At 32.4% G+C, this 66,726-nt stretch overlaps 8 protein-coding genes and 1 non-coding gene across 9 annotated transcripts; 5 read left to right on the forward strand and 4 right to left on the reverse strand.

Annotated features, from left to right (window-relative positions):
• Positions 1–1,949: 1,949 nt before the first annotated feature.
• LOC129949095 (uncharacterized) lies at positions 1,950–2,594 on the forward strand. The gene has a single exon (XM_056060336.1). It carries the CDS (start codon positions 1,950–1,952, stop codon positions 2,592–2,594), a length of 645 nt encoding a protein of 214 aa, XP_055916311.1.
• Positions 2,595–2,932: 338 nt separating this feature from the next.
• On the forward strand, positions 2,933–3,337 carry LOC129949096 (uncharacterized). Its single transcript, XM_056060337.1, has one exon. It carries the CDS (start codon positions 2,933–2,935, stop codon positions 3,335–3,337), a length of 405 nt encoding a protein of 134 aa, XP_055916312.1.
• A 16,193-nt stretch (positions 3,338–19,530) lies between these two features.
• LOC129949103 (uncharacterized) lies at positions 19,531–19,989 on the forward strand. Its single transcript, XM_056060350.1, has one exon. The coding sequence runs from the start codon at positions 19,531–19,533 to the stop codon at positions 19,987–19,989; it is 459 nt and encodes a 152-aa protein (XP_055916325.1).
• A 1,163-nt stretch (positions 19,990–21,152) lies between these two features.
• On the forward strand, positions 21,153–22,301 carry LOC129951661 (uncharacterized). Its single transcript, XM_056063910.1, has one exon. The coding sequence runs from the start codon at positions 21,367–21,369 to the stop codon at positions 22,261–22,263; it is 897 nt and encodes a 298-aa protein (XP_055919885.1). The 5' UTR covers positions 21,153–21,366; the 3' UTR covers positions 22,264–22,301.
• Positions 22,273–30,055, reverse strand: LOC129951663 (cuticle protein CP14.6). The gene is made up of 4 exons (XM_056063912.1): positions 29,891–30,055; positions 25,416–25,561; positions 25,104–25,179; positions 22,273–22,850 (listed from the first exon to the last, which is right to left on the reverse strand). Exons 1-4 carry the CDS (start codon positions 29,897–29,899, stop codon positions 22,692–22,694), a joined length of 390 nt encoding a protein of 129 aa, XP_055919887.1. The 5' UTR covers positions 29,900–30,055; the 3' UTR covers positions 22,273–22,691.
• Positions 30,056–39,635: 9,580 nt separating this feature from the next.
• On the reverse strand, positions 39,636–40,362 carry LOC129951662 (endocuticle structural glycoprotein SgAbd-9-like). The gene is made up of 2 exons (XM_056063911.1): positions 40,230–40,362; positions 39,636–40,163 (listed from the first exon to the last, which is right to left on the reverse strand). Exons 1-2 carry the CDS (start codon positions 40,239–40,241, stop codon positions 39,720–39,722), a joined length of 456 nt encoding a protein of 151 aa, XP_055919886.1. The 5' UTR covers positions 40,242–40,362; the 3' UTR covers positions 39,636–39,719.
• An 11,876-nt stretch (positions 40,363–52,238) lies between these two features.
• On the reverse strand, positions 52,239–53,004 carry LOC129951712 (flexible cuticle protein 12-like). The gene is made up of 3 exons (XM_056064009.1): positions 52,949–53,004; positions 52,793–52,865; positions 52,239–52,735 (listed from the first exon to the last, which is right to left on the reverse strand). Exons 1-3 carry the CDS (start codon positions 52,987–52,989, stop codon positions 52,316–52,318), a joined length of 534 nt encoding a protein of 177 aa, XP_055919984.1. The 5' UTR covers positions 52,990–53,004; the 3' UTR covers positions 52,239–52,315.
• A 1,332-nt stretch (positions 53,005–54,336) lies between these two features.
• Positions 54,337–54,416, forward strand: Trnal-uag (transfer RNA leucine (anticodon UAG)). The gene has a single exon. It is a non-coding gene; the product is annotated as a tRNA-Leu (tRNA).
• Positions 54,417–59,728: 5,312 nt separating this feature from the next.
• LOC129951175 (larval cuticle protein 65Ag1-like) lies at positions 59,729–60,597 on the reverse strand. The gene is made up of 2 exons (XM_056063205.1): positions 60,440–60,597; positions 59,729–60,322 (listed from the first exon to the last, which is right to left on the reverse strand). Exons 1-2 carry the CDS (start codon positions 60,449–60,451, stop codon positions 59,909–59,911), a joined length of 426 nt encoding a protein of 141 aa, XP_055919180.1. The 5' UTR covers positions 60,452–60,597; the 3' UTR covers positions 59,729–59,908.
• Between the last annotated feature and the right edge of the window lie 6,129 nt (positions 60,598–66,726).

Here is a 66,726-nt window from a genome sequence, read left to right on the forward strand (position 1 = left end):
TATGTCTTATCCAAGAGCTCGTAGAATATGTCTTTGGTGTCTTCATCTTTCTCCTCTGTTGGGGCATGCGCGCATATTAGGCTTATGTTGGCGAATTTAGCCTTGATGCGTCGTGATGCGCTCGCTCACAATATTGAAACTTGAGACTTTTTGCCTGAATCTAGTTCCAACAACAAATTCACACCCGAATAGACGCTGTCTTTGTTTTTGGTAGCAGTCGCCGTAGTATACATCGAAGTCTCTTACTTTGCGTTTGGCCAGTCTATCCCATTGCACTTCTTGGATGGCGGTAATTTCTGCCTTGCAGCAGTTTAGGACTTCCGCTAATTGTTCGGCTGAACGTGGTCTGTTAAGGGACTTAACATTCCACGTACAGATTCGAAGGTCGTTGTCCTTATTTCGTTTGCTTGGGTTGTCAACAGAATATCCGTCCGTATCCGAGGCTAGTTGGTGTTTCGCTACTAATGTATTTGCGAAAGCAAAAACTTCAAGTAAATGCAAAGAATGTATGGAATCTTCAATTATTGGAATCAATTGATTGCAGTCGAATAATTGAAGAAAAAATGGTTGCAGCCTTTTTAAGGTCAATAAATGATTTATAATCATAGCATTTCAAAAAATTTGCATTCTTTTAAAAGCTTGCTGGATATGTATCTTACGTCAAGTTTTGTAGTAGTTTAAGATCGTTAAAATCGTGAGTTCGAGCTCAACTTTGCAATAGACCTATTTTCTATTTTGTCGTTCTTTGACAGCTGACAACTTTATTGTCAGTGCAATATTGTTTGTTTTATTTTAGAATCTATGTGTAACAGTTTCTTAAGTAGACTTGCTTCTAAATGCACGAATACGCTATGTACATTACGTTTTACAAATTCGTAAGTCGCGATTTATGTCACATGATATCGTAAAATATCCTAAAGTCGGTAAGAAGTCTGTTAACAGCCCGACCAACCTAACGCCTGGTTGTTATTTAGCTATTAACGTTTTGCATTTGTGAATATCTTAGGTTTTCTAACTAAATTCTTTGACATTTTGACAGTTTGGTCATTTGATTTAAGGGTGTGTTCACAGTAAAATTATTAAAAGTCATCGAGTGCCAAAATGGAAAAACCTTTTCTTGTCATACATTGTATGTATAATGATTTACCACTTTAAACATTAAGTACATATATTTTATTAAATAATTACTTCATTTTATTTAAGAGCTAAGGTAACTTAATTCTTAGAATCCATCAATTAAAATGACTCAACTGACAGTTTTTAACAGTCTATTATAATCACTCTCATAGAAAACCATAAAATAGCCACTTAAGAAAAAACAAAAACAATCCAAAGAAGCATCATCAAAAGTTAACACCCGCCTAACACATTTTACTTATGACAATAGAAATAATTGTGAAGGTCTTAAGTTTTTGGTCTCAGCTACTTCCTGATGCTATTTCAAATGATAAAAACATTTACACGCTTGGCTATGTTTTTAGGCAAACAACTTATGTGAGAATTTGCTTAAAAACCCAAATATAGAAAACCCACTTTCAGTTTCAATATTATGTATATGTTAGGTATATAGCGTGACTCAAGGTAGGTCATTAACCGTGGGTCCGTGCGTCGCTCGTCTGCTTGTTCGAGAAGTGAAGCCAGAGAATAAAAATGTAAACAATATGTTGACGAATTTTGACCGAATTTGGAAGATTCTACAAAAAATAACAAATTGAATAAATAAATTTTGCAAAATATAAAATTGCGAACCCAGAAGAAATGCACGCATCGCTTAAGGTTACTTTAGGTAACAAAATCACAAGGTGATCTTGATAGAAAAGATAGAATTTTTGTTGTTTATATAATGAAGTTAACACAAAAGACTGAACATTCAATCTTTTCGAGCTGAGCTAAAGAAATCTGTGTTGGATATTCTAAGAAGCAGCATTGTTGGATTTTTAAACTTCAGAATGATTAACGTAAAACTGTGTGTTTTGAGCTTGATGATAACCCTGGCTTCTTGCCAAACGTCGAATTCAGGAAAAACTGCAGAACCCAGTGGAAGATCAAGACAAGTCCAAGGCGAAGGTCGTTTCTTTCCTCCGTTTGTCGGTGGCTTCGGAGGATTGGGTGGATTTAGACCCGGAGGAATCTTTGGGGGCGGCTTATTTCCGGGTGCATATCCAAGACCAGGATTATTCGGAGGATACTATCCAGGGGGAGGTTACCGTCCAGGTGGATATCGTCCCGGTGGATACTATCCTGGGGGCTATCCAGGTGGTTACGGTGGCGGCGGCGGCGGTGGTTATGGAGGCTATCCACAGTACCCAAGACCTGGTTTCGGAAATCGCCCTTACAACGGATTTGGTGGAGGAGCTGCTGCATCTCCCAGTAACAATCGACCAGGATCCGACAATTCAAACATCAATAATCGCCCGAACGCAACTCCAAGTCTAGGCAATCTGAGTCCAATGCAAGCGGCACTTCTTGGTCAGGCATTAGGTGCTACATTGCGACCGCTATTAGCAGCGAATGGTGGTGCTGGTCTTGGTGCCGGTCAAGGCGACTCGGGTTCTGCGAGTTCACTGGCAGATATTCTCGCTCAACTTGGTTAAGTTTGCATATTTGTTTTTAGCGTAGTCGAAATTGTTTATATAAGAAGTTTCTATTTATTGTAATTTTAAGCAAAAATAAAAAACCACAAAAAGAAAGAAAAGGAAAAAGAACAAATGAAAGTTTATTTAAATTATTCATGACGTATGTAAATTAATTTCTATCTATTCTTTTATGGAATTATAGTCTCTTAATTAATTAATATAATTCATACCTTTCGCCAAAAATTCAACTGAAAATGAGACATTATTTGAAAACCTATAAAAGGGAAGGTTCTTTGGGATTAAGCCATGTAGTCCAATTTTGGAAGACAATAGAGAAAGTACTGTAACAATCCAAGATGTCTAAGTTTTTCGTTGCTTTGCAAATTTTCGGTGTACTGATGGCATTGGCAGTCGCATTCCCAGTTGATTCGGTTGGACAACGTCAAGGCAAACAATATGGCGGTGGATTTGGTGGACCTGGAGGTTTTCAACAAGGAGGCTTCGGTCAAGGTGGATACGGTGGTGGCAACTATGGAGGTGGTATTAACCATGGTGTAGGCGGATATGGTCCAGGAGGTTATGGAGGTGTTCCTGGACATTATGGAGGTGGTCCTGGTGGTCATTATGGAGGTGGCAACAATTACGGACCTGGTATTGGCCAAGGATTTGGAGGACAAGGCAATGGCTTTGGTGGTGGTCCCGCTTATGGAGGTGGATTTGGTGGAAACTACCGCCAACCTTACAACAGACACAGGGGTTGAACTTCTTACAGAAAAATGTACAAAAATAGAATTATTAAGTATTTATTATAAAAAATAAAGAAAACGTTTTTCTTTAATTATCCTCTTTTTACGTATCGTTGATTTTTTGACGTATTAGATTTTTTAAAAGTATCTGAATATTCACTTTCAAAGTCAAAATCAAAATCCACACTTCAATAATTCTACTTTAGAATTTTAGGTCTCCCAAGAGGGCCAAAAGTACAAAGAAATGTACCGTGGACTTATGTCATTAATTTTCTGGGGTTCTGACTTACTTACTGTTATTATTTCCTCAGTTAAGAAATCTAAAGTAAACTTATGGATCGTCTATGTTGGCTTCAGGTCTACAATCCTACCATGAATAGTTTGCTCTTTTGTCCTGTAGACTTGGCATTTAAATTGTGGGCTTCTGACTCCCTTATTGTAATTATTTTCTCATTTAAAAATCACAGTGATGTTATGGCTCATTCGTGTTAATTATAGATCCACAAATTCACTATATGAACTTACAGCTCTCAGAGGCAGAAGTCTATGGAAATGCTTTGTTGTTTTATTGCTTTTAGATTGTGAGCTTCTGACTCCCTTTATTGCAATTATGTCCACAGATACAAATCTACATACAACTTATTGTCCATTACTGTTAGTTATAGATCCCCAATTGTACTAAAGACTTTAAGCTCTCCCTAGAGAGCAAGGAGCCCATAGAAATATTCTGTGGACTTATGGCATTTAAATTGTGGGCATCTGACTCTTTTGTAATAATTATTTCCTCAGTTACGAAATCCAAAGTGAACTTATGGATCATTTGTATTGATTTTAGAACCACAGTTCAGTACGAACTCTTTCCTGGGCCACAATTCCATAGCAACGTCTTGTCGATTGATTGCGTTTAGATTGTAGGCTTCTGACTCTCTAGTTGCAATTATGTGCACAAATCCACAGTGACTCTTTTGTTCATTTCTGTCAATTAGGTTCACAATTCAACTATAGACTTTCAGCTTTCCCAAGGGGGTCGAAAGTCCAAAGAACTTTCTTGTGGAATTATGGCATTCAAAAATCCTAAGTTAACTTATGGACAAACTTTGTATGTACGTTGATTATAGGTCCACAATCCTAAAATGGACTTATTGCTCTCACAAGAGGGTCAGAAATCAATGGAATTGTGTTGTGGACTTAATGCTTTTAGATTGTGGGTTTCTGACTCCCTTATTGCAATGCATCCTCATTTCAGAAAAAACAGCGGTTTTATGGACCGTTTGTGTTGATTTATAGGTCCACAATTCCACTATGGGCTTCCAGCTCCCACAAAAGGGTTAGAAATCGATAGTCATTTCTTTTGGATCAATGGCGTTAAAATTGTGGTTTTCTGTCCTTTTTACATGAAATGGTTTACAATCAAGAAAAATAAAAGTATGAAAACATGACGAAGTAAATGGAATTAAAAATCATAAACAGGGTAGACGGAGTCTTGTCAGCGGTAAAAGGGGCTCACCCGAAAGTGGCGCTTAGTTTGCCACTGCAATTTAATGTTTTTTTTAAACTTATTCCTGGTTCATAAAAAAAGAAATAAAATAAAATAATTATATCAATGCAATAATTTTGCAATAAGTTCTTGTTTTTTTTTCCTTCAATCAATTTATAGGCAATTAAAAAAATATTCTGACGAAATTCAATTTTTTGCGGAACAAGTTTTTAAAATTTTAACAAAAAAAAATAAAAATAAAAACAAACAAGTTTGTTATAATTTTTATTGTTATCAAAAATAAAATTCAATTGTTACTCGAGGCCGATATAATTGATATAAAAAGGGAAGAAATTTCAGGATAATCAACACACTCGCTTTTGAAGTCTCTTAGTTTACTTTCTTTAACACAGACAAAAAAAAAATCAAAGAAGATGCGTTTCTTTATCACAATTGCTGTCATTTTCGCTGTTTTGGCTATTTGCCAAGTTAATGCTGATGATGAGGCCAAGGCTCGTGTAACAAGGCAATTGGCATATGGTCGTCCTGGTTTGGGAGGTATTGGTCTTTCTGGAGGTCGTCCTATTGCTATTGGTGGTCTAGGACTTGCTGCTGGTCGTCCTATTGGTCGTCCTATTGGTAGCCTTGGACGTCCTGGAACTATCGGACTTGGCAGGCCAGGCAGTCTCCATGGTTAAGCTTTTCCAAGATGTCATCAATCAAGAAAAAAATCCGAAAATGTTGTCGACTAAATTCGTAATCTCTTTTTAAAAACTATAACTTCTTTCTAATAAATTTAAATAAAATTTCAATGCAAAAAAAAGCACGAGTAACTTATTTGAAGGGGGGAGATTTAGCTTATTTTTCAGCGTCTTTGGCTGATGAGGTACTTTAACAACGCTCAGAATATGGGCTTCATAGAATTGGTCCACCCGTTTCATATGTTCAATGCATCTTGGCTCTTGGGGATCTATGAATTTTTGTTTTCTGGGTTTTTGTTTAAAATATTAAAGTTGCATTGTTGTTAGATCGTTATAGCTATTAAAAGGGATGTTTTGTTTGACCACAGTGGAATTATTGTTGAATCCTGAATTGATTTAAACAAATCGTTTTTTTTTTTTGAAATTCTATTACTTATATATATTAAATATATGATGGAATCAAAGACAGTTTAAAAGACTAAATTACAATTAAAAATTAAAAAAAGGTTGAAATTAAACTCTACTTTACTATAATTAGTAACTTTAGCAATTTTTTTTTTACCTTTTTACACTTTTGTATATCTTATAAATAAAAATATTAAATCATTTCTTCACTAATTTGTTCGCCCAGCACCAACATACCCACCAAAGGGGACTTAAGCAACTTGTACCTTAATAAATGATTTAAGGAAAAGTATAAACAAAATGTTTTAAAATGTTCCTTATTTTCAAATTCGATGCCTTTTCTTTCTACCAATAATTGTTTATTCGTAGAAGTACACAAAAGAAGGAATTTATAAGATAATAAAATGCCTCTTGGAGGTATACAAAACGTTTAAAGTATGTAACAGAAAACACCTTTCCATAAAAAGGCATTATTTATTTATCTTAAAAGCTTGTAATACATTTTCTTCGAATGTTTATTTTGACATTTCAGGTAGAATTAGTTGTAAGTAGCTTATTTATCTTCCTTAAATTGTTACTGATTGGTTAACTGTCAAAGAAATGGCTTTCTGTGATTGGCCGTTTTGCTTTTTTAACTCAAAATAGAGCTCTAAACAGAGTCCGAGCGTATCGAGCATGCTCTGAACATACTTTGAACAAAGCGTGTTCTGAACGTTCAGAATTATTTTTGAAATACACCTGAACACTTAAGCACTATTCACATGAGCACGACCAACCAATGAACGAATATTTGTCGATTTTGACGCTTCTTTCACATGAGAGTTTTTAATTCGTAGCAAATGAAGTTTGACTTTGACAATTGTTTATTTTTTTTATCATTGTTGTGTTTTACTTTAAAAACAAACGATTGAGAAAATGCGGTCGAAGCTAGTATATTTGTTTAAAAAAAAATTAAAAACAAGAATGATTGTTTTAGGTTGATTACGCGCGATTATTTTATTCATTGCGAGTACCGATAATGTGGAACGCGAATAAAGTTTGACAGTTCGTATCAACTAAAATTCTTTTTTTATTTCAAAAATACATACATGTAACCAAGGCTCAAAAATGTATATATTTTATTTGATATTTCTTATATAAACTTAACTTCTGCTCTAGCCCGAATATTTGTTTGCTCCAATTTGATAGATTGATTTTTTTCTTGAATTTCACCTGTCAAATGCTTGTGTTCAGCATTCTATTCTATTATTTTATTCTGAACTCATAAAGCACGCTCTGAAAAAGCTCAGAACACGGTCAGAACGAAAACAGAAACACAACTTTGAAGCTTTGTAAATTAAAAAGAATTAAGCACCAGTTCTTTTCAGCTTTTAAGGAACTTGAAGCTTGTGTGAGGAGTTTTCTTATTTGTTATTGTTTTCGTACCCTATTTTTATATATCTACAGGTAGCTTTGTGAATTAAATGTAAGAAGTTTGAAATAAATGACGTTTGGCAAACAGGCAGCCAGAGCTTGGTCTAAATGCATGTTCGAAGAGTAAATTTGACTATACAGGCATTGACTTTTTACCTGACAGAGCAAAAGAACAAAATAAAAGAAGAAACAAATTTTATTTAAGTAATAAAATTCACATCGAAATCTGTGTTCGTTTTGCTTACATATTTTAATTTTTTGACAGCTTTTTCACACTTGTTCAGTAAGGTATCTAAAATTCTCCTTTTCAAGATAGCCTATCCAACATGCGATTGAATGTAGACAGTACCTATGACACTTGTTTATTGACGTTGTGTATTTTGACTGCGTTCAATCTCAGACAGATAGGCTATCCGGAGACCTTTTTGTTAGTGTTTTATGTAAAATAAACAGCTGAGACGTCAAAAAAGGCATCCAAATGTATCCAAGAATTTCTGGAGTATGTAGGTATCTGACAGAACAGCTTACAACACATGATTGAATTTCAAGAAACTTGAAAATTGATTTCAGCTTTTTGTATTTGGTGGTAAACAAAAAAATAAAAAATGTTAGTTAAAGTTGTATTTGAGGATGTTCTGTACATACATAATAGACGATGAGGAAGCTATTTACTCTGAATTTTAGAAGGTAATTATGATATAAACGGTGATTTTTTAAGAGCTTGAGAACTTTAAAAAAAAACGCATAAAATTTGCAAAATCTCATCGATTCTTTATTTAAAACGTTAGATTGGTCCATGACTTTTACTTTTTGAAGATAATTTCATTTAAATGTTGACCGCGGCTGCGTCTAAGGTGGTCCATTCGGAAAGTCCAATTTTGGGTAACTTTGTCGAGCATTTCGGCCGGAATAGCCCGAATTTCTTCGGAAATGTTGTCTTCCAAAGCTGGAATAGTTGCTGGCTTATTTGTGTAGACTTTAGACTTGACGTAGCCTCACAAAAAATAGTCTAAAGGCGTCAAATCGCATGATCTTGGTGGCCAACTTACCAGTCCATTCCTTGAGATGAATTGTTCTCCGAAGTTTTACCTCAAAATGGCCATAGAATCGCGAGCTGTGTGGCATGTAGCGCCATCTTGTTGAAACCACATGTCAACCAAGTTCAGTTCCATTTTTGGCAACAAAAAGTTTGTTAGTATTGAACGATAGCGATCGCCATTCACCGTAACGTTGCGTCCAACAGCATCTTTGAAAAAATACGGTCCAATGATTCCACCAGCGTACAAACCACACCAAACAGTGCATTTTTCGGGATGCATGGGCAGTTCTTGAACGGCTTCTGGTTGCTCTTCACTCCAAATGCGGCAATTTTGATTATTTACGTAGCCATTCAAACAGAAATGAGCCTCATCGCTGAACAAAATTTGTCGATAAAAAAGCGGATTTCCTGCCAACTTTTCTAGGGTCCATTCACTGAACATTCGACGTTGTGGCAGATCGTTCGGCTTCAGTTCTTGCACGAGCTGTATTTTATACGGTTTTACACCAAGATCTTTGCGTAAAATCTTCCATGTGGTCGAATAACACAAACCCAATTGCTGCGAACGGCGACGAATCGAGATTTCACGGTCTTCAGCAACACTCTCAGAAACAGACGCAATGTTCTCTTCTGTACGCACTGTACGCATTCGTGTGGTTGGTTTAATGTCCAATAAAGTAAACTGAGTGCGAAACTTGGTCACAATCGCATTAATTGTTTGCTCACTTGATCGATTATGTAGACCATAAATCGGACGTAAAGCCCGAAACACATTTCGAACCGAACACTGATTTTGGTAATAAAATTCAATGATTTGCAAGCGTTGCTCGTTAGTAAGTCTATTCATGATGAAATGTCAAAGCATACTGAGCATCTTTCTCTTTGACACCATGTCTGAAATCCCACGTGATCTGTCAAATACTAATGCATGAAAATCCTAACCTCAAAAAAATCACCCTTTATTTGTTAACTTCAAACTTAGCCTATTTTGCTCTCGTTTTGTAGATTACCAATTTGCTAGGTCTTACCTTTAGTCTAGTGCCTAGCATTCTGAAGTTAAAGAACCTCATCTTGTTCCAGAGATAGAACAAAATACATTAATCTTGTGGAAATAAATAAATCTAACTTTTTTGTTTTGATGCATAAAAGCAGACAGAGGGGGACAGCTTGTGGAGCTACAAGCAAATAAAGTCGCTGAAAGGAAAGGTAAGTTATTCTTTCAGATAATTTAAAACCCCAAAGAAGAACCACTCTATTCCCTTATTTTAGGGTTGGGAACATTAATCACTTCTGCTGTTCTTAAAGGAGTGCCAAAAGAGAAAGGACCAGCTCTGAGACCTGAAAACCCGGCCGAGAACATTTTTTCAAGACATTGCAAAAGTTCTTGAAGAACATGGGTCAATTTTTGATTAGAAGGAATTGGACATAAAATTAAAAAGTATGAAAAAGCTCTACAACATTATCACAGACAATAACAAGAAAACGCCGACAGGTCGAGCGCGAATGAATTAGCCATACTTGAGATGATGGCTGAAATTTACCTGAACGAGGCACAAGTTAGTGACACCGAAAAAATAAGTTCCCTAGAGTCATCCTCTGGGGTCTATCCGAGTTTGTCCTCGATCTCATCTTCGGTTGAGAGCCCTAGTCTACATTCAAGAAAAAAAAGCAGTGGAACCTCTAATTTCAAAAAAAAAATGTTGACATCGAAGAAAACAAATGAAAAGTAACCGAATACTTGCTGATTTGCAGGAATTCAGAAAGCTTAAAAAAGAGAAATATAAGCAATAAAGCTGAGAGTAAGTTTTTCTTTAAATTCGCAATACTAGAATTAATTTAAAGTCTCAGAAGTTAAATTTTACAGAAGACTGACAGAACTAAGTGCCTCATTTTTTTATGAGTAAAGTGAAGAAATTTTTCATTAATTTAAATAGTATAAGTTAAGTAAGCAATTAAGCAATCAATATTGTTTTTTCTTAGGTTAAGTTTTAATGAAGTGATAATTTTGTTTTTTATTTATTGATATCGTTTTTTTTTATGGAATGGATGTAATTTATATTGTATCTCAGCATTAAATATAGAGGTAACTTTTTATTATTTTCGATGATAATATTTTCGAATTAATCGCTTTCTGATATATCAAGCACAACATCGTGCATATCATCCGGACTATGTAATTGTATATGGTTATGCAAAATACAACAATTTTACTTTAGACGGTGAAATCGTGCTTTCAATAAACTAAACGTTCTTTCAATGGTTACTCGAGCTGGACTTGTCTCGGTGTTAATGGACATTGTCAGGAAATGGTGTAACCAAATAATTTTTTAGAGGATAAGCTGCGCCGCCTCGTAAATGATATTCCCCAAATATAATTTCATCCATCTGATGTTTCAAAAAACTCTTGAGTCGTGTTGTCTTCCTGGATCTGTGAACATTGGTTTTGTGAAACAACAACGGTCATCACAAACACCTTCAAAAAACGGAAAATCGAAATTATGAAGCATTTTTCAATCATTTAACTTAAAAAAAACCTACCTATGTTAGGCTATTGACAAGCGGATAGGGAAGTAAATTGATAGAACTTTATCTTCAACTTATCAATTTGTGCAAGAGATCCTTATAATTTCAAATCATTAAGCAATTCATAATAGATATCAAGACTAGTTTGTTCACATTTTATTGGCTATTCTATTTGAAGGTGCCCCTTGAATTGGTTTTAAGGAAGTGTTGAATAACCAAACGTATATATATTGCAACAAAAGTTCTGGCGTTATTCTCACCATCAAGCTAAAACTTTATGCACTGTGAACAAACCAACTCAAAATCTTACCGCAAAGCAACTTCTGTTCATTCGGAAATTAGATCGAAATTCTTCCAAACTATATCTAGGAATTGTCTCTTTCTAATAGTCCTCGTTTCTGTTAGTATAGTTTTCTGTTAAACGTAAATCGTTGAAAACCGGAGATTTCGCAAGTAAATTATTAATCGTATAGAATTCCAATTGGAAATTTATCATAGTTTACAGATAAGGTTATCTCTTATATACTAAATTGTTACGCACCTATCAATTCATCATCGTCCGACGAATCAGTTGAACTATACATATATTAAATGTTTAATCTTACAACAATTTCGACTTCGAAGCTTTATTTGCTATGAAAATAATTAATGTGTGATGTAACTGCAATAAAAACTGCAGCCGCACTAGATCTTAAATATTATCATTTGTCAATTCTGATTCAATAAATTACATGTATTAGGTTTGAAATAATTTTAATTTATTTTTAAACTCATAAACATTATGAGTTGATGGCACATGTTCTAATCAAATTGAAATGTCAAAAATACTTTATGACGCCAAAGTTAAAATAGCCTAATTCGTGTGGTTCTTTTAGGTTGTGTTATGAATATTGTACACTCAACATTTTGACAGCGATTTTTGATGAAATTTGTTGCAACTGCTGATTTTGAAATTTGGTAATACTCTTCGATTTGACATTAATTTTATATTGAACGTTTTGACGTATTTGACATTTCACCAAACATCTATGAACGTAGTTCTTGTGGACTTAAAAACCTCAACGGTCTAATTACAATTTTATAGATTTTGTTTTTAAGGGGAAATTTGTTTTAAACTAGAAAAAAGACATTTTTTTTACTCTGCAAAAAAGTTAGTTAATTTTTTCACTGCAAAATCCAGAATCACAGTAGAGTATTGATTTAAATTGTATTATAATTAAATTTAATTTGTAGAGTTGAGTGGTTAAGATGTTTTACGGGTTGGATATATTCTTTTATTTTATTTTATTTTGTTACCATATTTGTTTATATTTATTTTATATAATAATTTTAAATGGTAGGTTAAAAAAATAAAAGAGCAGCTTAACAAATGTTTAAAAGAACAAGTTATAAAACTGTTTATCAAACAAATAATCTTACTTATAGTCATTTTTGAAACAAGTTTTGCAAATCTGATTACTATTTATTGTTGTTTTCTAAGACAAGTAAAAATATTTGATACTTTGAAATTAATATAAAAACAAAATCAATCTTAGAATAACCTCACTTAAAGTTTTAAAATCTTAAGATGCGTTTCTTAATTGCTTTATTCTTCGCAATCTTGGCTATTTGCCAAGTTTCTGCTGATCTTAAATATACTCGAGTTGCAAGGCAAGTCGGAGCCCATGGTCGTCCTGGTACCGGAGGTATTGGCCTTTCTGGAGCTGGTCATCGTGTTGGTGGCCTAGGTCTTGGTGGGGCCATTGGTGCTGGTCATTCTGGAGCTATTGGTGGTAGACTTAGTAGGCAAGGTTAAGCTGTTTTTTTTGTATTTGATTTAACATTCCATACGATTGTTTATAACTAAGTATTAATTTTTACTTTTGTGTACTTTTTTGGATTGTTTGTTATAAAATAAAATAAATTTTGATAATTTTATAAAAAGCAAAGTGAATTTGTGTATTAATTTTGTTTTAATGGTTTTTGTCAAAGAACCGAAAGCTTGGACCTCTTAAAACCCATCCACGTTTAATTAGTAACAGGTTGAAGTGACCAATCTTTCAACAGTTCAATATATCTGATATGTCAATTATCATGAAACAATTTTCGCTGAAGAAGAAGAAAATTTCTAAATTTTCCTCATGTTCGAAAATTGAGACTGTGAAAAATTTTAAAACCAAATTCCTTCGAATTTGTTTAAAACATCAAGAATTAAGTTTCTGAAGACACAGGCTTTCATTTCAATGTCTAGGATTTAATTAAGAATCCTAATTACGGTATTCATATGATTAAATTTATTGATATTTCGATATGAAATAATTTGAATGAAGATAGAAGAACAAGTTTTTTTTCAGAAATGTTTAGTTTAGAGTATCAGTACCTTTATTATGTCATGATTCATGATGATTTTTTTTCAAATTTCAAACAAGTTTCTAATAACTTTTATCCACAATAAAAAAAGCAAACCAAAATTCTATATAAAAAGAAGAGAAATTTTAGAATAGCCAACACTTTAAGTGTTGAGTTCTTTGAAAACTTTTTTAAAACTCAAAAACATGGGTGGTTTCTTGGTCAATTTTTCGGTATTGTTAGTAGTTTTGGTACTTTTGAAAGTTAATGCTGAAGATGTTGGAAAAAATGTTTACGATGAACCAGTATTTCGTGTAACAAGACAATTACCCAGTGGCTATATAGGTAACATTGCTAAAGGTGGTGTAAGAAGCGAAGTTTCTGCTGAAAGTATTGGCCTTCATCCAGGTAGTAATCTAATTTCAAGTGGTGCTCTTCGTTCTGGAACTAGTGGAGTGAGCATACCAGGTATATTGGCTTAGCTGATTAGTTTTGGTTGTTTGAACTTCTTTAATAGAAAACATGAATAAATCAACAAAATTGAAAACTTTTATATTTTTTTTGTAAAATTAAAATAAACTAACTGGTATAATAAAAGCAAAGGAATTACTTTTAGCTTGCTTATTTGTTTGACGATTTGAGTACCACAGTTATCTTAATATTAATCCAAAAATGTCACGAAGATAGAGCTCCAGCTAATCTTCAATTCATTAAAGGTAAAGAATTCAGAAGGTTTCGATGGTACATCCAACATTGTACTACGACATTTACCTCAGGAAGCTGTGAATATTTATACCACTCTGTTTAGCAACGTTCTGAATAATGCATATTATCCGGTCCGTTGGAGAACAGCTGTGGTATATCCTCTCCCGAAAAAGGGAAAGGACAACTCCAATCCGGTGAATCTCTGGTCGATATGTCTTCCGCCGAGTATCATTAAGGTATTTGAGAAGGTTATAAATAGAGCTCTGTCCCAGTGGGCTGAGAACAACAAAACAATTGCGGATAATCAGTTCGGCTTTAAAGGGGCCATGATACTATTCATGCTGCGTCTAAGCTTGTTACTGATATCCAGTGGAAAAAATCTAAAAGGCAAAGTACGGGTGCTTGTCTGTACTTGGAGAAAGCCTTTGACACCGTATGGTTATAGGATCTGTTGCTATAGTTAAACAGACTTCAAATAAGTAAACTGTTGTATATTATGCTTTATGACATGCTTAATGGTAGACGGTTTATTTTCAAAATTGGCAATGTAACATCTACCGAAATCTTTGGTATTAAAAAAGCTCTGCAAAAGGGGGCGGTTAACTCGCCGACGTACGCCGACGACTTAATTGCGTACATACTCGCCCCAAAAATTGAGGTTAGTAAGATACTTTTGCAGGGTGACTTCGACAAGATTCAGCAATGTTACGATGACTGGAAGTTGAAAACCAACTTTCAGAAATGCAAAACAATTCTGTTCAGGACTCCACTGCATGGAGCCTCAAAGGATTCGAGAAAAAAGTGGAAAAATCTAGTGATCGTTTGACACATAGACATGGTGTGACAAATCAATAGCCGCTGGCGAATAAAATTGTAGTAAAGTACTTTGGCATCTGGTTGGATCAGTACTTGTATTTCGACAGACATATGAGTGCTGCTCTTGCCAGAGCTATAGGAGCCTTTACCCTGATAAAACGGTTGTTATTTAGCAGCAGAAAAGGGAAAAGATACGGGTGTTTGAGAGACAATGTCTGCGCCGTTGCCTTGGACTACACAGAATACAAGAGTCGGAGTACAAACATTACTATTCCAACCAGGTTCTATACAATAGAGCCAATATAAACAGAATAGATAATTTCTTGCTGAAGCTTGGTAGAGGTCACATTGCGAGAGCGATGTCGTCAAATAACAGCTTACTACCCCAACAATGAGTACTGCGAAAGTGCACGTTTAAGTGGCAACATTCCGGCCGATGCTTTCTCTATTTAAAAAAAAATCAATCCAAAAATCTGATTGTTTAAATCGAAGGACTTCATCGGTCCGCATTAATAATACAGTGTAACTTTTCGAGATTATTTTTAAAGAAAAGTCCAGAAAAGTCCACAGTCGATCAAATATTCACATTATGGCAGATGCTGGAAATACACCAAGAATGCCAAATTGACACCCACCATCTTTTTATCGATTTCAAGGCCGCATATGATAGCATCTACAGGGACGAGCTGTATAGAGCCATGTCTAGTTTTGGGATCAATGACAAACTAGTCCGTTTGTGCAGGATGACCATGGAGAATTCACGCTGCTCCATAAAGGTTGAAAACAACTTAACAGAACCTTTCGATGTCAAAAAAGGTTTTAGACAAGGTGATGCGCTGTCATGCGATTTTTTTAACATCGTGCTTGAAAGAATAGTGCAGAGCTCACACGTCAACACTAGAGGCACTATCTTTCAAAAGTCTGTCCAATTACTAGCATATGCTGATGACATTGACATAATCGGAAGAACCCAGCGTGATGTCAATCGGGCTTTTTGTGAGTATTGAGGCAGAGGCGGAAAAAATGGGTTTTACGGTTAATAAGGGGAAAAAAAGTACATGCTGTCGTCAAGAAAGGACATACAACACCGACGTTTTGGTCAAAACGTCACCATCAACAGAAGTAAGTTTGAGGTAGTCAAAGACTTCGTCTATCTAGGCTCCGCTGTAAACGCAGTAAACAACACTAGCGCTGAGATCAAACGAAGAATAACTCTTGATAACTGCTGTTTCTTTGGGCTAAGAAAGCAATTGAGTGGAAAAGTCCTCTCTCGAAGGACCAAAGTGTCGCTATATAAGACCCCTATCATCGTCGTCCTGCTATACAGTGCTGATATGGACTATGACAAAAGCGGTTGAAAGCTTCTTGGGTCGGTTCGAGATAAAAGTTCTTCGTGTGATCTACGGTCCCGTATGCATCGAAGGGGAGTGGAGGAGAAGATCGAACGACGAGCTGTTCGGGCTGTACAGCGACGTAGACTTAGCCAAAAGTTTAAAAGTCCAACGACTAAGATGGCTGGTTCACGTAGAGCTCATGGAAATCAATGCTCCGGCCCGGAAAGTCTTCGAATCCACACCCAGAGGACAGCGCAGTAGAAGACCGCGGATTAGGTAACGTGCACAAGTCGAAAGTGACCTCACCCAACTTGGAGCTCGAAACTGGAGACATCTAGCTAGGGACCGAGCTATATGAAGAAGTTTGTTGGGTGAGGCCCTAGTTCACACAGGACTGTAGCGCCACCTTAAGTAAGTAAGTAATTGTTTTTTTTTTTATCAGATCGTGTGTTTGTTACTATATTTAAAACATTAATTCTTGTACTGAATATTTTCCAAGATTTAAAGACTTCTAGCAGATCAACTTTCAAATTCTTATTTCTAAGCTGAAGAAAAATTATCCTCAACTTTAACTTTGATATCAACTTTAGAGTTGAAGAGTTTGAGAAAAGTTGAAAAAGAGTGAAGAAATCGTCCCTTAAAGTTTTTGTCAATTCTTTTTAGTAATTATATTCGATTTAAAGTTTAACCGCGACTTTAAAGAGACTCTCGTAGTTCAAGTTATGACCGTTATAAATAACATCTAGTGCTAAATTTTTTTAAAAGAACAAGTTATAGAATAGTTCAGAAAATAATTAATGTTAATCTTTAAAACAAGTCGATGATTTCATAACTTTTTTTTGTTATTGTTAAAAAGTAATTTTTTTTGAAGATAATATAAAAAGGAATTCAATTTTCAAAATAGCATCACTTAAAATTTTGAAGTCTTGCCATAAAGTTTATTAAAAAAACAAAAAAAAAAAATATACAAGATGCGTTTCTTGATCACTTTGGCGATATTATTTGTAGTTTTGGCTATTTACCAAGTTGTAGCTGATAGATCAAGTGAAGAAAAACTGGTTTATCGTGTAACAAGGCAAATTCCAGAGCACTCTTCAGGTGTTCCTTATTAATAAAACAGAAGTCTTCTAGTGCTATTATAATAATCGAAGCAATCAATAAAATTCTTTAAAAACTTGATATATTCTTAGTTTTATTTTCTTACTCGTGTTATAAGTGAAATTTGTGGTATTTTCTACTGTACAGGAGGGTTTTCACTTAGAGACGACCTGTTAAAGCAATCATTGAAATCAATTCGGATAATGTTTGAATTTCCATTATTTGACAGCGTTTACTTTTGCTTTTAAATTAAATATACAAACAAATTACAATGATCGATTGAAAATTACTCAAAGAATTTTGTTTAAAAAATATACAATGCATTTTTCTATTTTCCTGACCGAAATTCATTTTCTTAAACAGCTGATTCTATTTTATTAAAAAATGAAACGAATCACTCCACTTATTTTTATGTCAATGTTACACAATTCTAATGACCAGTTTCTGTCAGAAAAAAGTTTTTTTATACTTCAGTGAGGCAATTTTTATTCAATGACAGCTATTTTCAATAATAGCTATAAATTACCTGTTAAAAAATGTCAATCACTGGTTTCTATGATCATAGCTGTCACTGCCCATTAGTGCCTTTTTCACGACTTTTCATTTGTAAAACTTCAATTCTATAAGGTCGCAGTTATAGATATCATCGTCATTTTTTTGACAGGTCATTTATAGCGATCCTTGAAAATTTCTATCATTGAACAAAATTTCTTCAATGAAATCAACTGAACAATTTTTCTAACAGAAATTTTCCATTGGGTAAAATTGAAACACAAAAATGTAAGTGGAACGTTTCGATTAATTGTTTAAAATAATAAAATTTGCTGTTCAGGAAAAATAAAGTGTCCATTCAAATATTACCGAAAAGGAATATGCTAAGAAATCTTTTCAATAGAAGTCGTGATTAATATTTTCTAATGATTCCCTACTACGATGATTACGTCTTTGGACTTTCAAAACCAATAAACTTCAACCGTAACGATTTATAATGCAAAACTAAAAAATTTAGGCTTTAATTTTTACACTTCAAAAAATTCACGATTAGTTAACTGATATACCTATTTGTTTTTTCTTTTAACAAAGGATGACTGTCCAAACCCTAGAGAATTATTCTCACTATATTCAACATTTATAAAGAACCTGTCCAGCAGCCTCTGGGAGAAAGCTTTGATGACACTTCCAACACTCCTTGATAGAGACTGAGTTTTACCTTTCTATACGGTTGATGGCCGACCGCCAACGAGGGAAACGTTAGAACAGCAATTAAGTTGGGTGTTAAAATTGTTCTCGTTACTTGGTTCTTACGCGTTTTATCCTTGTTTGTGCGAAAAGTCAAATGAAGAACAGTTAGGCCCGTTTGTGATGAATTATCCGAAATATACCATTAAGCTTATATAATCAACTAGTTTATCAACATAGGTAAAGTTTTGCAAACTCCGATGGCCGGAGTAGACCATTCCTCCTTTGCAAAGATGTCATAGGCCTGTACGCCTGCTGCCTTTGGGGTGCAATATTGGAGGGCATGTCGGCCAACAATGGAGAAAGATAGAGAACCTTGTTGAACGAGGCCCGTAACGAATTCTTGTTGTGTCAGAATGATGGAGTTCACCGACAAAAACTGACGAAGTAAATAAATAATTTGTCAGCAGTTTCCTTAAAGATTATAAACACTTTTTCTCAAAGTAAATTGTGACATTTCAAACTTCGAGTGATATTTTGGAACACTTTAACAATTCTTGGGCAACAATGAAATAAAAATATAACCATTCAGATTCAATCTCAAAAGACAATTGATAAAATACAAATTTACCTACGATATCGAAACCTCAAAACCATACTGGTCTGATGAACTGTTTTCTTAAAACGACATATATTATTTATAACCACAAGTTTTTAAGGGAACCCCCAAATTTAAAGAACTGTTAAGCTTTTACGATTTATATTGTTATTGTTATCTTTTAGCTTATATAGGATTATAAATCCTAGTTCTTGAATTTCATAATATTACCTTATCAAATAAATTAATTGTTTATAAATGACAATCAAAACAAAAACAAATAATACGTAACAATTTTTGAATATATTTCACAATTTGGAATCAAGTTCTTTTAGCTTTGCGCATTAACCTCTTTGTCATCACATCTCACATCCAAAAACCACAAAATAATAATAATAATATTATTATTATTTTATATCGAACGGAAAGAACCCAAAAATAAGTTTATTTAAATTTTATGTTGATAGATCAAGAATTGGGGAACTATTCTGATGTCCTATAAAAACCCATTGGAATTGTGATAATGCTATCATTTGATTTTGAACCTCTTAACTAAGTTACCTTAATTTATAGTATTAACATTCAATTAAAGATGAATCGGTTTATAATTTTTGCTGTACTGGCTATCTTGGCCTTTGTTCAAGCTGACATTGGAAACCAACAAGAAGACCACCATCGAGTTAGGAGACAATTTGGAAATGGAGGTTTTGGAAATGGAGGCTTTGGAAATAGTGGTGGACTAGGAGGTGGTCGAGGTGGTGGATTTGGAGGAGGTCTCGGTGGAGGACGAGGAGGAGGATTTGGAGGCAACAGTGGTTTGGGAGGTTTTGGTGGCCAAAATGGAGGTTTCGGTGGTCAAAATGGAGGATTCGGTGGCCAAAATGGAGGTTTTGGTGGTGGCCGCGGAGGAGGTGGTTTCGGTGGACGAGGAGGTGGTTTCGGTGGCCCAGGAGGTGGTTTCGGCAGTCAAGGAGGTGGTTTCGGTAGCCAAGGAGGTGGTTTTGGAGGCCGTCCAGGAGGTTTTGGAAACCAAGGAGGATTCCTTGGATAAACCAATTTTAGCTATGCTTATACCTACTTTTAATTTAAATATAGATAATAAAATTTTAAACTACCTGTTATTTGATAAGAACAAACTTAATCTGTTTTTTCTTTATAAACTTTTGATAACCAGTATCCTGCCAGAAATATTGAAAATTAGATAAATCTCAAAATCTCTTCATATGACACTTTTGTTCTTTTACGCTTTTGGTCCTGATACAAATGGTGTCCCATCTCATTTTAACCAATCTTAATTGTAAGTTTTCCTTCGTGAAATTCACAATTTGAAAATATTCATTTTACTGAACGTTGACATTGATTTAAGGCTGAGTTCACAGTGAAAATTGTCTAATTTGAGATTTGACGTTTAAGTTTCTAGTAAACTTTAATAGTTTCTAGAAATGACGAAAAAGTTAAGGTGTTGAAAAAGCAAAACTTTATATCTATAGTTTCCAAGTTCATAGTTATAACAACTGTCATTTCAAAAACTGGACTTGAATATTTACATATTTGTGCTTTGGGATGTCTAATCTCCTTTAAATTATTCGTAAATGTTCTTCCTCGCAAACTTCTCCATCATTAGTACCTTTCTTTTATAGAAATCTTTGACATTGACAATTTGGAAATTAGCTTAAGGGTGCGTTCATAGTGAAAGCTTACATTTGTCAAACCTGAGAATTGACATTTAAGTTTCTTTAAGCTTTATCGATCTTAATTTTAAACAAAAATTAGCTTTTTAATCAAAAAAGTTTGACTTAACGCGCTTCATATATCATTTAATTTTTCTTTCACTTTAAAATGTATTAAATATCAGTGAACCCAGGAACCTAATTTCATTAGCGCGAATGCTGTTTTGTCAAGGGTTTTGTAATTCACCCTTAAAAGTATACAATCCTTTGAATATCTGTAAACTTACGTTGTAAAAAAGTTTGTCAAGACTTAAAGTCCATTGACATTCTGCTTTCACGGAATTATTTCGCATGGGCTTACGTGCCCAACGGATGCATTTTCCCTTCGAAAATAAACTAAACGAATCTTGACGAAAATCCAAAGTTCAATTGATATTGCACGCCGATCGAGCAAGTGTTTTTGAGACTAATGGCTGGAAATATTAATCATGAATTCCGTCACTTTTAATTCAATTTGTTTTTAAAAAACTCCAAAACTTTGAGATTTGGGTACCAAAATTCGAGAAAATGATGCCCTGAATTCTGCATTACTGAAATTCTCAATTTCTATTGTGGTCTTTCTAGATACTTTTAACTGCTCTACCTTTGAAAAATATTGGCAATCTAGTTTCATTTGGGTTTTATGTAGATGAATTTGATTCATCAATCAAATTGAATTAGTCGTGTTTTCTAATCTTAAGTCAGTTACTGTATTCAAAATGTTACAAACACCTTACATGATCCGGCTATGTCAAAAAATATTCACCAAAACAGAATTCAAGAATTCAAACCCCTCCGAAGAAGATGAGGTTCTAATAGGTATTTGTTCAAATTGGTTTTATCAAGCTTTCGACCATTGTACTAAAATGACGACAAAACCTGGTTGTACAAAATTATGGACTCGAATTGTCAATTTAAAGAAATTAATATTTCAAGAAAACGAAACTGCATTATTGAGCGATAAGATTCCAATGCCAGTACATCCAGAACTTTTAAGCCTATCAAATTGTCAAGAACTTAGTGAAAAAGTTATTAAAGATTATGTAAATTTCATACCTCGTTATATGTCTGTCATGCAGGAGAACAGAATTCTTTGGGGAATTCTTTGGAGTCTCCTTGAAATGGTTGTAATTATGTTGTGTTTTCTATCTGTCAGAAAATGGCTTCCGAAATATTTTCAAAGGAGAAATGCATCAATTACTCCTGAGAAGAACTCAGAATTGGAAAATATTCTTCGAAGTGATATCAACCGGATTCTCTACGAAACCAAATATTTGTCCGTTGTGCCTGTACTTAACCCGCAGTTACTACAAGTTGGCTGTCCAATCATTGGCTTGAGAATCGATCGAAAACAATGGATAAATATTGAAAGAATTTGGGGTGGATCTTCAGGAACTTGGAGAAACTGTGAAAATCCAGCAGATGCAGATATAACATTGATGGCGAAGAAATTACAAAGATTCTTTCACAAATCAGGACAACATTTGATTATCGTCAGCATTGAATTTGATCTAACTCAAGATGAAGAAATTGAATTGAAAAAATCTCCTCGAACCTCATTTATTCCTGTTCATCAAAAAATTGACAATAAAATTGGAATCAAAAGAAAAAAATAAAATAAACAATTTGTTTTCATGTGCAATCGTATTGCAGTTTTGCTCGATTTTTATTTAAATTATTTTTTTAACATTACAAATTGTTCTTAAAATTATAAACAAAATAAAAAATCAATCAATTTACAGAATATTTAACAAAAAATAGAATACAAAAATAATAATATACAATCACAAAATATATAATATATGAATAAGAAAGAGTATCAAGGAAAAAAGAAGATAGAGATATAAAGAGATAGTGGAAAGAAAAGAGAAAGATAAAAAAAAATTGTGAAAAACTTAGAAGTTATTAATGCCTGTCGGTTCGTTCGTATTACTGTTGCATTCTTAAATTGCTGCTTTGCGGATGGGAATGGAAATGTTGAAAAGTATGAAATTTGTTGATTTATTCAAATGTGGGATTTCCTATTAAGATGGCGGCCGTTGGCTTATTTGAAGTTATATCTTGGTGGGGCGTTAATTGCACGCACTGGTGGTGGAGTTGGAATGTGAGCTCCTTCAGCACGGTAACCATTTTCATCGGCTATGTATGTTATGGTGTAGACAACACCATCGGGACCAGTGTAAGAGTAGGATCCTTGCATAACCTACAAAAAAATTAGTAGACAGTATTAAAATGTTTAGTTTTGAATATAAAAAAAAGACTACCCTGTGGTATTTGGTTCTTCAATAGGCTTACAAGCCAAATACTCACAATACACAAAAAATATAAGTTCCAATCTACATAATACAACTAACGAGTTCAAGTCCAAATGAATGAGTTCAGATCTCTAAAGATTTGAAAGGGTTAGCAAAATGTAAACAAATTGTGACTCAATGAACGAATTCATTTACAATGAACTGGTACTAAATTTGATTGTATTTAGCCTGAAATCTAGACTGGATTGGGATCTTCTGTCTCAATGTCATAAGAACCTAGACAAAAGTTAGTAAATTAAACGAGTTAAAATTAAAAACAGCTCTACAACCACAAGTTCTAGAAATTGCGAATGAAAGAAAACGAATTACAATTTGACGGAAATAACAATAAACGATTGACATAATGAACGATGTCAAATCTGTATACTAAACTGAACGATTTCAGATAAAATTTAATTTAAATCATATACTCCAAACTGGAAATGGATACCAAATACAAGTTCCCTTAGATGATTCTGAAAAAATACTTCAAAGACGTACCAGAATACTCAAAGGTAAATTAAAATGAACAAATTCGATCCACAAATAATTATTAGAATTGCGAAAATTAACTAAATTGCAAAATCCTCTGCCAATCCTATTTAAATAAAGGCAAAAGAGTAGAATGTTAGCTAAAACTGTGACTCTATGAACGAGTTCAAAGCTATTACAGATAATTTCAATCCATTTACAATGAACGAGATCTGAATTTAAATGTATTCAGCTAGAACGGTAGACTGGATTAAAAGATTTTATTTAATGTCATAAAAACCTAAACAGAAGTTGTAAACATTAAAAAATTAATGAGTTTAAATCTTGATCTAGCTCAACAACCACATGTTCTAGACATCGTGAACAGAAGAAATTAAGTAGAGTTGAACAAGCAACGAACGAGTGAAAAATGAACGACTTCAAATCTACATAGTAAAATGAACGAGCTCAGATCTACCAGATATAATTTGAATGCATTCACAATGAACGCTTCGTGAATTGAATTGTTTTTAACTTGAAAATAAAAACCCGAAGAAAAGTTTGTAATATGAACGAGTTAAAGTTTAAAACATTAAAAAATGAACAACTTCAATATTAGGTCTAGTTCAATAACTAAACGTTCTAGAAATTGTGGGAAAAAAAGATCTGAATGGAGCCGATAATGAACGAATTCAAATCAACATAGTAAAATGAACCACTTTAGATCTTCATAGTAATTTTGATTACGTTCAATTGAAGAGAGGAATTGGATCACTCAATCTAATAGGGGCCTTAAAAGACTTTTTAAGAAAAATTGTTTTTTAATTATACTCAGCCTGAAAATTATAAAAGACCTTTAAGTCAGCGAATTGCACACACAAAATTTGTTTGAGTATAGAAATTGAACGCAAGATTTAATAATCATCAAACAGTTTGATTCCATTCAGTTCAAAATGTAAATCTAATCATAATAAATCAAATTCTAAAAAAAATGAATGAGTTCAAGTCTGAATTTGATTCCATTCAGCTTAAAAGTCGAATTGAATCGAAAATCCTTTTTCATTATTAGAGAAGAAATTTAGGAAAACATTTAAAAAGAATTTGAATGCATTTAACTGAAATTAGATTTTTCCCATTTGCTTTAAATTAAAATCTATATAAGTTTCATGTCCACCCTGTATTCTGTGCTGCCTAAAAATATGCGACTTCATACTTTTCAAATTTGTTTGTTGCATACTTCTGGTTGTTATCGAATTGAAATTGATCGCCTAGAACGTTTAAATATCATAATTGTATTGAAAGATGCTTAAAAATATCATTATAAATAATGGCGGTTTTATCGACTCTTCATGTCCCAGGAAACAACTTTTGAGGACGAGTTTCCGTTTAAAGTTTTGTCCAATATTAACCTACGGTTTGCTAAGACTTTTGTAAAGTTGTTTTGGCAGTTTTTGGAGTAAGAAATCTTTCAAGGCATTAATCGAAAACAATTTTCCGCCAACTCTTTTATATGGTAACTAGCAACACCTAATTAACATTTCATTTGGAAGTTTTTTTGATTTCTTATCTTTGCGATACCAATTTAATGTCTTACCGTTACCTACTTTTTGTTTATTGAACGGAAATACCACCGTTAGAAATAACAATAACAAAAGAAAAGAACTATAAACAAATCAGCATAATTTACTCACCTGAGCTTCCAATTGAGAGCCGGGATTCTTGAGGTAACCAGCCTCATCGGCCCGAATTCCATTGCTAGTTTCGAAACTAAAATCAGAGAAAATAAAAAAAAAAACAAAAACTGAGTTAACAAACTGCTGAAAGAATGAATGAAGCTTCCAATTCGAAAGAAGTTATGGAGTGTATGGGAGGATAGAGGTGTCATAAAAGCTATTAAACCATCAACTTCCACAACTCCAAATTGAAAAAGACCTTGTAAATTTTTGAACTCCATAGAACACTAGACTTCTAGAGGAAGTACATACGTTAGTAGTTATACTCACTTATAGGCATATGAACCATCAGGGTTCAAGTCGTAGTTTTGTTTTAAGATCACTGCATCACGATCATAAGCCGATGAAATAGGGACTCTTGGACGTAATTGGGCGGATGCAACTCCAGCGCAAATAGCAACAATCAATGCTGTGACCTTTTTAAAAAGAAGAGACACACGAAAAAAAGATGTTAAACTTACTTAAAAGAAGTTATAGGTCTTAAAAACATAATCATTTGAAGTTAATTTGAAGTCATTCAGAGTCAGCGCAGTGCGGATGATGGGTCATATAAAAGTTAACTTCCAGAGGTATACCAAAGATATCTATGACAATAAGGCGTATATCGAATATTTGCATTCATTCTTTTTATTTATTGTACTTTTAAGTCTGAGTTGAGTCTTGAGATGTTGGGGAATTAATTGAACAATAGGTGCAGCAGGAGGTGCACGCTTAACGACTAACGTCGACGACTTGAAGCGATGGTATTATGGCACGCATTCATATTCAAATTGGTTTGGCATTTTAGGGTTAAAGGGGGTTGTGGTTATAATATTATGGTCGTTAGATGCTTTTTTTTCTATTCTCTTTTTGCACCCAAGCATGAGGAATTTTGAGGTTTATAATTTATTCATGGTTAAGAAACATAAAGTAGATAGGTTTATAAGTTGTAAGTACATATATCTAAATTATGGTGTTGGAAGACTTTAATGGCCTCGATTTTGAAAGAATATTTGAGCTGGAAACATTTTTGTAAATTAAGATTTGAATTTATCAAAAAAAAGTAAATAAAGGAAGAAACACACTGGAAGGAACTAAAGGTCGAAATTTGAATGAAATAGAGTGAAAATAAGGTCAAAGCATGCTTTTTGAAAAATTGTGGTAATTGGTGTTTATAAACGCTTCAAAATTACTTAAGAAGCTTATAACTTAATCACATATCCTATGATTATGATTAATTGAGATAAATTACTGTTTATCTAGCTTAAATGCGAAGCAAATTAACATATCAATAAACATATAATTGTCAGCATTAAATTTCATTTAAAAAGTCATCAATTTTACATGAATCAGTTAAAGTTAAGTTTTTTCTGTTTTTGACACTGATAATCGTGTTGGCATCTTGAAAGACATAATTGCATTCATGAAATAAAATTATATATTGAAATTAAATGCCAAATAAATTAAATCGATTGATGAGATATTTTTTGCACTTCACTTTGTTGTATTTTCTTCCATTGATAATCGTAGATTGTTTATGTTTACAATTAAATAATTGAAATATAGAAAGAAAAAAAAAAAACGTTTAAGTTCTAAGAAATTATTCTTCCCTAATCTGATGATTAGTGAGATTGACAGGGTTATCAATTAGATAGTTTTTAAACATCCCCATCGCACTTAAATTTTTACAATATATAATTCGTTTAGGTAAACGCAGAATTGAAAATAGTGAACATTAAAAATAGGCCAGAAAACAACACCAGCGCTGAGATCAAACGCAAAATAACTCTTGCTAACCGCTGTTTCTTTGGACTAAGAAAGCAATTGAGTAGTAATGTCCTCTCTCGAGGGACCAAAGTGTTGCTAAATAAGACCCTTATCATCCCCGTGCTGCTATACGGTGCAGAAGCATGGACCATGACAAAAGCGGATGAAAGCACCTTGGGTCGCTTCGAGAGAAAAGTTCTTCGTGTGATCTTCGGTCCCGTATGCATCGAAGGGGAGTGGAGGAGAAGATGGAACGACGAACTGTACGGGCTGTACAGCGACGTAGACTTAGCAAGAAGAGTAAAAGTCCAACGACTAAGATGGCTGGGTCACGTAGAGCGCATGGAAACCAATGCTCCGGCCCGGAAAGTCTTCGAATCCGCACCCACAGGACAACGCAGTAGAGGAAGACCGCGGATCAGGTGGCGCGCACAAGTGGAAGGTGACCTCACCCAACTTGGAGCGCGAAACTGGAGATATCTAGCTAGGGACCGAGCTAGATGGAGAAGTTTGTTGGGTGAGGCCCTAGTTCACAAAGGACTGTAGCGCCACCTTAAGTAAGTAAGTAAGAAGTAAAAATAGGCTAGAACTTTTCGGTTAATAGCTTTAAAAAGAATTGTATCGAAACTATGATTGAAGTTATATTTAATAGTTTAAGCTTGTTAAGTTTTCTTAATTCAGGAATTATTCGTCTTAAAATTGTTGGATTTTCTTCCTCTATAAAATCAGAAAAGTTGTGATTGATCCATTTATTTCTAAGAATTTTTTTTGGGTATCAACTCGACACTTTTTTATACCAAGATTGAGTTTGACAGTGACAGAAAATTTTAGTTTTGAAGTTAAACTAACGTTGACTATTTTTTTTGTTCATTTAGACTTCGTGGTTATTTTGCACTTCTCAAAAAAGAACATGTTTTGAGATCCACAATTTCACATAAAGTTTTCTAAACTTTCTTGAATACAAAGGTTTAAAGTAAATCTTTTGCTGAAAGACAGATTCTCAATAAGCTGAACAAGGTTTTGAAAGGAAAAAACTTTAACCTTACATACCTCAGAACTTAAAAACCGTCATTAAATAAAATAATGGAAGGTATAATCAGAAATAAAGGTAAACAAAAATTTAGCGAATTAGGGTAAACCTTGAATTAGCCTTCAACGTTATAATGTTTTTTTTATTGTAACATTAAAAAACGGGACATTAACAATAGTCTAGAAAAATTAGACAAATTTCGAGAAAGTTGAATTTTGGTGCAGAGCTTAGTTTACACTAACCTTAAAAGTCCAAACATTTTTAAACAGGGAAAGCAATTTTATTTGAGTGGTGGGGGTGTGAAAGGGGCTAAAGTAACCTTGTTTGAAAATTACTCGAAAACTATAGGTTTTTAAAAGAAAAGTACTTTTTAAAGATCTTTCAATACCACCCAAAAGTCTTTACAGTTTTTCCGACAAGTTGAAAGATTTGTAGAAAAACTGTGGAAAAACATTGAAATTTAGTGTGCGTTTAGTCAAAAATGTAACTAAGTCGTTTTTTTTGTTGGAATAGTGAAGCTGTTTAAATGGATTTATGAAACAAAATATATTTTTTAATAGTTAGCCAAGTTTGTAAGTGGAAATAAAATTTGTGTTTGAATTTGAATTTTGTTGAAATTGAATTGTTTAGAACTGTCTCAAAGTTTATTTTTCCAGAAAATTATCAGAAAACAACATCAGGCAATACACTTTTGTATCTTCTTAAGTTGTAGTAATCTAATCTTTTGATTTTTTGTAAATGTAAGGAAGGACTCCTTCTGTGATATCTTAAATACCGTCTAGTTTTTTGATAATGCTCAACACAATTTTTCTAGTTAACTGAACCACCTCTTTGTCTTGAACATGGAACCTTGGATTCTTAAAAAAGTTACCTGATCGCGAAAAAGTGCTGAAAAATAGAGAAGCTCTGGAATTTGTAAACTTGGTGATACTTTGTCAAACAGAATAAGAGAATCAGTCTTGGAATCAATTCAGTAGCGAGAAAAGCAAAAGGTTTATGGGGCTAACTCGTTATAAATTAATCGATTTTGTGATCTCAAGATTAGTTCAGTTTACATTTTTAAAAATTAAGTTTTCAGAATTAGCAAAATAAAGCTGCAAGTGGCTCATCAGCTCAAGTGAATTTGACTTATCATTAATACTAAGCAATGTTGGTCAAAGAAATAAATTTAATTCTTAAAAAGAGAAAAATGATCAAACTTAGGTGAGGTTTGCTGAAAGTCAGTACTCAAATACTTGTAAATTTAAAATGTTTCACTTAAGAAGTCATAAAAACTAATGATACGTAAACAAAACTTTTTAAACAGTTTATGTACTTCATGCATAGTTTAATATATGTTTGCTAAAGAATTTTGATGTCGCCGAGTTTAAATTGTTTACTTTTTGCTGACAAAAATAGTAAACGACTTCTTCTCAATGCCTCAGGATAAAGACATTTGAGTTGTTGTTTTGATATTTTTTTAAATTGAATATAAATTTTAGTAAATTTTGACAGTATAACTGCTGCATTAAAAATTCTTGATTATTAAAAGGATCACAGAGAATTGAATACAAAATAACTTTAAATTACCTGGCATTTAAATAAAAATAACAAAGAGAATTTAAAATCAAACAGATGTAGGTTAAAATCAATCAGATACTGTATTTTTCATCAGACACATATCTGACTTTTATAAAATCTTGTTAGTAGAAATATAATATTGGCAATAGAATTTATTTTAGTGTCCAAAGGAGGATGTGTCTGTTGGATAGATCTGAATTTTACAACGAATATTAAATATATGAAAAGTAAGTTTCTCCTTGAAACAAAAATTCACATTAATTTTAAAAAAATATGCACTTGTCACTTAAAAGATTTTAAGAAATGTCCAAGAAAATTCTTCACTTTGAGAAATGATCTTCAAATTCACTTCAAGTCCTTAATTTTGTAACAATTTTCACAATTTTAAACCACTTATAGGTTTACTTACGAAATTCATAGTTAATTATGTTTTTAATAATTTTTATTTAGAAAAGAAGGATATTTTATCACAATTCCCGATTTGTTTTGATTTTGAAAACTTTAAGACTTTTGGTTACTCTCAGACTCCCAAAGACACTCTTGTAGTGAACTACGATTTTGTGATGATGCTAAGTCCATAGATGGCATCCGTTTATATACCAATTTTAGTTTTTCACACTATACCAACTATGAAACCAAAAGTTCAATTGTAAAGCTAAAGTAAATGTAGGTACATCTAGCACATGGCATCATGGATTTTCCCCACCACCCTCAACAGTATCAGTATAGGTTTAGCAGCAGCAGCAGTAACATGCATGAAGGGGCGTCATGTAGATTTTATTTTTACATTTTGTATTAGAAGATGTAAAAAAAAACAAGTACCTGTACTACAAATACTCATATACTTGGATCTTGATCCGATGACTTGGTAATCTTAATTTATTTAATTCTCTCAACGACTGCAACATCAAGAGTGTGACGAAGACGACAAGGAGGAGGAGGAGAAAGACGAAGAAGAGGGCAACTTGTTGCGGTAAACGATTGTTTGCCGGCAAGCAGTGATGCTATACGGAAGTACAAATTGAGTAAACATTATCTAAAACTGTATTTTGCATTTTTGCAATTTAAAAAAATAATGTATATAGCACCTTTGAGTAACCTTTAAAATAATTGCTTTTATTAATTTACTCGAACATTTAATTTGCGGCCATTGTTATTCTTCAATGTTGGAAATTTTTATTTGACAGCTATCAGTTTTAAAGATGGGTTAGATGTATACTACGGATGATCTTTATTTTCATAGAGTATGAAAACGTGTAACGCGTAAAATGATTTACCCCCAGAATAATTTTATTCAACGATGAATAACGTTCCGAGACCTGATGGTATTTTTAGTAACATCAAATTACTATTAAAAATTGTTAAAATTTGGTTTTCGATTTAAATAGATTAATAATGACTTGAAAGTTAGTTCATTCACAAAAAAATAAATAAGGGGCTAAATGTTTTGAGAAAAAAAGCTTTAACTTAAATTATTGGTTGCACATTTTTTTTGAAGCTTCGAAGGTATTATTTGAAATCTTTATATAAATGGGATGTTGTCAATGTTGGTCACATCCCAAATTAGTTGTTTTTATTTTAAGAAGAAGAATTTTCAAGTGGCCCTTCAATTACAAAGAATGTACAAAAATGAAATCCAGCTAGAGCGCGCTAGCTTTTTTAACACTTCCGAATTTTCAGAAAGTAGTAAGCTTATAGCAAGTGTCAAACATCAGAGGCTCATCATAAGTGCATGTGTTAGTTGTTAGTAAAAAATAATACACTTATAGCCTAACACACGCACAAAATACAAAACATAATTAACATTTAACTATTACAGAACAAAAAATAAAAGGAGAACGTTTACGATAACAATGATTTTAATCCCAACTTATTTAAATTTAAATCTATCGATGAACAGTTTAAGTTATATAAAATGCTCATTCGACTTAAAGCTCTATTCTTCCCATAGTTAGTTCTATGGAAGTCAATATGTATAAATCAAATGTACGCAGGTGATAAGTTTCGCCTCCGCAATTCAAATGTACACTAGATAGCAAATAAGGTTCATCAATTGCACCGTTAATGAGTTGATGAAAAAATACTAAGTTATTATAAACAGGCGTTTGATGGAGAGATCGCATTTGAAGAAGCAGAATACGATGTTCATATGGAGGCAGATCATTAGGATCACCCCAACGAAGACGCTTTATGGCAAAGCTAATGAAATTTTGTTGAATTGATTCAATATGTTTTCTATAAATTTCGTAATAGAGAGTCAATTCCTGCGAAGCATATTCAAGAGGACGAATATGGCAATTATTCAAAGAGAAAGTAGCATAGCGATCTTTGAACTCCTTTGCCAGCGTTTTATAAAACCTAGCATAGAACATGTTTTATTAACAATAAAATTAATGTTATGTGTAAATTCTAATTTGGAACAGAAATGAACACCTAAATCTTTAAATGTGGAGACGCGAGAGAGTTTTTGCTGTGATACACAGTAGTCAAATACTCTACTTATTAGTTTTTTAGTAAAAATTACCGATTGGCATTTTAAGGGGTTGAGTGAAAGGCTATTTTTCCCACACCAAAATGTGAAACTATCAATGTCGGCTTGTAAAAGAATACGATCATGGGTGGACATTATTTTTTTTAAAAATGTTCATGCCATCAGCAAAAATAAGTAATCACTTGAGCGTAGATATGACGATACATCGTTAATAGACAGGATGAAAAGAAAAGGGCCAAGGTGGCTTACCTGGGGAACACCAGATTGAGCAACAAAAGGTTCAGAATGACAATTTCTAAATTGTACCACAAAGGATCTATTTTCAAGCTATGATTTAATACAAGCCAAGAAAAATGGTGGAAAACCAAGAGTTTTAAGAGTTTAGCTTTAGAAAAGTCAGTGTATACACAGTCAACTTTATAACCTTTTTTTAAAGCGTTTGAACACATGTTTGTGAATGTAAGGAGATTTGTAACGGTTGATCTTTTTTTTCAAAAACTCATGTTGCTGTCCGCAAATGAGATTCTTACTAAAAAATGCGACATTTTCACAAACAACTTGCTCAAACAATTTATTTATGGAAGAAAGCTTTGCAATGGGCCTGTAGTTTGTAATTTCCGCCTTGTTACCTTTCTTGAAAATTGGTGTTAGAAATGACTTCTTCCATATATTGAGAAATTTGCCTGTTCTTAGAAAAAGTTTAAATTGGAACGCAAGGGGTTCAACGAAGTCATTTCTACACTTGTTTAATAATATCGGGGGAATACCATCGGGACCGGCTGAGCAGTTATCATTCAATGCTGATAAAAGATCAAGGACCGTACTCTGTAGCACAGGTATGTGAGTACAGCTAGTTTGCGAAAAGGAGTGAAGATTATGAAAATATACTTCATCAACTACTTCAGGGCTATTACCAAATGACTCACGGAAATTTGTTGCGAAAGCGTTACATATATCAACAGTTTTATCTAATGAAAGGTTCTTGTAAGCTAGCTTTTAAATACACAGTTCTTTTTTGACAGCTTAGTGCTCTGCTCTGAGCTTAAACAGAAAATCGCCTTATAAGATTACAAAACTTCCAACTTCCAATTGTTGTTTTTATTGGTAACAAATTAGTTAAAGGTTAATTAACATCCTTTAGTAATTTAACTGCGTTTTACGTAACATTTATAATATTTGAAAAGTTTTAATGGCTTGTACTGCTGGAAATTAACTACTTAAAGATTCAGTTTTGATTTAAAATGTTACTGCTTACAACTTTTCTTCTATTTCTGCCTAAAATGTCAAAAATTAAACTGCTGAAATTTATATAACATCCCTGTTGTTGAGTCGGCAAGAATTGCCTTGATTTAGTTAGGCGCACTAAACGTTTAAAGCTGAAAGTATAAGTAAACCTCTATAAGCTTCGGACTTGGACAAAGCTTTTCCGTGTATATTAAAACCGTGGAAAATTCATTGACAGGTGGGGGATGATCAGTATGAAAATATAGAAAAATGAATGAATGAATAAAGAGAAGATGCACTCTGCAAAATATTGAAACTTGTGTTTTCTTTTTCTTTTTTTTTTAATTTAGAAACAAAGAGAAAAATATAAATATTTGACAAAAAAGAGGTGGGACATTGTTTCATGCTATATCCATATAATAACAAGTTATGACTTTAAAGTTATAAGAGGCTTTATGAAGATGATGATGATGATGATGCTGGTGATCAGTGCAGTTCGGTGTATTACATTTATAGATGGCACAAAGTGCCGCTGGCCAATTCAGGTGTAGCTATTGAATACCTTCATATATATCCATAGAAATTATACCCCACACCGTCCTCGAAATAAGAGGGAGTCTACCAATTCCACAAAACCCACGGATATGAGCTGTTCGGTTATTAAATACGCCATTTAGATATTTTGCAAGAGGGAGCGCTCTCTGCGGTATGGTGGTTTCTTAGCATTCTTTTCAAATTCAAATAAGCCAAACATTAAAAAAGAAAAACAATTTGATTGGGAACACTATGTAATTAACTTTTTATTGCTACTATAGGATGAGAGTATTTTAACATCTAGCATTTCTAGCATTGTGCAAGGTGATCTTCATTTAATCATAGATCCTCAAATTGAATAGACCACCACCGCACCGACCAACAGTTGGCCGGAGACGGTCAGTCAATTTGAATGATTTGTGATGGGGAGCTCTTTGGGAACTTACTTCAGTAAGCTTAACTTTTGACATCATGATAATAATGTGATATTTGGACATTAGTGTTAATGTGGTCAGAAAATGGGAGGACTGTATAGGTAAAGATTGAGTTAAACTGACGTGATTTAGAGAAGCTATTAGCAGAGGTGTTACTATTTTTGTCCATATCGTAAATGACAAGCTTAATATGATTTTGAGGAACAAGTTGGTGTTTGGAAAGATAAACTGTGGGTCAAATATCGTGAGAAAATGTATTTTCTATCACAAACTTCTTCTTTAAATGGTGAAGTGAGACTTATTTTTGTGAAATTCAAGATTTGTAATTAGATGAAACTGACCGATAATTCTATAGTTTAACGCATTCATCAATTCAATTTTTAATTAGTATTGAATAAAGATGAATTTTAAAAAAATCCAATTGTAGTCCTGAATTAGTTGGCATAACCTTTTATCTTAAAAAGGCTGGGATCATAAAATCTTGTTGGTGAATTGACATAGTTTCTGCTCACTAAACCGGTTAAATTTCCATTATGGTTTAAGAAATATCGGTGTCCGTCCAAATGCCATCTCATTTTCGAAAGCTCATTATTAAAAAACATTAAAATTAGTTATGTTTGGTGTTAAAATAAAGATAAAGTGATGTACAACTTTATCGACGTTTAATTTTATTGTTTTCAATTATGAAGCTTGCAATGAACAGCTAATATTTTTGATTTTATAATTTGGTATGAAATTGTTTAACTGAAGGCGTTCAATTTTAAATCTATACACAATTGGCAAGTTCATTTTAGATAACCAAGTCTAACCTATCCTAAGAAATGCTTGATTTCCAACAGGGACATTTTTTCAATATCAGCATTGTTTATATTCGCTTTAACCGACTTGCCAAAAATTTTCAACTTGCAAGTTTATATTTCTAAAATGTTTGATATTTTCGTACTCATAATAACAAAGTAAGAGAATTAGATATAAACCTTATATTCAATATTATATTGAAACAAAAATACAAAAGAATTGAGTAAAACCTATAAATAAAGAAAAATATGTACATTTGCGTTTGAATTTTGCCAAAATGTTCACCAAATGATTTTGCATCTGTCAAAGTGACATTAAAAAATTTGTGATATTTGTTTTAAAAGTTACATACATACATACATCAATTTAATTATAAAACTTAAAGAGTAAGGTATCTTCAAATTCCTATCCATAATCGCCCTTCCTATCAAAATTAAGAAATCATAATTGATATATTACTTAGTTATTTTGACATCTATACGTCACACAAAATATTTATTTTTTTTATAATAAAAATGCGTACATGTGTACATATAAGCAAGAGCAAAAAAAAAAACTACATGTCTACACGAAATGATTTCAGCTAAAATATTTAAAAAACCTATGTTTGTTTCTGACAGCCAAAATGATTTTGTATCTGTCAAAGTGACATTAAGATAGCTTGGAAATTTATTTTGACAGGTACATAAATTTAGCTATCCAACGTATACAATGGCAGCGTTCAATCTCGAGTTTGATAGACTATTCTAGATAAGTAGATTTGTAGATACCTTAAACGAGTTGGATACTTATATTGAGATAACTCGCAAAAACTAAAAACAACTCTCAACCGTTCAAAAAAAGCAGACAAACGTTAAGATTTTGATGTACAAATTTATTGTTAAACAACAATTTCAATGCATAACTTTAATAATAAAATAATTGTCGGGTTCCTTTAAATTCAACCATATTTGAATCAGCTATTCTGTTAGATACCCACATATGCCAGAAATTTTTAAACGAGTTTTAATTTTTTGACAACCCAACTATTTTAGATCAGCTGTTCTTTAACTTATAAAACATTAGCAAAAATGTATCCGAATTTACTATCTGCCTGATATTGAATGCAGCCAATAAAGTATCTCCAAATTCATCTATCCAGAAAATCCTTTCCAACAACGTATCAATGTGTATCAAAAAATTGATACTTTCATCTTCAGAAAGACGACAATCAAAACCATCTCCTTTTAACCGTTATAAATGCAATTAATACAAGAAGAAATATTTGACTGTTAACAGTCGAATTGGTGTTCACCGTTTATTTTAATAAATATGATTTAAAATCATGAAAATGAAAATAAATATAAACTAGCATAAGTGTTCATATATGCGTTTCTCCGCGATGTAATGGTTGGGCTCATCAGAAGATTGCCATTACACAATATTTCTTCTTCAAAAGCCCCATAGCAAGGCAATAAAAATATGTAGCTACAATTTATCTTCTTTGAAGACTTGTAGCAGCTATATAATTCACAGTAGCTCTATGTAGCACGGATTATATGGAATCTCGATTTATTCGAGAAAATATGCGTCAAGACAAGGTGTAATGGTCATTTTCTGATGAGCCAACCATTACTTTGGGGCGAAACACATATGTAAATGAACGCTCCTGCTGGTTTATATTTATTTTCATTTTCATGATTTTAAATCATATTTATGCAAATATATAGTTCTACTTGACAATATTATTTCGGACTTTACTTGAATCAAATTTCCCATTTATTCATTTTGACATCTGTCATGAATATAATGTGGTTCCAATTTGTTTTTCTTGTTCTTTTTGGCTGTAAAGTTTAAATAGAAAATGTTGATACATACATATGAATCAAAAATGTAAATATTTGAATCTTTTCAAAAATGTTAGTTTTTAGTCATAAAAAGTTCGTGGGACCTAATCTAACATTTTTTGATATACCTATGTCCTCGATAACTTTTCGAACCCTATCTTTATCATTCACGTGGTCCCCAAAATAAGTCTAATTGTATAAAATTCCTAGATTTTGGAGCCAATTCTGATCACCTTTTCGTGAAATAACATAGTCTTTTTTCTTGGTGAACTACGAACTGTGATTACAAAATTGATAGCAAATTTGCAGTAAATTTCAACAACTTCAAACTTTAGTGTGTATCGTCTCACTTTTAGTAATAGCAAAGATTTTACTTGTCAAAAAATTACAACTTCAGAAGTGACAGATTATGTAAATGTGGACCTTACCTAACGAGTTATTTCTATTCAACACAAGCAACATCACAATCCCATCAATTACAAAAGAAACAAGGAGAAGATTAACACCTACACACCAAAACAAACTCTGGATAGTTATGAATGAGATTGGACTCAAAAATATTAGACAACCTAAAAGTTTCTTTAAATTTTATCTTTTGAAGAATGCAAATGTCACATTTTTATTTATTTAATCTTTCACTTAAAAATCCTTATTTTTTTCCAGAAATTAACGACTTGATTTTTTTAAAAAAGAAGTTCTTAAAATTTCCGTTCAAACTGAATTCGGTTATATCGACATAAATAATAAGTGGCTCCACCTACTGTGCATTTTTATTTATATGTTTTAAGTGGCTCCACCTACTAGGTGAATTTAGTTTTCTATTTTTGGAAGTATTATTTTGCCGTTAGGGGGACAATTATAGTTATTATTAATTTTCATCATAAAAATCAATTATTGGAATTTTTTGACAGTAGATACATTTTTAACGAATTAGAATAAGCTGTTCAAGAAAATAGAAAACAGCACAAAATAATTTTACACTTTGAGTGATTTAGAATCGGTCGATCGATATAATTTCTATTTCTAATTTAAAAAAAAAAAGTCAAATATCCAATCAAAAATATTTCGTGATTAATGTCAATTATAGCTTTAAAGGATCATAAAAAAGTAAATCATTTAATTGTCTTAGCAATTTAAAGAACAAAATCTTTAAGGACAGAAATCTCAGCAAATAACGAAACTAATTTCTTCCTCTAAAATTCATATCCATAATTACTGTTATATTGAGAAATAACATGTAATATTATAAAATGCAATTTTATCATTACAAAAATTAGCACATAATGACTATATTCGTATGATGCCTTAAGAAAACTTCAACAAACTAACATAATAAATCTTGCACTCACGTCCCAGTTACATTAAAGTATAACCATTTTTAACCTTTTTAGCCTTAATCTGTTTTTTTTTTCTGCTACTGCCAACCCAACAACTTGGTGTTTGCAGATCTCATATAATTAATTAACTGCACTTGTTCTTCAATTTTTCAGTCAGTCATTATAAAGTTTAAAACAAAAGACCAAAAAGATGAATGCGTGTGTAAGATAATGAGCTTCTCATGTCATAACCTCGTCAAACTTTATGTGTTGTGAGGGTATCAAGTTGACTAAAGCATCACTTTTATAACAAACATTCATCACCTATACAAAACATAATAATATACTCGATGTCATTTTAAACATAACCAGTTGAATCTTTTCTTTAAATTCCTTGAGAAGTTGACATTATCTCTGTTTTATGAGATACATTCCACAAGATCATCATTTTATAACCACTCTACAAACATTCCACATTCCACATGTCAATCTAGACGTCAAAAAATCAGTTTGAATTTTATTGATTCCTACACTTATTCCAGTTTTCCCATAAAATCACCAATTTATGAGTGACAGGAATTTGTAAAGCCCATCAGACATCGTTGACATATAATGTAAACCGTTAGTAGATCATTTCTATGCGTCATTATAAAAATGTCTAACGTTCAAGCCAACAAGCAATTTTGAGCTATTTATTACCTCAAACTTATTGATGCTCCCCCTTTAAACTCTGATCGCACGCTCAGTTGATTCAAGTTATTTTAGTAAGAAGCTTCCCTCGCCATGTTGCTGGTGCTGAGCTGCGCTGGCCTGATGATGCAGCCGATCAAGATTCGCAAGAATGCCGGTCAAACGGATGAAAAAGTATTTTCATTTCATAAGTTTGCAGGGCAACCGCCGCACCACTCTGCCGCCGCCTCAGAAGAGCCGGCAACCTATTGTGAACAAGTCAGAGATCTCTTGGTCTTGATGAAGAAGATTATACTAGTATAGGAAAAAAGGTGAACCAGAGGCACTCCCTTGTGGCTGCCTTGAAGCAAACTACTTGTGTGCCTATGGTCCATCATCATCGCATTCACAAAGGCCAGATTCCGGAGCCAATTCCGAGACTGTATAGTTGAAGTTGAAGAGAAGACTAGTTCAGTGCGTTTTGACTTAGTAATGTGTGGAAAATGTCAGATCTATAAATGAAAATGATGTCTTTATATTATATTGTTCTCCACTCTTCTTCTTCCTCCTTCGATCGATTGAAAAGTGGGGTTTAATGTATCGGAATAAACCATAATGGACTTATTGTTCAGTGTTGTGAATATTAAGTCATTTTGAATTGATTGTCGATTGAAGAGTCTTGTTTGAACGATTTCCCACAGTGAAGAAATTACATTGTTAGAAAGAAGATGTGGTTGATTTACAAGAAAGTGAAGAAGGATCTATAAATTGTGTTATGAGGACGAAAATTAAAGGTTAATTGCAGAAAATTTGAAGATAACGTTCACTGATGCGAAGAATCAAAATTAAACATTTTATTCACTTAATTTTTTAAATTTTATTTCACAGAAATCATAAATCTAACATTTTTCACTTATTTATCACTAAATTATTATCGTCTCGGTTTTTAGTTTGATGCTTCAGTTTTAGATTCTTCTTCTTTTTCTGCAGCTGGTTCCTTCTCTACTTTTGGTAGATCCTTAGCAGCCAAGGCATTATCAGAGATTTCCTTGGCGATAATTGTACCAACAGGGACAAATCCATTTTCATCAGCGGTATAAGTCACAAGAACTTCCTGACCATTGGCATCGGTGTATTTGTATGATCCTGTAACCTTGATTGATTCTTCATCGGTTCCTGCATTGATAACTTGAGCATTCTCCTCCCTGAAGCTACCATCACTGGATTCAAAGACAAAGTTGTATGAACCATCAGCATCTTGGTTGGATTCTGATCTTATGATGGAAATTTCTGGGATCACTGTTGTTGTTGATGTTGATGCTGATGCTTCTTCATCATCAATACGGATTGGAACGGTGGCAACGAAGCCAATGAAGAAAAGAATGGCAATCTATTCAAGAAATTGAATAAAAAATTAGAATATCCAAAATTTTGAAGGAACATCTTTAAAGCTTACATATTTGAACATGATTAGGGATTAAAACTTCTAGACTTATTCAGCAAAAGATTAACAAAGAACTACTTTAAACTTCAAGAATGAAAGAGGCTTATATAAGAAATTGCCTACAGCAATTAGCATATTTTATGTGACAAAATATCTACATATACACATGTCTATATGTTGTGCTATATTTAGAACCTCCAAAATATCTTCTGATGTCTTTTCTTCTTATTTTTTCGGTGATTTGATAAGACTTCTTCTGCTTCTTCACGAGATGAAGAAATTAAATCACAACTTGTTTGGTTAGTTAAATCAATTTTACACGGTATTGATATGGAGGGTTGATAAACCTCTTCTTGAATTATTTTGATGTGAATTTAATGCTTAAAGTTTGCAAGAATAATTAGAAGTTTGATTGTTTTTTATTTGTTGAGAATCGAACAACAAAAGAAGTGCTAATTTATTGCAAAAATATTCTGGTATATGAAGATGCTGAAGATTCATCCATTTCTGCTTAAAAGTAGTTTGGTTCATCAGCAGGGTTTTGGTTAAAGACTGTCTTGAAGTAATATGTGCTTTAGATGCGTTAGTTTGTTTTTGTTCGTAATAAAGAGGATTATTTTTACAACGTAATTTTCAATACTTTTAGAAGCAGCTTTATTTTGTAAGAAATTTTATGACTTCGTCAATAAAACGAGATAAAATTTTGTGAGGAATTATGACGCAGTGATTGAACATTTCAGAATCAAATATTTGTTCTTTCTTCACAAGTTGTAGTAATCTTCTTCTTACTCATTGTATGTAATTATCATAAATGTTTTAAAGAAATAAAAATACAATAAAACACATTTTAAAAATTGTGTGTGTCTTTTTTTTTAGTGTTTTCTGTAATACATTTTTTATCCGCCAGCGATTTTTTTTCCTGCGTTCTTTTGTTCTTCGGTTTAGTGTGATGAAAGCTCGAAGTCTTCATTAGGATGTCATTCGAAATTCAAAATTCGTTCCGCAATGTGAAAAAATATGTAACAGTACTTTTGTGTAAATGTGTAATAGTTAACATTTTTGTCAGTATGACAATTTCTTGGAGTGAAGTAAATGAAAAAGTATGTACTTTCAAATTTTGACGATCTAACGCTGTCAAACTGACACTTTTCATTCAAAACTAACTACCAAAAACTTAACTTTTACTCCAAAAATTCAATAGAAATTTTTAATACAAAAAATGTCTGGTTCAATTTCCAGAATTCCATAAAATGAAAAACGAACTGTCTCCAATTTGTCTTGCTAGGTTTTTGTTCGTAAGGATTTCATTGAAAACAGTAGCAAAAAAAAAAGGAATTTTTTTTTTTAATCAACATTAAAGTAATGAATTTATGTTCTTTTGCTACAAAAAACCTTTTTATTTTCTTTCTGAATTTAACTAAGTAACGTTTCGGAAAATAAGACTAATACTAAAACCTTTAAATGACAACATCGGGAAGTTTTGATATTTTTCTCTTTTCGGTTTGTAATGACTTCGGAACTCTAAGTTATTAACCATAATTTTGACTCAGTTAGTGACAGTTTCTGTAGTTTTTGAACTTTTATTGTGTCTCAGAAAACACATCAAGTCATATATACAAAGATAATTTGACGGAAGTTATTGTAATGGGTTTGATTTTTCAAATTGAAAATTTTGACATTTCTCCACGTTTCATGGTCCCTAAAGTCGAAATAAAAGATGTTTAGAAAGATGTCTGTGCGTGCGTGTGTACGTACGTTCGTATTCCGTACTTTCGCGAAGTTTTTTTCGACGTCCATAGCTCAAGAACCAGAAGAAAAAAAATTGTCAACTAGAACATTTTACGACCCATATATGATTTCATCTCCAAAACAATTTTGTGCAACGAAGAATAATGTTTTTGACATCGGATACAATTTTTAGAAAAATCTCATTGATAGTTTTTTTTTTTACAAAAAATAAAAATCTAAAAAAAAATTAGTAAAAGTTAGTCAAAATTGTTTTTCGACTCAAATATCTTTTCAAAAATTTAAAATATTGTTTCCAACATTCGATAAAATTTTGAATAAAATCGAATTGACAGTTTTGTTTACAAAAAATAAAACTCTAAAAAAAAAAACAATACTAAAACTTGGTAAAAATTTACTTTTGACTCAAATATCTTTTCAAAAATTAAAAATATTGGCTTCAAACTTATTTTATTTCACAGAAAATATTGTTTTCGTTATTCAGTAATTTTTATTTAAAAATCCAACAATCAATTTTTTCATACAAAATAAAATCTACAAAAATGGTACGCAAATTTGGTAAAAGACAGACGGGATGGGAAGTTATCAGTGTGGGTCGCATCCCAGCCTCTTTATTTATGTAACGAACCCGTCTTCTTAACAATTTTATCCTTTCAAGTTTTTATGAATACATATTGAAGAAAAAAACGATATTTGTTTTAAATTTTAGTAGATAGCTGAAGTTTGAATACGTACTAATTATTTTAATGGGTCCGATTTTTCAAAGTCAAAATTTTGACATTTCTTAACGTTTCCTTCTCCTTAGAGTCGAAATAAAAGATTTTTAAAAAGATGTCTTTGCGTGTTTGTGTACGTACGTTCGCGTTATTTTTTCGTCGTACATATCTTAAGAACCAGAGGAGATATCGACTTCAAATAAATTTTGTTATATAGGTAATAAAGCAGAAAGATGCTAAAAGGGCTCTCAACAAAATTGCGCGGGTGTTTATTTTACTATATCAGTTTAAAAAATGCTAAAAATGTTGCTTTGGCTATCCCTAAATATCTCACGAACCAATGACGAAAGAGACTTGAATTAAATTTTATATAACTTAACGTAATTGTAACGTGATACCAATCCAGTATATTTTTGAAAAAAATCCAACTAACGGTTTCTTTTATAAATAAAAACAAAAAACTGAACAAAAAATTTGTCCACTCGAAAATTTGACGAATAAAAAAATGATTTTATCGCAAAAAAAAACTGTGCAACGACAAATAAATTTGTTAACATCTGGTAAAATTTTGAGAAAAATCGAATTGACAGTTTTTTTTTTTAATAAAAGCCTAAACAAAAATTAATAAAAGTTAGTAAAAAATAATCGGCTTTTCAAATTTTTGAGACATTAGCTTTAAACTAATTTATTTTTTTTAAATATTATTGTCAAGATTGAGTAACATTCTGAGAAAAATCGAATTGAGTGTAAAATTGAATATAAAATTCTAAAAAATAATTCACAAAGGAGGTTTAAATTGATTTTCGACTCGAATATCTTTTCAAAACTTTGAGTTTTGGGCGTATTTCAAATTAAGCTTACGAGAAATATTGTTTTGAACATTCGGTAATTTTTTTTGAAAAATCGAACTGAACGTTTTTTAACAAAAAATTAAAATAGATTTTGAAATCAAACTATTTCACCATATGCAAAATTAATTTTTTTAGAATAATTCAATTGACAACTTTTTTTTAACAAAACGCGAAAACCTACAAACCTTTAAAGCAAGACAAATTGACATACAGCATAGGAAGTTATCAGTGTGAGTCACACTCCAGCCTCTTTTTATTTTTGCAAATCAATCACACAATTTATTATTTAAGAGAATGTTTTGTTTAAAGTAAGCCTTAAAAGTTGTTGTCCTTAACTTAAAAAAAAAATGCTTTTAAAAATCTTATTTTATGAACAACATGGTCCCTTAAAAAAGAATTGTTTTGTTTGTGACACGGACAAGAAAAACTAAATTTTGGAGAATAGTGAAATCATTGCATATTTTATTAACATGATGAATGAACCGTTGTTTTTAATACCTTTTTTTGTAAATTTGCCTTCAGTGTTCAAGAAAAAAAAGTCAGAATTTCAATGTCCAATATTTAACTAACAAATGTTTTAAGGCTTATATATCTCAGCTTCAGTACTTTCTTATTTGTAAAGACTCAATAATTTTTTGAGTACATTTATTTTAATTTATTTGTACATATACTAATAGAATATTTGAAATATGAATTTATTTCCAACCCTAACTCTGTACTGAGTGCTATTTTTCGCTTTGTTAAATTTTGAAGTAGCTATTTACAAATCAGATTTAACTTGAATAAACTGTTTCAAAATAAATCTTAGCACTTACTATCAGTGTTATAATAATATCTATAGCAATACTATTTCGTACAAAATCATTAACACCTTTTAGATATGTTTTTGTATGGAATCTATAAAAGTTGAACAAAATCAAGAATATCGAATTAGTTGCTTTATAAATTTTACACTCTCATTTTTCTACTAGTAATAAATATCACACGTGAAAATAATGGAAAAATTGGTAAACTAATACAAATTTCAAATTTTATTTCGATGGAATCAAAATTACTACTTAATGTGTTATTATTCTTTTAATTTAGTTAATGATCTTAAGTATTGCACTAATATGTTCGATACCCTTCATTCCAACATCACGGTGTCAAGAAACTTCAGCAACAACAAATCATAATAGTAATTTCGATGTTGATGACATAAGTGACGATATTATAATCTCAGATTTCGGTCCAGAAACATTATTCACAAGTGATGAAGACCCAGTGATTTTCGATGCAAGTGACGAAAATATTTCGAGCTCTTATTCTGCTCTAGAAAGTGAACGAAGTGGTGTTGAAATTCCACAGAATTCTTCAGCGGAGTCATAGTTTTATATTTCATTTAATATTTTTATATTTTGATAAAAAAAAGTAATTTGTAATAATCAAGTCGTCAGCAAGACATTCATACTTTGGCTTCAAAACAAATGTTTAATTAAAACATAATAAGGAACTGATTTTCAACTTTATTATTGTGCCTAAAAATTGACATTACATCATTTTACAAAATCTTTAATGTTGTTATCACAAAACTATAAAAATAAAATAATAAAGACTTAAAGTCTGTTGTTTGTGACATTAATGTCTTTTAAATTCAAGTAAAACGTGTTAATTTATTTACATTTTCTTAGAATCAATATATTTATTAATTTTTTAATAAATTTATTTCTTCAGAATTTTGTATTTGTGTTTATTAATAAACAAAAAAGGAAACCACAGACTAGACACTCATGACTTTTTGATTATTATAAAATGTATTGATATTTTAATAAATAGCTTCATGGTAGTTGGTGGCACTGTCATATCTTCGATCATTGAAATTAATTTCAGGAACGGATTCTAGCATTTCGTGGTAGGGGTTAAAAGAATACAAAGGTTTACAAATTAAGTAAAAACTAACAAATATTTTTAATCTTAGTCTTTTACTTAATTCATTTCATGTGTTTAAAAGTTCAAAAGTCGTAACCCCTCCCAATATGTGAGCTTATGTCTAGTGCCAATAAATCCATTCATAATTTATTTGTCACTACCTTATTTATGGATTATATTGTTAATCCGAATAAATATGCAGATTAAGGTAATTTTTCAAAACAACCGACGACGCGATGGTGGCTATCGATGATGGTGGCACACGATTTGAGTTAATCAAAATTTCAAGGCCAAAACAAACAAAACAAATTGTATTTAATCGGAATTCAACGCAAATAAGAAAAATAAGTGTTACTCAGTTTTAAAATAGTTTATTTTTTTTTAATTCCTTCGGTTTTGGTTGTAAACAAAGTAATTTAGGTGCTATCTTAATTTTTCATTTTTAGGATTTTGGAAGGCTAAATTTGGCCATATGCTGAGTCACTCTCAATTCTATTCAAAAAAGGTGAACAGTTGTATGAAAATTGGGAAAATGAATGAAATGATTTTTTAAGAGCTTGAGAACTTTTTTAAAAAAAAACGCATAAAATTTGCAAAATCTCATCGATTCTTTATTTCAAACGTTAGATTGGTCCATGACATTTACTTTTTGAAGATAATTTCATTTAAATGTTGACCGCGGCTGTGTCTTAGGTGGTCCATTCGGAAAGTCCAATTTTGGGCAACTTTTTCGAGCATTTCGGCCGGAATAGCCCGAATTTCTTCGGAAATGTTGTCTTCCAAAGCTGGAATAGTTGCTGGCTTATTTGTGTAGACTTTAGACTTGACGTAGCCCCACAAGAAATAGTCTAAAGGCGTCAAATCGCATGATCTTGGTGGCCAACTTACCGGTCCATTCCTTGAGATGAATTGTTCTCCGAAGTTTTCCCTCAAAATGGCCATAGAATCGCGAGCTGTGTGGCCTGTAGCGCCATCTTGTTGAAACCACATGTCAACCAAGCTCAGTTCTTCTATTTTTGGCAACAAACGTTGCGTCCAACAGCATCTTTGAAAAAATACGGTCCAATGATTCCACCAGCGTACAAACTACACCAAACAGTGCATTTTTCGGGATGCATGGGCAGTTCTTGAACGGCTTCTGGTTGCTCTTCACTCCAAATGCGGCAATTTTGATTATTTACGTAGCCATTCAACCAGAAATGAGCCTCATCGCTGAACAAAATTTGTCGATAAAAAAGCGGATTTTCTGCCAACTTTTTGGTAATAAAATTCAATAATTTGCAAGCGTTGCTCGTTAGTAAGACTTACTGAATAGACTATTCATTATGAAATGTCAAAGCATACTTAGCATCTTTCTCTTTGACACCATGTCTGAAATCCCGCGTGATCTGTCAAATACTAATGCATGAAAATCCTAACCTCAAAAAAATCACCCTTTAGAAGATCTAAAACTGGGCAACATACTTGTCTAAAATTTGTATCAGAACATTAATCGGATTACTTAATAAAATATACCGAATTTTACCAACAATATTTTGTAAAAGACAAAATGCTTTTGATGATTTGATTTTCTTGATTCTATAATAGTTCTTGGTGAACTAGAACTTGCTTTTTAATTTAAAAAACAATAAGTACCCAGAAATGTATGGTATTCCCGTAAAATTTCTTAAAAACTCTTCTTTAGAATACAAGCAATATCTTCTTTCTTTTTACAACAAATTGTACGATTCCGCTTGTGTTCCCACGAGCTTTAATAAAGCTGTAATATTTTCAATATTTAAGAGAGGAGATGCTAGCTTACCTAAAAATTACAGAGGTATTTCAATATTAAATTCCTCTAGAATAGTACTTGCTAGAATACTATACAAAAGATTTATCAATTGGGTAGAATCAAACAATCGCAAGATTTCGTAAGAGTTTGATGTCAATTTGTATAGCAAGGCATACTTGGTTAGATTTCCAGCTGGAAGGAGTGACATCCTAGAGACCGTTCTTTGTATAAAATGGCCATGCAAGGTTGTGAAGTCATTTTTAATAATGCAGCCGGGTGGAATTTGCAGGATTCCAGGAGTTTGTTGGCCATGGTTTAGGGAGTTGATTTTGCAGAAGCTAACTTTAGATCCACGTCTATAAATCGGATGCTGCAGATGGCATAGATGTCTTTCTTTATTAAGGGAAAAACATTCTTGAAATTCTAGTGTTGATAGAGGGTAGTACATTTCACATTTGTATGGTAAAAAATGACTCTCCGACAAGAACGGGAGTAACTTTGAAGAGCTCGAATTCATCAAGACTTAGGAGTGCTAATTCAATTTTAAAGGCTATGTGGTTTTTAAGAGCCTTGCCATGAATACTCATAAGATGATAAACCATCGGAATTTTGTCTGAAGCTACAGGGAGTCTGACTGAGGACGGTAGGTTAGCTTTTATTTTTTTAACTGAGCCTTTGAAATAAGCTGATTATTAATTTTTTCATGATGAGTATCGTTCATTTCGTCTATTATTGAGGCTTGGGTCTTTTGAAATTGTGAAGATACTAACACCAGCTGCAATGCGATTAAATTGAAAAGCTGACGCAGTCTTTCCTGGTGATATTGTTGTCTTATATCATTATTATGATATGTTCCAACTACTTGAGGTTATAGGTCCCGAAGTTTTGAAAGTATATCCCTGGCTGTGACAGAAATGGTTGAATTTTAACTGGAGCACATGCTATTATGGGTACTAATAGAAATACCAGGAGTAAAGCAAGAATTGCTGAGCCAAGTGAAGTCTTAAACGTCTTTTTTGGTACTGGAACATCATCAGACTTCTGGCGCGAATTTATCGATGTTGATGAGTAATGACTTGAAAGGTGATCTGTCTTTTCTTTTGGATTGACATCATCATCTTGGATTGGAACTAGAAGTGGAGCCAATCTGTGTATAGCACGACCGAATATCCCAGTATCTGTTCGCACATCTGCCACTTGAACCAGTTCGCCGTCTCCAGTTATTACGTTAGTGAGACGTCCAAGCGGCCATCGCAAGCTTGGTGTATTGTCTTCCTTGATTATTACTATCATCCCTGGTTCTGATTTATGACAATTCTCTCTTCCATTTATATCTGTGCTGTAGCTGATTCAGGTAATCAAGTGACCATCGGCGCTAGAACTCATTTTTGAGATGATTTACAAGATTCCAACGAGTAAATAACCCTGGAACATTTTCCTGTGGCTGTGGGATCTACATTGCTAATGAGAGGTTCTCCGATGAGAAAATGGCCAGGCTTAAGAGCGTTTAGCGAATCGGACAATGGAGTTAAGGGCCTTGAGTTTGAAATAGCTTAACTTGAGTTGCAGCTTTCCATAGACCACCAAAATGTGGTGAACGAGGGGGGATGAAATGGAAGCTACATCCCCTTGTAGCGCATGAAGATGTTATTTTCTCTCTTTCTGTATTGGATTACATGAAAGACAGAAAGCTGGTTTTTGGCACCAACGAAGTATATTTCAAGCTAGTTTTCGTGACAATCCACAAGCTCTCATTTAAAAAATGGCCTCACTTGGTATACCTAAAAATTTTCTAAATATCTACTAAAATTTGTTTATGTAAAACAGTTTGGGATGGGGCCGAGATTTCAAATTAGTTTCAAACGAATGCAGATGTTCCCCAAGGATGTATCCTCAGCCCAATCTTGTTTGCCCTTTACATTGATGATATTTCAGATAATTTATCTGGTGTGGTTTGTTTTTATGATATTCGTATAAAAGTACTCTTTACGCGGATGACTTGGTTATGCTTGCAGATAACCCATCTTCTCTCCAGTTACAAATAAATAGGGTCCAAATATACTGCAATATCTGGGACCTTAAAATAAACTCAGAGAAAACAAAGATAATGGTCTTTGAGGCACGGCGTTGTAGAAGGTTGAAAGAAGAAAGGTGGTTTCTTAACAATAAACCTATTGAAATAGTACAGGAATTCAAATATCTGGGAGTGTTAATGTCTGCTAAAGCCCTAACGGAAGTTTCAATAAACATGTTCAACATAAGAGTAAAGAAGCTTAAGTAGATCTGAACATAATGTGGCTAAATTTCTTCTCAAACAAAAACATAGACTTTGGATCTAAATATCGATTTTTCCAAGCAACCATTAACACTTGCTTGTCTTACGGTATTCAAGTTTTTAGTCACACCTATTTTGAGTTGATACAATGCCCTTTTTAAAAAGATTCATGTTGAGCCTGGAATTGCGCCGATTTATGTTAAAATTTTGAAATTGCATGTAGATTTTCTAACAACAGTGATTTGAAAACCATGGTCGAATCTTCACACATCTATCATGAAGGTTCTCCTGCAAACAGAATCATCTCCATTAAAGGAATGGACTAAACTTGCCTGGTTGCATAATGTTTCTCTTGAACTGACTGAGTTTAACATAGATAACTGGCAAGATATCTTTTCGAATGCTATCGCAAAAGTTGATGAACATATACATATATCTTCAACATCTTAATCGTCAACAAGAGAAATATATAGTAATATAATTCTCTTCTTAAATCCTAATGCGGCAAATTATTTCAATAGAAGACTTTTTGCGAGAACTATAGATACAATTTTCAGAGCAAGGGTTGAAATATTGAACTTGAATTATATTCCGCATCGATAGGATCTACCTCTCCTTTGCAATTATTGTAACAGAAATGAGCGTGACGATATTTACCAATTCATAGCTATTTGTCCGATATTACAAAAAATTCGAAGGCTCTATTTTCAATACGTTGGGTGGACAATTCTCTTCATGTTCAGGTTGGAATCGTATCTTAAGGGTCGAGTTCAATTTGTTTGCATTGACGAAGTTCTTTCAATCCCAATTTTGGTTTCATCTGGTGTGCCCCAGGGTAGCCATCTGGGACCACTTCTTTTCCTAATTTTTATAAATGACTTACCTAGTATTTTCCTTAATTCTAGTCAACTTCTTTTCGCCGATGACTCAAAGTTTTTTCGTTGCATCAAATCTATTAATGACTGTTATCTCTTACAAGACGATATTTCGAAGCTATCCCAATGGTGCACGAAAAACCAATTATATTTAAATGTCGCTAAATGTCAATGTCAAGGTCAGTGTAACCAAAGCAAATTTCATGCTCGGTTTTATCAAACGCAATAGCATAGATTTTAAAAACCCTTTCGCTTTTTACCTCATATTTAAGACCAATCTTGGAATATTGTTGTGTAACCTGGAACCGTTTTTATAAAATTCAATCTTAAAGAATTAAATTGGTCCAAAATAACTTTACAAGTTTCACTATTTAAAAATTTGGGTGGAACATCGAAACTCCATCATACAAAACTAGATGCATACTTTAACTTATTGAAACACTTGAAAATAGACGTAAAATGTTTCTGTGATGTTTATAAGTGATAATTTATAATATCGTTTCAAGTTCCCTTTTTATGTGTTTAATACATTCGTATGCTCCATTCCGTCTACTTCGAATAAGTTGTTCGTTTCGAGAAGATGTACACAGAGTTAAAATTGAACCAATAACCCGCTGTGTCAAAGAAACTAACTTAATTTTAAATTATATTGATTTTGATTTTCAATTAAGTAGATCTTCTTTTAAAAATAAACTATTACTGTATTTTCATTTCAATTGATTTTATATTTTAATAATGTAGCAACAAACTGATTACATATTTTTATTTGTATATATATTTTCATGTTAATAATATTTAAAGTATTTATATTTAACTTAATTTTTTTTTTTATAAATTGTACACATGTAAATATGTATCTAGTAGTCTAATTGTTGATTTAAATCTCATATTGATGAATAAATAAATGAATATTACTATTAACCTCATTAGCAAATATCAGTCCTTCAAATCTGAACATTGTTGTGGACTTTGATATTTACAATTATGGCGGTTTAGGTTTCATAGAACAAAAAATATGGGTATCCAGCCATTAATTCCAACTCCCAACTTACGAACTCAGTGACGTCAAAGTTTTATCAACCTTAACTTTCTATTTCATCAGAATTATGGTCTACTGTAGTAGGCACAAAATAAAATGCCAACCCAGTTGATTCTCCAGCGATTCCCAATGTAGTTGGTTCACATTTCTGAACCCTCATCAATAATGAACAATTTCCTCATGTCCCACCTTTGGTTGATGGCTTAAAGACCAAACGAGTTTATAAATATGCGCAAACAACTTTACTTAAAAGGATATGTGATCTTACTGAATATTTTGACAGCTGTCATTAAGGTAACTTTGACAGTTCCTGAAACACTACAAATTTTCAAAATGAAACTCATTTCCACAATTTAAAGTAGAATATTAAAGTACTTGAAAAAGTATGATAAGTTTTGATGGCCTTCTAAATGATGTCTTTTAGCAGTTAAATTCACGAACTCTTATGAAACCATGGCTTCTAAAGAACTGTATGCCATTTTCAACCTGAAATAGTACAAATTCTAAAAATCTCACTCAGGGTTTCAGTTCCTGTTCGACCAATTCTGTTGCTACTGAACACTAGCTTGTTTTATGTCACTTCTCTAGAGTCACATTTATCTTAATTAAAACAAAACACCGTAAGTGAAACATTTTGAGCTTTGAGAATCCAAACGAGTTTGTTTTCAACACCCCCAACTTTTAAGTCTGAGCGAAAGAAATGTCAGAAGTATTTTTCTTTGAAATTTTTCCTTTAAAATATTGATCTGTTTTTAAAGAAGAACTTTCGTTTCATGACTCTTAGAAGACTTTTGGTCTAACATAAGTTCAAACTTAATAAAAATTAATAACAAACTCATATTCATTTCGCCTCTTATTTTATTATTATTAAAGTATGTGCCTCGCCTTCTTAAACTTAAAAAATAAAATTAAATAACTTAATTCCTTGGTGCATTCAAACCATCCTCTGGCTCATTATCATCCCGACGTCTATTGGGAAGATCCTTAGCTTTTTCAGCATTAGCAGTGATATCCTTATGGATGATGGTACCAACTGGGACAAATCCATTCTTACCGGCGGTATAATTGACAAGAACCTCATCACCATTAGCATCGATGTACTTATATGATCCAGTAATAACGAGTTCCTCTTCATCAGTATCCTTGTTCAAAACTTCAGCGGTTTCCTCCCGAGCTGATCCATCGCTTCCTTCATAGACGAAGTTGTATGAACCGTCTTCGTGAGTCTGTTGGTCTGAGCTCACAATCAGGATTTCTTCCTTCTTCTCCCTTTCAACTTCATCCCTTTCTGGAACTGGGACAGCACATGCCAAAGCAATCAAAGCGAAAAGAATGACCTACAAATCAATCACAATTCAAAAACACATATTTTGAAGCAGCAAAATTTAACTTACGAATTTCTTCATGGTGAATATTGAAACACAGGAATATTGAGACACACTAGTTTTGTCCTCGGCATGTTGCAGTCTTTTATATCACATTTCAAATAAAAAATAATAAAAGTCAAAAAATTCAATGTTGGTAAGTTGTATCTAGGTGGGTAGGAGTACCTGAAATATCTTAAACTTGATATTCGTGATGCTTCGCGCATCCGCAAAATTAAATTTTAAAATTTAAATGAATCTTAAAAATTGTGTTCCTGTCTTTGTTATACTCGAAGACAACAAAAAAAACCAGCGTAATAATAGTGGCTTATGTTAAAATTGATAAGTTCATAGCTTTTATCATTTTTTTCTTCTTAAAAACTGCAAAGCTTTAACTTGTTTTGTTTAAAAAATTTGAAATAAAATTTGCATTCATTAGCAAAAATAAAAAATGTTGGATGGTGACAAAATTATTCATAGTGCAGTGCGAAATTTCATAGCAAGCTTAACAGCAGCACTTTGGTTTTCAGAGCAGGTATCACATAAAATTCATTGAATGGCTTAACACAACATTCTGCAAAATACCGCCAGGCGTTAAGCTACACAGTTTCTAATAGTATACGAGTTGGAGTGGGTCAGCAATGATTTTAGTTTTGTAGTTGCTTTCAATTTCTATAAAATTTGGAACTAAGTATTTTTGGATAGAACTTTAGAGAAAGACTGTTTTTCATAACCATTTCACGTTTGTTTGATTTTAAACTGTGTTCTAGAATTTGAAATTTTAATCGAAACACATTATTTATGTGCAGCGTTATTTGTTTTGATGTTTTTTTTTAAATTAATATCTTAGTCCAAACTTGCATCTTAATAGGCCATATTAAACAAAAAAACCATAACATGTTTTGAGAATTTCAAAAACAGTAAAAATTCTTTTGGTATAATCAAACAATCATGTATTGCTCAATTTTTAGTTATTGTTAAAGAAGCTTTACAACCAGACAGTGGCAGACCAGCATATTCATTTCCCATAGATTCGTAGTGCTTTAAATGATAACACCTGCCACTGAACATCCTTACTATCACTCCACATGAGTTTGCCGAAAAAATGGAACAACGTGAAAAAAGATAGGAATTATGTTCGAAACGCAGTCGGTTTTGGAACAATTTCAGTAGTTTCGGGTTACGTTTTGTAATCTAAAGTGCTAGGCTGAGCATTACATGTTAAGATTTTAAATACAAAACGAGAATTTTGCACTACGAGTTGTCCTTCATGTAAATTGTTCACTGGGGCGTATACTTGTTTTTTTTCTTAAACATTTTAATATCTTGAATTTTTGGTCAACAATGTTTCAATTATCGTATATCCAATTATTATAGAATGTTCAGTTTTTTAATCAAAAAGTTTTATTGAATATCACATTTTATTTAGAAGAACAATTAAGAACTTCCTTTTTTTAGGTTAAATACTTAACTGATATCGTAAATGTTTTGAATGTACTTTTCCTGTTGTTTATTATTTAAATTTTTTAGACTGTAATTGTGTCAGTTTTGCATAAAATATTAGTAAATTTAACGGCAGCGTGGCCGAGCGGTCTAAGGCGCTGGTTTTAGGCACCAGTCCGAAAGGGCGTGGGTTCGAATCCCACCGCTGTCAGTACATTTTTTATCTTTTCTATACTCTATTTGAATGTAGCGAGATTCTAAACTATTATTCAATTCTAATTGAATGTTTAAGTAACCATTCAGCATTTTTTTTAATAAACAAACATTAATTGTTTGTCATATGAAGATTCTAGACTAAGGCAAACAATTGATGTTGATAAATGTACACGAGACTTTAGTTATTTAAGTATGATAGAATTGCTTAGGTTACTCATTCAAATTTAAAAAATTGTAGTTTCTGTGAGTTTAGCGTTTTTAAAGAACTATGCTTCATTGTTCGTAGTTCTAATGTAATAATGACTTTTTTTACACGGAGAAAATATCAAGAAAAATTGTGGAATCAATTCCAATTATTCAAATCTTAGAGTTTATAGCGCTTTTTGAGGTAAAAAACCACCTTGATAGCTCCTGTCTTGTAAACTTTCTGTATCCTTATTTCCAAAAAACAAGTGGACCGAAATATTTTCTTTATACAGTATTTATCCAAGTACCAACAAAAAATTGTTGATTTTAAGGTAGGTACCTTAATAATCAAAATTATCTAGAGGTTAAAAACGGATATTTTCAATGTCTAAGCGTGAAAGAATAGCCACTTAAGAGTTTGTATGTAATGTACAAGTATATTTTGGCGAAAAATACTTGTTCCTCTTTTAAGTTTAAAGTAATGTAAATCTTATTTACTAGGGTCATAACCACGATACTTTTAGCTTTCGTGTTTTCTGAGCAAACAAATATAATGTAGACATAGAAGAAAAAAAGCTATAATCCTACCTACGCTGATAACTTTAAATTGTTGTTTAAGTACCTCAGAGAATAATTTTCAATTAATAATTGAAGTTTTATCAATTCCATGTCAAATTTCTGAAAAGATACATTTTCTAAAAAGTTTATTTAAATGTTCATTATTTTACAGAAAGTCGATATCAATAGGTTGTATAAGGTGAAATAAGTTTTGAGTCAACAGCTTACCTTTTCCTTTAAAAAAAAGTCAATTAGATTTTTTTAAGAACTTTCAAAATGTTAAAAATTTTATTAAATGATATAATTTTTCAGTTATTTTTGTATCAGTTCTTAATATACTTTTTTTTAGAATTAAATCAATTTTTGGTAAACACAATGTTCGACAAGGTTTTGTTCCTGGAAATCACTTTTCCGATGGGTTTAAATGGCTTTTATTTAAATCTCTATCAAGTCTTTTGAGATACAATTTTTTTTTTAAATCATGAAATATCTTTTTTATTCAGTAGTTGTTATCCTAAATTATTATTACGTCAATAATCCTAAAAAAACGTCGAACCATTTATGCTCAATCAGTTTTTAACAGAAAAAGTCAAAACAGCATCATATTTTTCTTGACTGTCAAAGTTGTTGAAATATATTGAAAAAATATAAGAAACGGCAATTTTTGAAATCTGAGCAGATAGTTACATTCAAAGTTCAGATTCGAATTCAGTTATTAAAATGTACTCCAAACGCATTTTTTAAAATCATAAAAGTATTAAAAACTAAGTTTTTCAGTACTTTATACTCATAATTAATGAGAATATACAAAAGCTTGATACTGTATGCATTGCAACTAAAATTCAAAAATTTGTGCTTTACAAACTGACCATACTCGTTTATTGTTGAAGACTATATTGTGTTTAAGCTTAGCCTTAAAAACACCTTCTTTAATTGTCTTTACATTTAAAAAAAAATATTAAAAACTTAATGTTATACAAAAATTATATATACCTGAACTGAAGTGATCATCCAATTGGTTTCAATGAAGTAAAGATTGCGATTGAATCTTCAAAAGAAAACAAAGCTCCGGGTATAGACGGCATTCCATATGAGTTTTATAAAAATGCGAGTAATTCTTTTATTGGGGAGGTTTATACTTTGCTGAAAAGAATTTACGAAACAGAAACAATACCAACATCTTTCAAAAAATCAATTATCTTTCCGATCTTCAAAAAAGGTGACGCTAGTCTTGTATCTAACTATCGTGGGCTTTCATTTTTAGATACAATCTACAAATTATTCACATCAGTTTTCCAAAGACGCCTAACTACTTGGATCGCAAACAATAATGTACTCAATGAATTCCAGGCTGCATATCGAAAAGATTATATTGATCAGATTTTCAATCTTTCATGCCTTATTCAGCTGCAACTAAGCCAGAAAAAAAAATTGTATGCTTGGTTCGTAGACTTAAAAGCTGAGTTCGACAATATTAACAGAGAAGCTTTTATTCACAAACTTATACCATTGGGCATCTCCACGAAAATGATTAAAATTATGAAACTATTATACCAAGATATAGTTGCCGCCGTATGGGATGGAAGCAGTACCTCTAATTTCTTTAGAACGAGCAAAGGCGTTAAACAAGGCTGCGTTCTGAGTGTTCTGCTTTTTGTCTTGTTCTTAAATGACCTACATTCTGAACTCCCCATCGGAATTCATGTGGAAAGAATCGGTATAAATGTTCTTTTGTATGCTGATGATATTGTAATTTTGGCTGAGAGTCCATCTTTACTTCAAACAATTATAAACAAGTTCAGCAGCTATTGCGATAAATGGAACCTTGAATTTAATCTTGAGAAATCTGAAATCATTATTTTTAGGAAGAGCATTAAGTGAAAAATGGAATTACAAAGGTGTAGAAGTAAAAATAACAACCCATATAAATATCTTGTCGTCGTCTTTACATATAATATGTCTTGGTCTGAACATCTGACAAAAAATGCAATTAACGCAGCCTGGTCTAAGTTCTTGAAAAATAAGTTAGTGTCACATTCAGCAAAGTTTAAAGTCCATGACTCAGCCGCCAGATCAATTATGTATTACTGTGCTCAAGTATGGGGGTACAAAGAGTACATACAATGTGAAAAGCTTCAAAGGTTTTTCTTCAAAAGATGTTTCAACCTACCAGATAATACACCAAACTACGTTTTAAACATCGAAACCGGTCTTGCAAAAGCGTTTCTTACTACCCTTGAAATACTACCCAGCTCTAGAACTCGGTGTAGATTACTTAACTTGAATTCTAGGGCATTTCAGCATGACACTGTTGGCTTATGCACAACATACATATATTCCTAGGAGCTGAAACAATCAATCGCACCGATTTTTTTCAAATACTGAACGGCTAATGTTATTTAAATCTATACAAATTCTTAAAATATGTATGTTTTTAATTATCGCAAATTAATTGTTAATGAACATAATATTTAAAGTAAATTCAAGCTTAGCAAAAATATAAATAGTAAAACTTTAACCTGACAGACAACTTCAAAAAGTTATTGTCCTAACTAATTTTGAACACCACACTTTTTTAAGAAAATAAAATGTATTTATCTATCTATCTATCTAGAAAAATATAAGGTGAGATTCAAAAAACTAAGTCCTTTAAAAATGTTGTTTTTGTTTTTTAGTAAGTAGTATTTTCTAAGGGGTGTTTTTAAATTGTTTTAGAAAACAAATTGAACAGGATTTTCTTGAAGCTTTTTTTGAAAATTTGAATGCTATTATGTGCAAAATAAATTTTATTGGAAGACAATACCTCTGCAGGTACTTGAGATATGGACGACGAAAAAAGGTGTCCTGATGGAGGAACGTATACGTACAAACGCATTCAAAGAAATCTCTCAAAAAATCGGCCTTGAAACTTCGAGAAATGTCAATTTTTTTCAATTTCACATAACGAACCGCTTAGAATAATATCCTAATTGAAGTTTAACAATAATAAAATGAACAGCTGTCTAAAAATATTTCTTGTATTTTAAAATTTAAAAATATACACGCGAAAAATTTTGTTTTCAACAAAAGCTGTTTGATTTTTCAATTTTTTTATTTGAAAATCGTTAGAATGTCTTTTTTCAATAAATTGTTTATATTTAAATTTTAGTTAAAAAATTGTTTGCTTTGAAGTTATTTAAAGCTTATTAATAAAAGTTTCATATTTCAATTTCATAAAAAAATATGACCCATTTTCAAAATATCGAAAAAAAATGTAATATGTTTTTCAAAATCAAAAATAAAACACAATGACATTTTTGATTATCAAATATTGATAAAGTTTAAGAGGTTATGCAAACAAGAAGTATTGAAATCGGTTATTTAGTTGTTGAGAACACTTGAAAACAAAATAACGGTTCTATGGAACTATAGCAATACAAAAATATTTGTTTTGTATTCAAAGAAGCCAATTAAAAAAAACTATCTGTTGATTTTTGAGAAAGTTCGAATATTCGTTTTTTGTCCAAAAATTTTGTATGGGGACTAGTGTTATTTTAAGTCTTCAAAAAAATATTTAAAAAAACGGTTAACGCGAATCAGCACAAAAGCTTGATTTCAAAATATTCAGCTAATCGCCCAGGACATACAGTCAGAGGACCCCACTTTTTTCTACTTTTCTACTATCATGTTGCATTAGTATTACAAATCTTACCATATAGCTCCTATATGTCGGAAGTAAAAAATTGATTGCAATCTTATCAGAAAAGCATTTAAAAACCTTTATAAGTCGAAGTTTTTAAAGTTTTTGACTTTAAATGACCTATCAATTTCTTTGAAGAAATTAAGAATCGAATGTTTTCAAAACCTTTTTAATTATAAGATAAGTACAAATAGAACATTTATTAAGGTCTTTTCTATGACTTATTTAATTTTTGGAACACGGTTTTTAATTTTACTTCTATATCAGAACCTCCTCATTTACTTACCAAAAATCAATGCCCAAATTCGTGTGTCAAATACTAAAATAAGAGTATGACATATCAGCCTAGTTACTCCAAAATCCACATAAACCACATCTAAGCTGTTTAGTGCTCAAAGTCATCCCCATCAGTCATCAACATCATCACATTTTTGTTGGCATATCTAGTCGTATGTTAACCAAAACAATGTTTTGAAGTTCGTGCACGTACCAATTCACAAATCCATCATGTTTTGCTCTCACATGATAACAACTTATGTTTATATTGACTTTGAATACAAATCATATTGAATAGTGAATAATATTTAAGCATTATTTGAGTGCTTCTGAAGATTGGAATCAGTTGGAATCTGGGGATTTATTTAATAAACTGTTTGATGCAGTCAATAATCGAAAGTAACGATGAAATGTCTCCAAATATTAGCCCATTGAACTTTGTAACCAATTGGAATATCAAACGTTAAGTAACTTATCTTTTAGACAACAATAATAAAGACAAAACCTTGCCCTTGACATACAAAAATCCATCCGAAACTAAATTGATTTAAACTATAAAATTCAAGGTCAGCTATAACAACAGAGAAACGAAAACAAAAACGATACAATTCAGTTTCAACGTTATTTCGATTTTCACTATTTCTTCTATATTTACACACATTTTGAAACTCAAACCTCTCATCAAACATGAGCTTCAGTAAAACTTAACAAATCATTATGCAAAAATATTGATATCATTGATACCTTTTTGATTATTTCGGTTTTGTCTTTTCAATCAAATTATTTCCTTAAAACAACTTCCTCTTTGGCAATTGAGCTTGTGGTTTGTATTGTTGGTATTGTTGAGCATCCCTGGGTGTATCCTTTGACTTAAGGGCAGCTTCGGAGATTTCCTTGGAAATGTGACTTCCACTTGGGTAGAATCCATTTTCATCGGCGGTATATTCTACGCTGACGGTTTCACCGGTAGCAGCATCGATGTAATGGTATGATCCACTAACCCTGACCTTTGGGTCTTCTGAGCCTGGGTTGATGACGGTACCGGTTTCCTCCTTGAAGTAGCCATCGTCGGTTTCCAAGAGATAGGTGTATGAACCATCTTCGGCTTTGGTGGATTCTTGTCTCAGGATCTTAACAGGCTCCCTGGCGATTTCTACACTGGAGACAACAGCTGCAACAGCTAACAGAGTACAAAGGGCAACCTATAAGAAATGATTAAGGTCATTTAATGACATTGACACTTGAAATATGATATTGGGGTTATGGTTATTGTTATGGTGCCTATAAAAATAAATTCCAATAACGATTTGACTACTTACAAGTTTTTGCATTTTGAATTTGTTTATCAGAAGAAATTTAATTCAAACTAAACTGAGATTTGTGCTGCAGCACGCTTTTATAGCGACATTTAAAAATAAACCAATAACAACACTATCAACGTCTGTCACCGACCCAGCCAGCCTCTGTCGCTGCCGATTAAATATTTGAGTTAAGACGGATTTAATTTTTAAAACAAGTTCCGATCAATAAAAAACCTACGAGTATACCGGCTCGAGATGATATAATGTCAAAAGTAGGTAAGGGACATTTTTGTTTTCTGATGATGATGTTTATTTTTTGGGCTAAACTGCTATTCAAATAAAAATACGAACAACAAAACTTAACTATCGGGTTTTAATCATGTTTATTTATCATAATTTAATTCAACAACCGTTAAAATTTATAGGCGAATATCGCAGTTTGATTTGTTTTAATTTAAAAAAAAGCAAGCGGATTGCATTTTTGTGTGTATAGTTGGATACAGACGTTAACCGATTAAAACAAGAGACGAAACGTTTTGAATCTCAGAGATGTGAACACCGCATTAGGAGAAGCACATGGTTTGTATTTTAAAAACGTATTTTGTTGGAAGGAGGATATTTTTGTAAACTATATCAATAAGTTAAGTTGAGTAACATGAGTTTATTTACGATGAACTAAACTGCAACTATTGGCACTGGAACTAGAACGATTATTATTATGGAAAATAAGTTGAATATTAGAAACATTTCCGCAGTCAGTTGCAAATAGTGAGAAAGTATTTTTGGGCAGACTAAGATTAGTCTTAAAAGTGGAGGTCTTAGAAGGTCTTGGTTTTCAGAAAATTCCATAATTTTTACTAACCCAATATGTGATTATTTTTTTGGGTGAAAAATTGACAAAAAATATAATATTTTATAAAATTTGTATTGTTTCCGTAAGGAAAATTGTTTCCTATTAAAATAGCAGCGAGTGAAATGGATTTGAAAAAATATACGCTTGCGACGTCGACTTCAAAACAGCATTCGACAAGATAAATAGGGAAGCTCTGATGTGTAAGATCTCAACGCTATTAATCTCCCATTAATTCTTCATGATGTTCTTAACCTTTCTTGTTTCATCCAGTAAGGGATGGAAGGAATTTTTCAGGACGGTTGGAAACATTGACAAGTGTTTCCTAATGCTGCATTCAAAGCCTATTAATGTTTGCTTTATTTATTGATGAAATTTGTGATGTTTTTCGAGATAAAGTAAAAGTCCTACTCTATCTTAGTAACGCTTTCCCTTGCGGTTGCAAATAAAAAGGCTGAATACCTTGCAGTACCCTGCAGTTTCAAATAAAAAGGCTGAATACCTTTTGTGATAAATGAAGGCTAGTCATTCACAAGGCGATGATCTTTGAAGCGCGTACAAAGAAAAGGCAGCCAGAAGAATATTAGTCACTCAATAATGACAATATTGAAGTTGTACAAAAATTTGAGTACCTAGGTGTTTTAATTATACATAAGACATAGCCTTAATTTTTTAAGGCGTGATAATAGAATAAGCAGTTAGGCCAAACTGGCTTATATCGATCTCGCGTCAAAATACCGAGTTTTTCATGAAAAGGTCAACACATATATGTAATATAGTGATCAGGTTTTTGGTTATGTATTCTTTGAGGTGTTTGAGGTGAACACTAAAAGGGTTTTAATATGACAAAGACACAGTGTGAGCATTAGGAAAAAAAAGAAGGGTTGAATTAGAGGTGTCGGCTCACATTGTTTTTGAATTCCTGAACATTGCAATGACAGGGAAAGATACTTCATAGTATGGCCGAAGTTGGGCTCAAGGGTAAACTGATGGGCATTCCTAGAAGCGCGGCTATTACGGTTAAATTGTTTGAGGGGAGGAATGCATTAAAATAAATAAAAAAAGGGTGAGACAAGAAACCTTACGAAGATGTTCGAGTGTCGTAAACGAGTTGATGATGTTAATGTCACCAATCATTTTAAAAGCTCTTCTTGAATACTGTCTAAGAGGCTTTAATAAGTTACTGGAGCACCAGCATAGAGATGAGAGTTATATTCAAATTTCGGACCTAAATATAGGTTTTGTAGATTGTAACCAGATCAGACGGCGAGAAAAATTTCTTGCGTATTTTCAAAAAACCTAGACATCTTCCGGCATTTTTGGCAACATCGTGATCGCTCCACAATTCCGAGGATGTCAAGATTTTCAGTGCCACTCATAGATAGTGTCAAAGAGGGTATTAAATTTCACACGGCTTTTATTCCCCATTGTACAATGCTGTGTAGGTCGGAATTCAATGAGCTTATCATATTTTGCCATTGGAGTTCCACATCCAAAGAGTCTGGAAACGAATATCAAAAGCTGAGAGTGCTATTGTCAATGAAACAAAGTATTGGATTAAAAGAAGCAGACAGGAGATCATTTATACAAACAAGAAAAAGGGTGAGAGACAAAACGGAGCCCTGGGGCACAACAGCATTTGTATTATGGGCTTCAGACTTGAATGCGTCCAAAACAACTTGTATTGAACGGTTCGAAAGAAAATTTCTAATCCTACGAAGAGAGATTCAAGAGCCAGATTCCAGACTTTATCAAAAGCCTTTGAAATATCAAGCGGAATAATCTTAATTCATCCAAAACGATGTAAAGATTTGTTTCACTGTTCGGCAAGATGAACCAAAAAGGTTCTTACTAGTTTATAAGATATTATATCTTAATGTGTTATTAGGAAGCTTCCGTTTCTCAAGATATTTTTAAGCTGATAATTAATCAGTATTTCCATGACCTCGGAAAGAAGGGACGTTAGTGCTATTGGTTTATAATTTGTGGGGAGAAGAAAATTCGCCTTTTTTGAGATTGACTGAATCAGAACTCTCGCCACAGTTCGCGTACGGAAAAAGATTGGTCCCATATAATAATTTACGCATTTAAGAACTGGGGAAGCCATGGCACTATCTGTTAAGGTGGAATTTTCGGCGAACTGCCATGTAAATATGTTGGCTTTATCAAAAGAGGTAACTAAAGGAGTGTCATTGATAACAAGAGTACGAACCGAAAACGTTTATTGACACTGTTTTATTCAACGTAAAACCTTGCCCTTTATGTGAAATCTGGTATAAAGCCTCTGCACATACAAAATTTAAAAGGTAACTGCGATTAATAAATAAGGATGATAAAAAGAAGTGATCACAATAGTTTCATGGTTAGACTTTTGCAAAAAAAAACCCCTCTTCATTCATGGAATGAAATGAAATAGCCCATTCCCATGAAATTAGTCTAACACTAATGAAATCAAACTTTAAAGATTGGACTATATGTCCCTGTACTTCAAAAAATCCACCAGTTGTATGTTGATGAAAGCTACCTTTCTTCAAGTTGACTTTATGATGTATTAAATGCAGCACTAGGATGGTCCACTTTATACAAGAATTGCAAATACGCCTTTACTTTTTGCAACTGTTTCGACTTTTAATACTTTTAGCTTATTCAGTTGCTGTTGTTCAAAACACCCTATTATGATTCTTTGCATAATCAAATCAATTAACTGAGCCTTTTGACAAGCCAATTCGAATACCTGCAGGTCAATCTAATAACAGCCTAGACTTGCTTCTTACCTCAGACCATAATAAATATCAAATTCCAAAGCCCATTGTATTGTAACTGGAAATTTCTCATGCCAAAAAGAAACAGTTAAAGAAAAAAGTACTATGAGAACCGTTTGGCAAACAATATGAGAACGCCAACTGGGTCGGTCTCATCGAATTTTTCACGAGCTTTTACTGGTCTCTATGCTTCCTCGATAGTAACGTGGATTCCAACGCAGATATTGTTACAAATTAAATTTTTTTGGGGAATTAGAGATTTTATCCTGGATAAAGTAAAATCGAATCAAACTTATGGTTTGATTCGAGTTCTTCCTCCCTATGTAAGTTTGATTGAGAGATTGTCATGAGTTCTCCTGTTTTTGAGAGTGTACACGATTTTATGGGACGAATTTTCTTTCACAATCTTACAGTTGCAATAGTTCTAAAGGACTTTGATATACACATAAATTCGCTGATAGTATTGCCACCATTGTTGTGAAGAGGTGTTATTTAGCTTTGTCAAAACAAGCGTAAGCTTTTCCATTTTTCTAATCTTCAGGTCTTTTTTCAAGCAAACTGCATTTGCCTCAGCTGTCCAGCGTTACATTGACATTTGTAAGACTTCTTCTAAGCGGTAAAAAGTTTTCCACAGTTCAAAAGTGCAAACTTCTAATCTTCTAAAAAATGAGCTTCCAATCCAATAGAGTTATGAAAGCCTACAATGTTAATAAAAAAATTAAAATAGTTCACTAATTTTGCTTCACAAAAATGTACCTACCCGATTTCGGTAAGTTTTTGAACAAACTGCATTATTTCAATAAACCCTTGGAAGTAATACTTAACAAAATAATCTTTGTCCGGTTTAAAAACTGTAATCACTATTGACAATATAACGATTGATTTTTAAGATACATAGATGAGTTTTATTTGAAGTAATATATTATTTAATTATGAATTTATTAATCAATAACAATCTTCTAATAACTCTGAGCCTATCTTTCATCTGCAGTTAATTATGATGTATTGACAGAATTAATTACTCAATTATAATTCCACACGGATGCGCCAATTAACATTTTCAATTATTGCAAATATTCACACGATCTGTTATTATGGCTTTAAATCCACACAACTATTTGCATTCAGTTTTGTCATAAGAAATTACATCTCGCCTGAATAACTCATCCTCCAATACTCGATTTAACATTTCAATAATTGCAATCATAGCTAACACATGTTTCACAAAGACCAAGCCTTAATCATTCATCTTTTATCTATAATGTTAAATCTTCTCGTATTAGCTATTACTGCAGATCAGATCATCTTTGAATTGGATTTATTCAAACATTTTTAACTCGAAGCTTTGTATACTCCTTTATGAAATTCTTGTAGAACAAGTTCAGTTTATTTTAATTTCTTTGTTGAATTGAATTTGTTAAGAAAAGATTGTTGTTAAACAAGTTAGAATGTGATCAGTTCTACAGATATAAAAAAAAGTCAATCTAGTTTACATTTTTTTTTAAATAATTCGTATATTTGGGTTAGACATAGAAGAACTAAGAGCTCATTGACCTTTCAACTCTATTATTGGATGATTTGAAGGGAGTGAATTAGAATAGATATCTTTTAAAGATTGTAAAGATTTGTCTTAAAGTTGAATATCAGTCAGCAATATGTAGTTGAAAAGAAGACATCAAACTATTTAAAAGTACCTAAAAAAAATCTAAACAACACCAATTACTAAATTACCATAAAACCTTGGACTTAAGGAACTTCCGATAAAACTATCCTGGGATCAATATTCATAAACATGGGCTTTGAATATGTAAATTTTAATTATTTTTGATAAGTTTACGTTCCCAATCTATTGAGATTTCATTATCGCGAAAATGATTCAGCTCTTTTGACAAAAGCTAGCAGATCCGGTTATATAATTATTCTTGCCTTAAAGACAACAAATTCCAGTAGCTACCCAACAATTTGATTCTATGGTAAATAACAGACTTCAATCAAATGACAGATTACCCTAATAACTTGCAATTAGTCGATCATAAAATCATCATCAAAATCATTGAGCTTCTCAGCATCGTACCAAATACGATACAAGAAAGATACTCTTGGATAAACTTCGTCTTTTTCTTCTTCTCCAACGAACATATTGATTTTGCAATAGATATTTTTTTCCAATCAAGATTTAAGTTTCGTGTGTCACAGTTGTTGTTAAAAATCATGTCTATACGCAATTGTACAACAAAGTTAATAAATATCTACGAATTATTGTAAAATTCTACGTCACATAAATCGAATTACAAACTCTCATACTACTGACTACTGACTCATCTGCCATAAATGGTATAAGAGATAAAAACCTATCTATACGGAAAAGAAGAAAAAAAAATAACTTAGATTTATTTGAAAATTGAATTGCAATACATAACATAATAGTTGTATCTTTTTCAGATCTGTATACGTGTATAGAGTACATCGGCAATGGTTAAAGATTGAGGTACTTCTTTCTGGATTCAAAGCTGGAAAAGAACACGTTTCCTTCCCATGAATAGGTGAAGATACTATTGCAGTAGCAGTATCTCGCATATTCATTTTGTTTGTGCCATGAATCATTGACGCACCTCAAGTAAAACCAAATATAGATATACCAATATATCTTGGCTATATGATGTCAAAAAGAAGCCACCCTCACATCAGGAGAA

Source organism: Eupeodes corollae, chromosome 3, assembly GCF_945859685.1.
Source record: "Eupeodes corollae chromosome 3, idEupCoro1.1, whole genome shotgun sequence".
In the NCBI taxonomy this organism is placed as follows: Eukaryota; Metazoa; Arthropoda; class Insecta; order Diptera; family Syrphidae; genus Eupeodes; species Eupeodes corollae.

Excerpts from the sequence above, each read along its gene's own strand:
- LOC129949095 (XM_056060336.1), top strand. The coding sequence starts at position 1,950 with ATGATTAACGTAAAACTGTGTGTTTTGAGCTTGATGATAACCCTGGCT.
- LOC129949096 (XM_056060337.1), top strand. The coding sequence starts at position 2,933 with ATGTCTAAGTTTTTCGTTGCTTTGCAAATTTTCGGTGTACTGATGGCA.
- LOC129949103 (XM_056060350.1), top strand. The coding sequence starts at position 19,531 with ATGAATCGGTTTATAATTTTTGCTGTACTGGCTATCTTGGCCTTTGTT.
- LOC129951661 (XM_056063910.1), top strand. The coding sequence starts at position 21,367 with ATGTTACAAACACCTTACATGATCCGGCTATGTCAAAAAATATTCACC.
- LOC129951663 (XM_056063912.1), bottom strand. Across the intron at positions 25,180-25,415 it reads GATGGTTCATATGCCTATAA|TTTCGAAACTAGCAATGGAA; the intron begins GTGAGTATAACT and ends CTCTGATTTTAG. Across the intron at positions 22,851-25,103 it reads GCTCTCAATTGGAAGCTCAG|GTTATGCAAGGATCCTACTC; the intron begins GTGAGTAAATTA and ends ATTTTTTTGTAG.
- LOC129951712 (XM_056064009.1), bottom strand. The coding sequence starts at position 52,989 with ATGCGCGAAGCATCACGAATATCAAGTTTAAGATATTTCAG. Across the intron at positions 52,866-52,948 it reads TCAAGTTTAAGATATTTCAG|ACTGCAACATGCCGAGGACA; the intron begins GTACTCCTACCC and ends GTGATATAAAAG. Across the intron at positions 52,736-52,792 it reads TATTCACCATGAAGAAATTC|GTCATTCTTTTCGCTTTGAT; the intron begins GTAAGTTAAATT and ends ATTGATTTGTAG.